The sequence below is a fragment of the Bolinopsis microptera genome, chromosome 10 (assembly GCF_026151205.1).
Source record: "Bolinopsis microptera isolate Bmic1 chromosome 10, MBARI_Bmic_1.0, whole genome shotgun sequence".
In the NCBI taxonomy this organism is placed as follows: domain Eukaryota; kingdom Metazoa; phylum Ctenophora; class Tentaculata; order Lobata; family Bolinopsidae; genus Bolinopsis; species Bolinopsis microptera.
In genome coordinates this window covers 273,110-334,186 of record NC_087081.1, presented here as the reverse complement: position 1 = coordinate 334,186, position 61,077 = coordinate 273,110, and the positions used below count along the sequence as shown (strand labels likewise).

The window sequence follows — 61,077 nt, the reverse complement described above, 5'->3', positions numbered from 1 at the left end:
AAATTGAATTGGAACCCGATGGAAACCTGTTTAACTGTCGTCAAGCACCAAAAACTGGTTGCCATGCCTGTAAATGTAATTAATTAACACATAACTGGCGTCGCGCGCGCAAAATAGACTCCTTTCATCCACATAATTATAAGGGAGTGGTCTATAAGTATATTGCGAAGAAGCAAACTTTTGTCATCGCTGTAGCGCCGTCGAGCCACCTCATATATCCAAACCCGATTACTTATTCCCTACGAGTATAACATATAAGCTTCTTATTGCTTTTTCTTTCTCTTTCCCATAGTTTAATTTGACCAAAACCCATAATCATGGGTAGAGTGAACCGCTGCCAGTGTCTCTCTTTTCCAAACAAAAGGAAATGATATTAATTTGAGGAACCGTCCGCAAATGCAAATTGATACCGAGAATGAAATCGGTCGCTCGCTTTTCCCATTCATTCACGGCTTACGAATTGTAATAAAGCTTATTAAATGGGAAAAGCGAGCGACCGATTTCATTCTCGGTATCAATTTGCATTTGCGGACGGTTCCTCAAATTAATATCATTTCCTTTTGTTTGGAAAAGAGAGACACTGGCAGCGGTTAACTCTACCCATGATTATTATATGGGTTTTGGTCAAATATCATCTCTTTTTGATTATATTTATAATGTCAGGGTACTTTATAAAGTCGAAATATAAACTGATATCTTCATTAATAAGGAGGAAGTTTCAACGATTTCGAAATTTTTCCTTAAAAAACATTTCCTTGTGTTTAGGTAAGCATATCGGTCGATCACTGACTGAATATGCCACTTAATACTCATTCAAGTTGGCATTAAATTCATATATAATGACATTAAACTGTCGTGGCAAAGCAGAATTTGTTGGAAATCACGAATGAGCCAAATTCTCACCTTTCGCGCGTGCAACCTTTGAGCGGACGTTGCGTGCGCATCCAATATTGAATCGCCGTAAATTTTTGCATGTAATTATTTTATATATAGTTTGATAAGCATGCAAAGTTTCAAAGTATTACAAGAAGAATTGTAATAATCACAACGGCACTCTAAAGTTGACAGAAAATGACGAAAACAGCAATTTTCAGTGATTTTAGCGATTTTCTATCAATTTGGGCGTGTCCCCACGTGTGCAACTTTTCGATTTTCAACTTTAAAACTAGCCTAATGCACAATTTATACCTATAGGAAGCAGAACTGAGCTCCACAACCCAAGGCATGGCCCAACACCAGAGAATACTAAATCGCAAAATTGACGTTTTTATAAAATAATTCTTCAAAAAAGCACAAACTTCAATGACGAATATCTTTATGATTTGATTTGAAACTTTTACAAAATAGCAAATATACAAATGTACAGCAAGTCGAACAAACATATAACATGGGCCGAAATGTATAAATGCTATAAAGCGTGGGTCAGTGAAACAAGTACAGAGGACAACTTTCAAAACAGGAGTTTTATGGCCGCCCAAAGTCTCAATAACATCACCTCCACCTAGTAATAAAATTATGAAATATGAAAAGTGTGAAACAATCAAATAATAAAATATTCAAAATATATAGTTGTCTCTTAAATACAGATAACGTCTGAAAATTCTTAAAATAATCATCACTCCTTCATATACTGATCAGTGTCCGAGAGTGTAACTCATGATGACTTCTTATCACGGCTACATACCTTCCCGTACCGGATGTAGTGGTCGAGATGAGTCTGTTCCGCCCTCTTCTTCTTCAGGTCAGTGACCAGATGCTTCCTTGTTGCTCGTTCTTCGCTGGATCTGTCTGGACATATCCATACATCTTTGTGCGTCTCCCTCAGTCTCCCTGTTTTCATCAGAATCTGATGAACCGCTGTTGAGCTTGGGACGGTGATCTTGACTGGTCGGATAGCCGTACTACCTGGCCTCTTCCAACCGACTCTAGTCGCTTCGAAGTGAGGTTTCTCCCCGATCTCCTCCAAAACTGCGGTAACTAGCGCTGGAAGCTGTTCTTCCTCCTCTTCTTTCAGCCCAAACACGATCAGGTTCTTGCTCCTGTCCTCCTCTGCAGCCACACTCTTCATCACCTTCTTCAGGATTTTACTGTTGCAGACCGTACCACTAGCACTGTTCTGTTGAACAGCTGCACTATAGTTCTGAATCCCTGACTCCACCGTTGTTTGGACTGTCTCCTCAACAGACGTCTTAAGCAACTGTAGTTGTTCGTCCTTCTGCATCAGCAGCTGGCCCTGCAGTCTGATCACCTTTTCTTTGTCTGCTAGTGCTTCCGTCTTGAAGCACTCGATGATCTCCTTCAAGAGATACATCTGACTACTCTGCCGACGAACAAGGTCCACTGCATCCACAACCCAGCCAGACAGAGTCGTTTTATCCTTAGTCTTGATCTTTTCACGACTTTCGTAGTCAATTTCACGGTAGTCCATATGCAGGTTTTTTTCTAACTGATCGGACCAGCGTGCAACACAGCCTTCCACATCTTCCTGTTGATCATAGTTGAACTCCTTAATCAACTCCTGGGATCGGGTCAAAGTTGGGTCATCCCCCATAGTGTACTTGTATAGTAATGTACAAGTACACACGCAAAGGTAAACGGTAGCAGCAAACTGAAGGAGCAAGCTAGAAAAACTTTCCGGTAGATTTTCAGAATGCTTGAACAATTATCTAAGATGAAAATTTCCTCAGATTTTGAATACAATTACTTTTTAATGGTGTAAAATCATTTTTAAAAGTTATTGCTTTGTCAAAAATAAAGTTTTAAAAACGGTTAACTTGATGACGTCATCAAAGGGTGTTCATGACGTCAAATAATTTGTTTATACAATGTAAACTAAAGTGCAAAGTGTAAACAATTATTTTCAAGACCTGTGGTCGGAAATGGCTGTATCTTTTATACTTTTGAATCTATGGACAATTAAATACAGGCTACAATTGACTGGCAAAGCGTCTATCCCTGAATATATGTATATATCACGACAATCTGTCATAAAACAGGGGTTCTAGAAAACCCACTTCCCGATGTTCCTGAAACCTGAAACTTTTTTTGCAGTCGATTTGGTCAACGTCTAGACGCCCTGAAAAATTTCAGATCTCTAACTCAATTTTAACATGGTTTTTAAGGCACCTGAATATGGCGATTTTGGGTTTTTTACCGAATTTCGTATAACAGTGCTGGCGAGTATTTTATGCAAATTTCTTAAAAATCTCAACATAACTATTTTTTATTCCTGTCATCTTTGACATCAAATTAGAATGTTTTGAACTAAAATAAATCTGCTGAACGACTTCCGATGAGTCTTAATGTCTGAAAAACTCCTGCCGGAGCTTCGCGTGCACGAAAGAGGCTTGTAACGTGTACCAAAGAGGGTATAATAGTAAAGGGGGTATAATAGTAAAGGGGGTATAATAGTAAAGGGGGTATAATAGTAAATGGGGTACATAGTATACCCACAATAAATGCAACGGTCGTGCTTGCCAGCACTGTGATAAATCGATTGTGTGCCCTTTCTCGACACAGCAATGGGTTGTAAAGTTGATGTTCTAGTTTGTTCTCGTCGAGTATCATTAGCATCGATTCTAGTGCTCTGAACCATCCTAGGTCAAGTTTCTTCTGCTCCACAAATGCGTGCCTGGCCAGAGCTGGCGAGTCTTCTAGGTTAAGTCTTGCATTGACATACGTTGCATGCCACTTATTTGGGATACATGTATTTGGGATATCATGTATCCCAAATACATGATATTTGGGATACGTATCATGTATCAAGTCTTGCAAGTCGATTATGGAAATCAGTGACTTGTTTGACATATTGAACTACAATAGGGGTTCTTCCGCAGTCTCCCCAAACAGCTGTGTTGGATGTAGTTTTGCCAACTCCAAGGGTCCATTTAAGGATGGTGTTGACATACGTTGCATGCCACTTTTCGCGCGCGAAGCGCGCGCCGCCGAAGGCGGAAAAATATATAATAATATCTCTGATATTTGGATACGAAACATGTATCAAGGATGGTGAGATGCACGTATATGGTCATATCACGTGATCGAGACAGTTTTTCGCCAATATCTCGCCAGGGGAGCATTATAACCCAATGTCGTGGAGGGTGATTCGGAATCAGCGTCCGAAAATAAATCGATTCAAGTTTGATTCAACTGTCGGGGGCCCTTTTAGAAAAATCTCGAAGATCGACTGTAGAGTGATTTAGCACGCTGGTTTGGAAACCCCAAATGATTTCTGTTGCAATGGGAACTAATTCATTTATCATTTTCTTTCATCAGTATTTGGTATTGGTTCATGGTTTTGGTATCAAGATCAAGATAAGCTGCCTGCTCGACGAACTGAAACTTCAAATCATTGCTGAATTTTGAGAATTCTGACCAAACAACTATACAATAAAAATTATATTCTATCATATAATATCCAATATCAGTACTGGACAGTTGTTCGTTCATGAGCTGACCACTGCCGCAATGTACATAAAACAAAATAAACAGATTCATTATCCGATAACTAAAACCGCTAACTCAAAACTCTGATCACTTTTAATCTAATCCATCTTCTTACCATCGAAATTGGTATTGTAATTAACCGCAATGAACATTTATCGATTAAATTCAATTAATCAATAATTATCATGTATTATATCCGTTAATATCCCTAAACATCTCAGATTACACAAATATCTGGACCATCAGGACTGATGGTGGGTATCGTGGTGGATTTTATCAAGCTGATAACAATTAAAATATCGATTATGATAACCTGTACGAAGTACATACCAAGAAACAGTACAAGTAAACAAAATGAGGAAATGTAAGTTTTCTTTCGAATGAAAACTTCCTATGGTCTGTTGCCATTAGAGAAATCTGATATCGAATAAAAATAATTGTACGTACTGGAATATTTTAAGCATCCCAACAACATTATCTGGTTAAAACAAAATTTGTAACCTCGGAGGCCAAATTATCTTTGAAATATAAACATAGCTCTGTGTCCAATCACAGCACACCAAATTGTCTGGGAATTGTCTGTAGTATAAATAATCCCTCCATAGGTGTTTTCATAGTGGAAACTATGAGGAGGAATTTCATTAAAGACGCGACGCTAGTATCCAGTTTACATACAAGGTAGCGGCTACTCTGTACTACTGACTTTAGCGTCACGAGCAACGCACGGTGTTGTGACGTCGTATGATAGATGTGACGTCATCGGAACAACGTGACGTCATGAACTGTTGAAGCGCGGGGTGCATGTGAACCGCAACTTGCTGATAATTTTATCCTTTTGTAGCTAGACTTCGCCTTTCCGTTTCTGGGCTCTTCTTTTTTAATCGCTTCCAGAATGACCTATCGTTAAAAAATTAGGGGCAAATTTTTGCCGCAGGAAATTTTGGGAAAAAAAGCCTTTTTCCCCTTGTTTTTTATCTATTTTACAGTTAAAAACCCCTAAAGGTTAAAATAAATTTGGTTTAAAATTAAAAGCATTCATATTGATGTAGAACGAAAGAAATGTTCAAAACAAAACCCCATCCGGCAGGGAATCCTACAATTTGACCGAAGGTTAAAAAAAAAAAATAAAAAATTGGGAAAGGTTTATTTGGGTAAAAGGGGGGTACTCCCGGCGACCCCTTCCCGCAATCCGCGTTTTCCCCCTTTCTTTTCTTTCCCCCCTTTTTGCCAGTTTTAAAAACTGATTTTCGTTTCGTTTAAAAAAGCCCTTCTTAATAGGGGCGCCCCCATGTCCCGCACATAACCTTTTCAAACCCCGTAAGGATTGTTTTTTTTTTACAAAGGGGCAGAAACCTTTTTAAAAGGAAATTTCTTATTAAAAACAATTTTAGTTAGAAACTAAATTTGTAAAAGGCATTTCTTTTAAAAGTTTTTATTTAAGGTTTTTTAGGAAGTTTTTGAGTTAAAAAGTTAAAATTTTTAATTTTAAAAAAATAAAATTTTGAAAAAAAGGAAGGGACCTTTTGCTGTAAAATGTTTGCCATCTTTTTAATTTGTAAGGAAAAGTCACTGAAAAACCTTGCTGGTTGCACCAAAATCCCTCCCAAAAATTTTTAAATTTTTACGAAACCCTCGTTTACCTGGGGACCAGTTTTTTTAATTTCTCCTAACAACCGCAGTAAGCCCTTTTGCTAAAAAGAAAAAGCAACCAAATTTTGGAACCAAAAAAACCCCAACCCCCAAAAAGAAAAATAAACAGACATAAATTTCAAAACATACATACATAACAACATACAACATACATACAACATTTTTCCCCTAACCCTAAAATACATACAATTTTCAAAACACTTACATACAAACCTTTCATAACATAACTACATACAGCCCTAAAATACAACATTACATTTCATACATTTCATACATACATACATACATACATACTACATCCATGGGATGCCCGGCCCGACAACAACAGGGCAAAAAGACAGACAGACCAAACAGACAGACAGCAGACAGACAGACAAAACAGACAAAAACGACAGACATACTTTCAAACAGACAGAAAAAGACAGACAGACAACAGACAGACAAAACAAAACCAAGACAACAGACAGACAGAGACCAAGACAAGACAGACAGAAAAAGACAAAGACAGACAAAAACCCGACAGACCGACAGCGACCCGGGCCCGAAAATAACCCCGGTATAACCCTTTACAATAAAAATCCTGGGACCTCCGTGGACTTTGGGTTCCCAAAAGATGTTCCTGTTTTCCCCCCGCGCCCTGAAAGACACAACCTTTAAATCCGTTTTTCCCGCTAAAAATGTGCGATCCGAAAAACCCAAAAATTCCCTTTAGAGAAAAGGTTGACATTTTGTAGAGTATTATAAAAATTAATATTTTTTAAGAAAATTAGGAATTAAAATTAAAAAATGAAACAAATTTACAAAATGTACCTCAAATTTTAATTTAAAAATTTAAAAACTTACCAGCTGTTTTTTGATAAAATTGATTGCTGACAAAAGAAATTTTTTCCCCGGGAACTTTTCTCCCAAATTTTTTTTTCCCCGATAGGGTTTTTCTCCCGTTTCTCAACGCTTTCATGGATAACCCTTTTACCCAATAAAGCGTTTTTAATTTTCCAAAAGTTAGGAAGGGCCCCGTATTGGGAGATTAAAAACCCCTTTACAGCGGTTCCTTTTTCACAACAAGTTAAATTGTTTTCCCATTGGGAACAAATTTTTCCCCTGCTCTGAATAAAACGGACTCATGGGTTGTGGGTTTTGGGTGGGGGGGTCCGGGAAACAAACCCCAAGAAGACAAATTTTTAATTTTTAAGATACGAAAAAAAAAGAAAGGGGGAAAAAAGTGAATTAAGAATCATTTAGAAAAAGTTTTTTCCCTTCTCCTTTTTCCCCTCTTTAAAAACCCCAAGGAAAGTGTCTCAAATCCCCGCAAAGGGTTTTTTGGGAGGGAAGACTGGGGGCGGGTGGAAAGAAGGGGGGTAACCCCGATAGCCCCGGGGGTGGGGGGCGGGACTTTGCTCTGAAACCCCCCTGCCCTGGCAGTTTTTTCCAAGGGAAAAAGACAGGTTTGTTTCAATAAAACTTGGAATTTTATATAAATAATTTGTTTTTTTTTTAAATATTTTTGGGTTGCGGGGTTTTTAAAGTTTTGTTGGGGAAAAACTAAAAAAAATGGTTTCCAACTGATTGGGGTTTATTTGCTGTCAAAGTCCCCGATCATGAAAAAAAGAAATATTTTAAACCCCTTTAGAAAACATATTTTAAAACGGGAAAGTTTAAAAGGGTATGGGGTTTATCGTGTTTGGCGAATTACCCTAAAATTTAAGGGTATTTTTACCCGCTCAGTACAAAAATTTTAAATTTTGTGGGAAAGTTACAAAATTTGTGAAAAAGGGGAAAGGGGGTTTCAGAGAATAAAAAAATCTTTCAAAAAAAAAATTAGGATTTAAAAGGTTAAAAATTAGAATTTTTAAAGTAAAAAAATAATTTTTGTAAATTGGGGGGGGGGGGGGGGGGGGGGGGGGGGGGGGGGGGGCCAAATTTTCATTAAAAGGGAAAAACAAAAACAATTAATAAAAACCCGATAAGAAAAATGGGGAAAATTCAAAGGGATGGTTTAAAAGTGGTTTTAAAAGGGTAAAAGGGAAGGGGCGAAAAAAACCCTCCTAAATATTCATTTAAATTCCCCTATTTTGGGGAAAAAAGTTTAGCCCGGGGGGAAAAAGGGGAAAGGGCCCGGGGGGGGGGGTGGGGGGGGGGGGACCCCTTTTGTATCCCCACAATTTTAGGGGATGTTGGTTACTTCTATTTACAAAAAATTTAAGGGTTTTTCTGACGTCATCGCCCGAACAAATATTGTGAAATAAAAAATCTTCGTACGTTATACCTTTTTTATCAAAACTAGGATGAAGGGTTTTTTTCCAAAAAAATTTCTGAAGAAATGAAAAACCCCCCCCAATTTTAAATCCTGTCCTGAAAACCCCTCGGGGTTTAAAATTTAAGAAAAAATTTGGCCGGTCAGTTTTTTCGAGCGAAAATTTTAACATGCAACCAAAAAAATTTATAATTTTTATTATTTTTAATTTTGTGAAAGTAATTTAAGGAGCCAAGAAATTTGGGTTCCCCCCCGATAGAACGTTTAAAAACAAAATGGGGCAGAAATCAAGGGAAATTAAACTATATAAAAAGAACTAGGGTGTTCAAGGAAACAGCACATGACACAAATTTAAGGGTTACATCCGGGCGGGTCCTCGTTATTTCCCTATTTTGGGCTGCTTTTCAAAATTTTTTTCTTTTGATAAGATGGGAATTAATAAAACTACCCTCATTTCAAATCCTTTTTCCCTGGGAAAATTTGAGGGTTTTTGATTTTTAAGAAAATTTCAGGGGATTTTAATAAAATTGCCCAAAGGTTTCCTTTAAATACTTGAACTCAAAAACGACCCAAATCAAAAATTCATTTTTCGAAAAACCACAATGGCGCTCAAAATTAACATGATAACCTTTCTCCCGCTCCAACCCCTTTGGGGGACAAATTTTTATTGGGCCCAAAAAAATACCCTGATGTATATAACCTATCGTTTATATCTTCATATCTTTTATATCTTCCCTTTTCTTTATATTTCAAACTTCATATCTTTTATATCTTCATATCTTTATTTTATCTTCATATACTTCAAATTCATATCTTCCCTATCTTCATAAACTTCATTTTTTTTTAAACTTTATCTTCATAGGGTTTTATATCTTCCCTTTCTTTATTCTTCAATTTTCTTCAATCCCCTATCAATTAAACCCTAAAAAACTAATCAGCATTTGAAAATGAATACAACTTCATTTTTACAACCCGTGGTCAGTTGGCCCCATTTAAATAAAAAAAAAATACAAAATAAAAAAAGAAAGGGTCTTTTTTAATAGCTCACTAAGTAAAAACCAAAATAAAACAAACTATCAAAAAAACTAACTAAAAAACCCGTTTTTAAAAAACCGATAACGAGCGAAAAGTTCAGCAAAGGAAATTGACCGACGAGTTGTGAAGGGTTCACTCAACAAACGCCTTTCCCCCCCCCCCATCCCCCCCCCCCCCCCCCTTTAAACCCTGCTTACCCCAACGAGGAAAAATTTTTAAAAACTGGGGAAAAAACTGCAATTAAAAAAACATTTTTTTTAAAAAAACCCCAGTTTTAGAAAACAAAAAAAGGTAGAGGAAGGGGGAAAATGCTTGTATTACAAAAAAACTAATTAGATTTTATTTGGGGACCCCAAAAAGGGGGTCAAAAAGTTTTAAAAACTTGAAAAAAAATCACCGGGGGGGTCCCCGGTGGGGACTGCCCTGAAAAAAACAACGGGTGGGTGAGATCATTCGCAGGATTTTAAGGGTTTTTACATTTATTTTCTTGAGGATGGGGGATGCGTGTGGGAATGTGGGGGTGTTTTTGGGAAAGGGAGTGATGAGTGAGTGTGGGGAGTGAGTTTAGTGAAGTGGAGGAGTGATGGTGAGTGAGTGAGGGTGAGTGGTAGTGAGTGAGGATGAGTGAAGTGAGATGAGTGGGGGTGGTGAGTAGGGAGTGAGTAAGGGGGAGTAGGGGGTGAAAAGGGGAAAGGGGAGGGAGTGGGTGAAAAGGAAGGTGAGTGGGTGAGGGTTAGTGGGGGGAGGGGAGTGAGTGAGGGTGGGGAATTGTTAAAATTCCTTTCCCAAGAATTTAAAAAACCCTCGCTATAAAAAAAATATGTTCTATGGCTCAAAAAAAAGGCCCCTTCCCCCAAAAAATTTTAAAAAAGACAGGGGAAACGAAATTTAAAAACCAATAGTAAAAAGAATTCCCCCAAGGGGGGTTTGATGGAGGGGAGTTTTGGAGAAAATTATTAAAAAATGTAAGACTGGGGAATGGGAAAAGAAAGGGCGACACGCACGGGGAAACAAACAAACTTTGGACCGGGGAAAAAATTTAAACGGGAAAATTAAGAAATTCCCGCAGGTTTTACGAAAAAATTTATGGAATTCCGGGGGGGAGGAAAGGGGGAAAAATTTCGGGTTTTTAAAAACGGGGGCCGTTTCATAGGAATTGGTCAGGTTTTTTTATCACTAAACAAACTTTTTTAGGGGTTGAATTTTTCAGGAAAAGGTTTTGGGAAAAAGTGGGGTTTTAAATTAAAAAAAAGACAGGTAAAAGTTGAAAAGATGGGGCGGCCCCTATATCCAAGGAAACCCCCTAAATTTTTTTTTAAAAAACCCAAAGGGGCCCCCAAAATCCCCCAAGTAGATTCTTGGTTTGGGGGAAACAGTTTGGAAAGGGAAGCCAAACCCCCAGCATGGGGTTTCAAAACCTTACTTTTTTAATTTTTGGGTTTTAATGTTTTTCACCTTTATTGCGAAAATTTCCTTTCCCAAAAGGATTTAAAAATTAATAACAATATTTTAAAACGCAACTTTTAATTTTAGTAAATTTTAAAAGGGAACTCTTTAAGAAAAAAGGACAAATTTAAAAAAGCCCACAAAAAATCAAAAATATGTTTTCCCCCTAAAGGAAAAAAATAACAAACGGGATAAATAAGGTTTTTCATTAAACATCCCGACCAAATTAAAATCAGTAAGCCCCTACCTGCGTCTAAAATTTTAATTCTAAAAAATTAGGGAAGTAAAGATGACGGGCCCCCTTTTCCCGCCAAAAAAGGAAAACAAACCCGGAAATAAAAGGGAAACAAATTTTTACAAAAAATTTTTTTTTCTGGGGGTTGTTTTTCAGGGTTTTTAGATTTGAAAACCACCAAAAAGCATAAATTAAAAAATAAATTAACATAAAAGCCCTAAGTCAAAAAAAATATTTTTTGGGGGGGCTAAAAACGAATGGGAAACAAAAAAAAACTTTTGAGGGCTGACGAAATGGGCCCGAATGGGGTGGGGCGGGTACAGCTGCCCGGGAAAAAGTAGAACAGAGTGGCCCCCTTTTAAAACTTGAAAATCTTAAAACAAAGTTCCCGGCTGAGGGCGTATTTTTTTTTCCCGGGACTCCAAAGTGGGCCGTGAAAAAAACAGAACCAAACACAAAAAGAGACAAATCCGTTAAAATCGCAAGGGAAAGCTAGAAAAACGGACCAAAAAAAAGGCCAAAAACAAACTTTAAAAACTCCACCAAAATTTCAATGGGGGGGCAACCCACCGTTTTAACCCCCCCCGTACTAATTTGGGGGACAAATAATTTTTTCCCCCAACCCGCGATTTTGGGACCCCCCCTCCCCAAAATAAAACACAAAACAAAAAAAACCTGGTTTTGTTTTTAAGGGTTATTAGCCCAAACAGAAAAACAGGAAGGGGGCCCCGTGCAAAGGAACCGGGGGGACAGGAAAAATCACCCTAAAAGGGGGAAATAAAAAAATGTAACCTTTACCCAAAAACACAGAAAAATAACTGGGGGGGGGAAAAAGGGGGGGGGGGTTGGGGGGGGGTGAAATAGGGGGGGGGGGGGGTAAAAGGGGGGGGAAAAGGGCCCCCATCAAAGTCCAATGAAACCAGGGGCTTCTCTAAAATTACAAAAAAATAAAGTTTTAGTTTGGGAAAGGAAAAGGGCCGCCGGGGGGAAGGGGGGATGGTAGGGGAAGGGGGGGAGTTGGGAAAGGGGGGGGGGGGAAAATTTTAATTAATTTTGGGAAATGAAAGGGAAAAGGGGAATGAAACAGGGAATGGGGGAGGTGGGAGGCCCCCCGGGTGAAAATAAGGGAATTTTGAAAAATTGGAAGTATTTTGAATGGATTTGGAAAAACCACTAATTTGGGGTTCACTGATTGTTTGGGGGTTTAAAGGGGAACTCATGGGGTTTTGGGGGGGCTCTTTTGGGGAAAGCGTTCCCTTGAGAATTTTTTGGATAGAATTCAAAATAGAAAAAGCCCCAAACCCCCCAAGCAAACCCCCCGGTGTAATGAAGTTAAAATTGACATTTTTTAAAAAGACATTTTTTAAAAAAAACGTGTTTTGGGAAAAGTGAATTTAAACCCCCCACAACCGTTAAAATTTTTACTTAAAATTTTAAAAATAAAATAAAAAAACAATTACGAAGAGGGGGGCCACAAGGGAAAATCAAACAATTTTACCGCCCCAAAATTTTTTTGGGGTTTCCCTCCCCCCAAATGATCATTGACTAATCCCCTTTTGCCCCCTTAAACATTGTAAATAATAAAAAATTAAAAATAAACCTAGAATACTTTTAAAAATTATATAAAATAGTATAATTTTGTTATAATAAAATATATAAAGGGGTTTTTCAACTATAACAAAAGAGCGGGTTTCTCTGAAAACAGTTTTAAAAGTTGTTTCTGCCAAAAAAATTGGGTTTTAAATAAAACGGATTTTTTGGGTGATCAAAAATTTTTTAAAAGATTGGGTGATTGGGCTGCAATAAAAAGACTGTACCAAACGAGGGGTCACACTGTGACAAATAACTGTTAAAATTTTTGGGAAAAAAAAATGTAACAACATTTAAAAACACAGACATTTTAGGCAACAAAACTTAACCCCCTTCGGAAAAACTTCACTCATAAACCCAAAAAGGGAATGGGCCCCCCTATTTCCCCAAATCATTTGAAACCCTCCCGTTTTTAAAAAAGGGCCACAAAAGACAACTCAAACTTTTAAGGAAGACCGGGCAAACAAAATTGTCGAATTGTAAAACGTAAAAAACCCTCCCAACTCCAACACGCCCCTAAAAAAGGGTTCACCTTTACTTGGCACAGTATAGTGGGGTCCATTACTGCACCCAATTTCACACTTGGCACTAAGTAGTGGAGTCAATTTAACCCGCCCAACCCCCAAAAAACTTAAACCCCCCTTTGGGACAGTAGTAAGGGGGTCCCTTAAATTCACCCCCAAAAAATTTTTTTTTTTACACTTTTGGGACCCGTAAAATTAGGGAGTCATTCTGCACTCCCCCTACCCACAAATTGGGGACAGGGAGTAGTGGAAATCCATTTAAAAAACCCCCGCCAACCTTCCCCCCCCTTACACTTGGGGACAAAATAGTAGTGGAGTCTTTCCTGCACTCCACACTACACTTGGCACAGTAAATAGTGGGGTCCTTACTGGGGACTCCACCCCCTTTCTAACCCCTTGGCACAGTACCACCGAGAAGGGCCCCCACAAATTTAGCACACACACCCAAACAACAACCGGGACTAATGTCACACTCCTTTCACTCCAAATATACAAACTAAATAAAACTACTAAAATACTAAAAGTTTAAAGCCTAATGAGGGACAAAAAATGTCCCCACATAGGGGATTAGTAAAAGAAGACAACAACAAGATTCAGGTTAAAAGAAAATACCCTCCCTCCATAAGTAGTACAACAAAATGTATACACGATGACAGCTTATGCGCGCTAGCTGCCCACCGTGCTCCCACCAAGCTGCACAAAACTTGAACTTGAGTGGAAAGTGCTCCACATTTAGCTGGTTTAACTAGATCTCTCTGGTTTGTTTAATTTTCCGGAGACTGGATTATGGGGGTGGCTGGGGAGCAGTGGCTGGGTGAGTATCTTGAGTTGGTACGAGTTCAAAGATGGTAGAAATCTAGGCAGAAGGGAGGGAAGAATATGTGTTTTACGTCTATTAAAACTTTTAAAAGCGATCTAATGATCAGTCATACGGTGGAACATATGGTAAGTAATACTGTTCCCATGGTTACATCGCACGTGACACGCGCTACGTCTATGTTTTGTTGATCGTTTTGAAATGGGAAAACGATAAATATTATGAAACTGCAATGCCAAAGAATAATTCGTCTGAATAACCCGATAATGTAGCAATTAGCAACGACTAACGTCTCCGCTGGTTTAATTCGGAAACCTTTCAAAGTTTCCCCGGGTGTCATTCTTCAAATCACCACCTCAAAATATGCCCACACATCTACTAAACGAAATTATCTAATCAAAAACCACAAATTACTCGATCTCATCTGGAAGTACCTGATTGATGATCCGTTTGCGACACCCTCTCTCAGATTCCGATAAATCCCCCATCTGCCCACGTCCGGAGAGGTGTTTTGGACGACAAGATCGTGAGTGAAAAGATTCACGTGGAGGGTAGACACTTTCGTCCTTGTTTATGTTGCCCCAGAAAAGTTGCAGCTGATCGAAAGGACGGAAAATCGTCATCTTAAAGTCGGACAACCCGCAAAAACAACTCGAACAGACGGAAAAACTGGAGCGAAAGCAAAAAATAAACTCGAATAATGGCGATGTATACCATTTAACGACTTTTTTCTACTTAAACATTTTAAGCGATCCATTATCCTTTATAACAGTACGTAATTAACAATCAAGCCATTAGGGATGTTTGGTATCCATGGAAACACGATGCTAGTTACCAGAAACTGGTCGTTTAGCTGCGATAAAAGATGTAAATTATAAAGGTTCTCTCTATGAGTACGTGACATGAGGTAGTTGGTAACTGGACACTGGAGACTGAGTACTAGTTAATGTGACAGGTGACTGTCACGTGTTCATGGCGCTGTCCACTTATGAGCGGTGAGACGGTGAGACGGAGTAAGGGGTAAGACGAGGACATACAAACAGAAACCCGTCTTAAAAAAGAGGGGAAATAATTAAAATTGGTATTTTTAAATAAGGCCCATGATCAGAAAGTGGAGCATCATTCTGATATAAAATTCCACGAGGAGTTAAATTATTGATGGTCTCATAACACGAAAACACCCTTATTCCGTTGAAAAAATTAATAAGAGGTCAATTAGGCTCTGTCTTGAGAACAGGTTTAACTGGCAACACGATGATAAAACATCTTGTCTCTGACAGTATGGGATTGGGCCAACTTCCCACAAAACTTAAGCCACAGTTTAACGAGACAACTTAAATCTTTCATTTCAATACTTTCATTCAAAATTTTACCATCAAAATGTTTAAAATTATAAGTATAATATTACAGGTTGCTCAAACTCGTCTGGGCATGTTAAATAATTCCTCACAGTAAACTTTTAAAATCATATTAAATGAAGGAGGGCGTAGCCACCGTGACTCAGCGATCTTTACATTATACTGCTTGTTAAGGATCATGGGTTCAACCTCAGACTACTTATTGTTAGTGATATATCACGTTATATCTCAGCAAGCACACATTAATACTACAACATTATCATCTATTTAATTCATCCGAGAGTCGAGACCTGCGATATAACTGAAAGGCAATATGGCAACTAATGATTAGAAGTAAGACCTCGAATAAAACTAATCGTATTTGACAGAGGGAGCGCAAAAATTTGCTTTAAGCATGATCACCTTCATTCGATTTACATGACAATATATTTTTCATAAAACAGCTGAATATATGCCACGTTACCATGACAACCAATATCCAGAAACCACCAAATAAGCTTGTTCAACCAGCAGCAACCTTTCTGCAAATATTACTTCGGCCACGTGACCACCCTCGCGCCTTCCCACTGGCTGCTGACAATAATTACGGGCCACCATTGGTCCGATTAAATTGACGTCTCTCTTGGTGCTCGCTCATTCATTAGCAGAGTATCAGACGGTGGATTGCATTAAGAGGAGATTAATACGTTGACTTGATTCCCTGGATCAGGTAATCTCGTTACGCTTCACAGAATGGGGGTTCTTACCATAAATACTGTCTCCCACTGCACATTACAGAGATAAGTAGTGAGTGTCAAGATAATATCGTGGTTATATTGTATGGGATATTGTCATGGTGATAAATGTTTTGTATGGGTACAATGCCCAACAATGAAAATGTCACGTGACGTGTGTCATGTGATTTAAATGTGTCACGTAACTGTCACTGTAACGTGTGACCTGTAACGTGTGACCTGACTGTAACGTGTGAACTGTAACGTGATTGTAAAGTGTGACCTGACTGTAACGTGTGAACTGTGACGTGATTGTAAAGTGTGACCTGACTGTAACGTGTGAACTGTGACGTGGTTGTAAAGTGTGACCTGACTGTGACGTGTGAACTGTAACGGGGTTGTAAAGTGTGACCTGACTGTAACGTGTGAACTGTGACGTGGTTGTAAAGTGTGACCTGACTGTAACGTGTGAACTGTGACGTGATTGTAAAGTGTGACCTGACTGTAACGTGTGAACTGTGACGTGATTGTAAAGTGTGACCTGACTGTAACGTGTGAACTGTGACGTGGTTGTAAAGTGTGACCTGACTGTAACGTGTGAACTGTGACGTGGTTGTAAAGTGTGACCTGACTGTAACGTGTGAACTGTGACGTGGTTGTAAAGTGTGACCTGACTGTAACGTGTGAACTGTGACGTGGTTGTAAAGTGTGACCTGACTGTAACGTGTGAACTGTGACGTGGTTGTAAAGTGTGACCTGACTGTAACGTGTGAACTGTGACGTGATTGTAAAGTGTGACCTGACTGTAACGTGTGAACTGTGACGTGATTGTAAAGTGTGACCTGACTGTAACGTGTGAACTGTAACGTGATTGTAAAGTGTGACCTGACTGTAACGTGTGAACTGTGACGTGGTTGTAAAGTGTGACCTGACTGTAACGTGTGAACTGTAACGTGATTGTAAAGTGTGACCTGACTGTAACGTGTGAACTGTGACGTGGTTGTAAAGTGTGACCTGACTGTAACGTGTGAACTGTGACGTGGTTGTAACTGGTGACATGTGACAAAACTGTAACGAACCTCTTCACGTTTCTCAGCCGCCAGTTTACAAATGTTCTTCATGTGGAGTGCTATCTGACTGGCTGGGTTATAGCAATGCAGGACAAAACAGCGGTAATTGTTAGTTCCCTTCTGCTTCACCACGTACGCAAAGTTCCTGAGAGAAAGAGAAATAATATTAACCAACAATGCATTCTTGTGACAAGGAAATTTGGACCATTAATTTCAGAGAAAGAAAGAGAGAGAGAGAGAGAGAGAGAGAGAGAGAGAGAGAGAGAGAGAGAGAGAGAGAGAGAGAGAGAGAGAGAGAGAGAGAGAGAGAGAGAGAGTCGCATTATGTTATAATCGTAATAGTAAGTCTAGTCAGTACACAGTATTCAAGAGCATAAGACGGCAGACAATCAACAACACCATTAATAAAGACATAAACAATTAATCATCAAATTAACCAATAATCTAACGTTTCAAAACTCAATCGATTACAAAATCAGTTCATTATCAAATTAAATAATCACCTGACGTCATCGCTGCCTACGCCCCATCTCCTGATGGTTAAAATGTTCTGTCTGGATAACACTGCACGGCTGTTGTAGTCAAGAAGTTTCAAGTAGGTCCCTTCAAACAACAGGATTTGCAGGCTTAAATTATCCTGAAAAATGTTCAATTAGGTAATTAATTATTGAAGTTGTCACTGAAATAACAGAAACTGTGTAAAAGTATAAATGATCTGGGGCACCTCAAGTTGGTCGATGAAATCACCTCAAGTTTTGGCAGAAAAACAAAGTCAGTACTAGTTTCCGTTACCCTATGACGAGAAATACCCTTGCTTGGAGTGACTTTTACAATGTGTTTTATAATTCAGTAAATAAATACAAACTGATATAGCCCTATGACGAAACCAAAGGGAAGTATCTCACTATCCAAACGTCATGTTCTGGTTAAGGTTTATCGTTGGGAAAATGCCGGCTAAGATCAGATACAATACAAGATATATCGTCAGTTATTTATAATAATCTCTAGCTACTTGAATGTCACCCTATCATTGAAAACAAGGTTGCAGCAGATGAACTATCAACTGCACGCATACTAGAATCTTGGAACACTCAAAAGGAGGAGCAACATGTAAGGAAGCTGACATCATTAATTTTAACAGATGAACTAATCTGATAAACACTCAAGGAAATCTTAACCCAGGATAGATTATCCAACTCTTTACAATCCAACAAATCAACACGATTTATGGTAGAGGCAAGTCTGGATCTATATAATATTTAATAAGTTATTATAATAAGTCAATATACCAATGTTTCTCAACTCTCATTTTGATGATCTCTCATTTGTCAGCGTTTTTCCGTAATTTGAGCTCCCAGCACCTCAATAGTGTCCCCTGCTCGGTGCTACTCATATTTACCTCACCAATATTGTGGTAACTGGACTATAATTCAATCGACAATTTCTTCGCAGCAAACCTTATATACATCGTAGTCCGGTAGTTTCATTGCGTCTTAATACACCAATTAACAGACAAAGAAGTAGTCTTATTTTTTTTGGCCTACTTCAAATCTTTCTCCTAGCAATTCAAGTAACTAGAAGTAAGTAAGTCATAGGTCCCTAATGTTGAGTGTTCTCACTGCAAAACTTTCTTTAGAAATGGGTGTTGAAAAGCATAAGGAACCGAATATATAAACTTTTTTTTTTCATTTCCTTTTTCTTGATCGCAATTACTCATCAACCTTATTTTGAGACTGTTATCTGTTATTATGATAACACCCAGCAAATACTCTAATAATACTCTGTACGGCATAGAGGATCAAGCACTGAGATGTACTTGGGCAAGCTATTTCATCTTCGTGCTTCTCTCATCTCTAATAGGAGACTCAACTATTCTTATAGCGTCCATCAAATACAAAGCATTTAAACTCCACAAACATATGGTCATCATCATACAGCACATAGCAATAAGTGACTTATTGGTGACTATAAATACTGTGATCCCTGCAACGATGTCACTATTTGCTGATGGATGGATACTCGGAGAATTTCTTTGTTATACATTACCCTATGCAGCGTACTACTTCTCCGTGACCGGAACACTTTTAATTTGCGCAATGACTTCAAGCAAGTTGCTTATCCTCAAGTACCCTCTTAAAGCTATGGCTTGGCCATCAAAGAGAGCTCACTTGATTTGCGGAACCGCTTGGACAACAGCCCTCTTACTACCATTGATGTTTTTTCTGGTCGATAAAAAAGACATATCTTTTGATTATCGGAACTATGAATGTGATTACTTATATTCATCGAATATTTGGAATTGGCTGGCACCCTTACTTTGTGTTATATACCTGGTCATCCCAAACTGTATAGTGCTTTCCACCACAGTCAACTTGTTAATAACAGCTAAAAAAATAGCACGACGAGGCCGAGAAACTCTAAGGTGGGAAGGAATTATAACAACAGTATTAACTGCGTCTGTATACTGCATCTCCGTGCTGCCTTATGCTATTTACCGTATTGCAGATCAAAATATCAAATCCTTGCATGATCCTCAAGGCTTCTTCCAGAGGGACTATTTCAGGACTGCACGTTCCTTCCTGTTTTTAAACACCATCAGTAATTTCTACATATACTGCCTGACAGTATCAAGCTTTAGAAAATTTCTCTGGTCAAGAACAAAGTTGTTCCGGAGAAATTTCAACAATTACGGTAAATAACCAGTTTGTCATTAAACTTTCAAGTAACCCAAATTAGTATATTACGCTATCCGGCACTTTCAGTGTAAATAAGAAATTAAGTGTAATTTTTTCAAACAGACTGGCATGGTGATAATCTTAGAAATAGATTGCAATACTATATTTTAGATTGCAGATCTTAACAAGTTATTTATTGCAGGTATGCGAGAGGAAGATCTAAACATAGTTAACAAGACGGAAGCAACAGGTACTCCGGCAGAGTTGTCACTTATAAGTAGAAGTATTTTAAACATTTCCATTTTGTCCTGCTCTATTTATTGAATATTTCGAATTTAAAATTTAGGATCGCAGTTAGGATTATCACGGGAGAATTAAGTAAGCTCTTATTGCAGAGATATAAATTTAATCCAGCCACATCGTCTATACTGAAAGGGTTTGCATTCTCCCGGCGGTTACTCAAATATATATATTATATGTATATTGTATATAACATATAAGCGTTACAAAGTAAACGACATTATTGTCCAACTAAAAGTTTTATGTGCATGTGTATAAGTATTTGGATTAAGGTTGTCGCAATTGATTTATAATAACCCCTTTATGGTGTTCAATACCCGACATTTTCTTCGCAAATCTAAAGGTGAGTTCTGCAGAAAATCAATAATATTTATTCAGAAATAAAATAAAATCTCCTGTAAAAAGGAAAAACAAATCCGGATACGAAAATGTTGTTCACAAGCTTGCTCGCTTCTCAGTAAACGTTTTGGAAACTGTAAAGTGTAAGTGTAACATGATAACACCTGAACTTAGGAATAGGACTAGTGTGCACTGTGCCCCAACCGTGTATCGACAGATAACCGATTGTATCTACTACGGAAGATTAATCATAACTTGAAGGCCCGCCGCATAGTAACATTAATTCAATTGTTTCAGATACGCAGGGTGAAACGAGCATGACGAGCAGGTATGGCCGTCGTTTGGTGGTCGCGCGCTACTGCAAGAGCGAGAAGGCTCTGGTTAGAGCAAATTGTGGGTGTGATGGTGAGGAGACGGCACTTTGAGGATGACAGCAGCGACATGGGGACGTTTATGACGTATAATTCTCCCACGTACGATTGAGGAACTTGTTACTCGGGACTTGTCGACAAACTTGTCATGTTATAACAAACAATAGCGTTTTATAGTTGATAAAAATTCTTTTTTTATTTGACTGTCGTGTTTGAAATTTCATAAAAGTATTGATTGTTTTGACTACTTTTTATTCTTGTGATTTTCACGATTCATAGCAAAGCTATTTTTGTTTTGCATAATTTTCATCCCTTTTTGATTGACCTATTGTTATGTTATGTTTGATTTTTTATATATAATATGGTGTTTTTAATTTGTTTTATATGAACATATTACCATAATACCAAAAAACCAGAATCATTCTCTATTCAAACCATCGCTGTTGGAATGACCGAAGCGAATAGATACAATTCTAAATTGAATAGGCTATAAAGTTTTGTTTGAGGGGGGGAGGGGGGGGGGGTCCCCTGATTGTACGATAATAAAACTTACGGTTTGTGAGGGGTCGTTCATGATTGAGCTGAGCTTTCTAATACACTCGTTTATGGAAACTGAACTGTTGGCTGCTTTTAAGGTTGAAGCGTCCATCTCCATGTATCCCAGGTTAATCACCTTGTGGCTGAAATAATGTGGGTGAAAAACGAGAATACTTTATATATGGACGAGCTATTTAACGAGAATACTTTATATATGGACGAGTGGGGGACGAGCTATTTATGTCGTGTCATCGATTATCAAATTTACAAACATCTTGAATAGTTTTAAATCTAAAATTTAAAAGTTGATCTAAGCACGATTATGATTTTAAGGTTTGGTGGGACCAAATACATGGTTAACCGATAGTTCAGTCAATTTATTACAAAATGTAAACAAATAAACAAATAACTAACTAATTAATTAGCTAAATAATTAATTAACGTGCTAACTGTTCGGGTGGGAGGTGTGAAGTATGGTCCTGATCACGTGACACTGAACTCTGCTCCTCTGTTTCAGGTGTAGAGATCTGCAACTGACAAACTTTCTCCGACAGCTGGAGGAGTTATACTTGGATTAGCTATCAGCTCCAACCTTACTGTAGTCGATTCGAGGCAGGTTTGAGGTTGATTATCTGGCATCTAGATTAATCCTGGTAACTAGATAAGAACTAAAACATACATCCTGGTTGCTAGATAAGTTAGGGTGTTGGTACTGTGTGGTGCCAGATGGTACATGCCAGTAGTAGACTCCTGTTTTACTTTCCACCTTCTCCCACCCATCTGGCATCGAACAGCTGGAATCTGGGGAAGAGTACAGTTTCTAAATGATGTGCAAATGAAAGCGTTTTAAATCCTATTATAATGTTTTTTTGAATTCCTAACACTTCAGCGCTTGTCTGAATGCACGATAAAATATGTTTAATATGAATAAATATGTATAAAATATAAAATAACTTGTATCACGAGTATGTGTGTATAATATTTATGTATTTTGTTGGGATATATTGTAAGCATACAGGTTATTGTCTAATAATCATAGTGATTTGGCCGCCACGGTGTCGGTGAAAATTAGATAGATTCGATTGGCTTCAACTGTCATGAATCTCATGATTTAATCTCTAGATCGGATATTAAATCCGTAAATTTAGCTCTGAGTGAGGTAAAAGGGGTTATTATCACTCAAATTATAATCTGACAGATGATATGAACAAAGAAAGTCTTTGATCTATAACCCGCTTTGACCCATAGATCACAACTAATAATAGAGAATTGGAGGAAAAGATGATGAGACTATTGTGTGTCACATCACAAGTACAATACCAGGCACTCTCAATAACAGTGCAGAATGGTCCGATGGGAAATAGCTAGCAGAGATAATTCAATCACAGACATTCACATGTAGATTTAAAATCTTGATGTTATATTCTCAAATCAACAGCTAGAACACGCGTGCACTCGCTTTAGCTGATTTCAAGGTGACCGCGCGTTCCAAAAATACCAAGTATTTCGAGCACATTTTGTTGGAACTAAGTGCCGCATGTTACATTTTAGAAGTTCAGATAAACATCACACCACTGCGCCTAGACTGCTTACCAAGTCAAGAACTTTCATCAAATAAGTTAGCTTCGGTTTTCATTGAGTTACATGTGTGTATGACGGTGGATTCAATCTGACACAAATCACATCATTGATAAATCAATCGATTACACTCCATCTAAAGATGATACAACAAAGTGTATGTTACCAGGTTACATATTTCACATACCGACAGAGGAATTGCTCTTGTTCAGATGTTTAGCTTGGAGGCTGAGGTTGCTGAGAGTCCTGTTCAGAGGGAGTGACACTGAGCTACCGTTCAGTTTGTTGTCGCTCAGCTTACGGTTGTCTGATTGTAAACTGAAATATGTTAAATATGTTGAAAATATGCTGAAATATTATGTTAGTTTAGGACATGGAACAGCAGCTGCGGATGTTATGCTTTGTGTGATGATGTGATGTCAGAGTTTTTACTTAATTTAATTTATTTCCGTTAAGATCATCAAATATAGCACCAATTTTCAAACATTATTTAATTAACTAGAAAATGTAACTGGTATAATTGAATGAGCATGGTACTACTACTAGGGGCTTCAGACTTGTCCCTTTTTTACTGAACAACTGGCTATGTGGCTGTTACAAGGGGCTTTGCAAATTATCACAAAAAACACTAAAAACCTTAGATTTGTTTGGAGAGGCGAATCATACACAGTTTAGGCTCTTGAAATCTACGAATTAAAAATCATCTTGAGAGAACCTCCTCAAATTATTTGTTATATAGTAGTGTTGAAAGTATTAAAACCTAAAAACCTAAAAACCTGTTAGAACTGTGAGAAGATCTGATAGGACTGTTGTGAACTTGCAGAGAACACTGACTTGTTTCCTTGTTATCTTCCATTTCAGGAGCTTGTAAACTTACGTACTCACCATTAACATCAACAGTGAAGTCACCATTAATATCAACTGTGACGTCACCATCACCATCAACTGTGACGTCGTTAAAATCATTAACTTCACCATTAACTTCACCAGTAACTTCACCATTAACTTCACCATTAACTTGAACAGTAAAATCGCTGACGTCATCGTTTACATCTGTCTGTGAAGACCACCTGACGAAACATAATGTTAGTAACAACACAATGAGTTACAACGTATTCATAGCCCAGATTTAATGACAACTTTTGTAATTTACATGTGGTGCAGTTTAATCCCCATTCAAGTTCATGAGATTCAATTCTACCTCTTTGCAAATCTTTGACTGGTGCGATTTCGTGAGTTTAAGGTTCTAAATAGAATGCCTCTATTAAAGTTTAACATTTTGGTTCAAGGTTAATTTAATTCACAGAGCTAAAAGATCTACCTATAACAATTAATATGAAATATCTCTATTTAATCTGTTCACACTACCAATTAACAAGTCTGGTAAAATTGTCGGTGTGGTATCTGTTACTGCTGCTCAGTGATACTGTATTGTAGGTGTGGTATCTGTTACTGCTGCTCAGTGATACTGTATTGTAGGTGTGGTATCTGTTACTGCTGCTCAGTGATACTGTATTGTCGGTGTGGTATCTGTTACTGCTGCTCAGTGATACTGTATTGTCGGTGTGGTATCTGTTACTGCTGCTCAGTGATACTGTATTGTAGGTGTGGTATCTGTTACTGCTGCTCAGTGATACTGTATTGTCGGTGTGGTATCTGTTACTGCTGCTCAGTGATACTGTATTGTCGGTGTGGTATCTGTTACTGCTGCTCAGTGATACTGTATTGTCGGTGTGGTATCTGTTACTGCTGCTCAGTGATACTGTATTGTCGGTGTGGTATCTGTTACTGCTGCTCAGTGATACTGTATTGTCGGTGTGGTATCTGTTACTGCTGCTCAGTGATACTGTATTGTAGGTGTGGTATCTGTTACTGCTGCTCAGTGATACTGTATTGTCGGTGTGGTATCTGTTACTGCTGCTCAGTGATACTGTATTGTCGGTGTGGTATCTGTTACTGCTGCTCAGTGATACTGTATTGTAGGTGTGGTATCTGTTACTGCTGCTCAGTGATACTGTATTGTCGGTGTGGTATCTGTTACTGCTGCTCAGTGATACTGTATTGTCGGTGTGGTATCTGTTACTGCTGCTCAGTGATACTGTATTGTAGGTGTGGTATCTGTTACTGCTGCTCAGTGATACTGTATTGTCGGTGTGGTATCTGTTACTGCTGCTCAGTGATACTGTATTGTAGGTGTGGTATCTGTTACTGCTGCTCAGTGATACTGTATTGTCGGTGTGGTATCTGTTACTGCTGCTCAGTGATACTGTATTGTCGGTGTGGTATCTGTTACTGCTGCTCAGTGATACTGTATTGTCGGTGTGGTATCTGTTACTGCTGCTCAGTGATACTGTATTGTCGGTGTGGTATCTGTTACTGCTGCTCAGTGATACTGTATTGTCGGTGTGGTATCTGTTACTGCTGCTCAGTGATACTGTATTGTGGGTGTGGTATCTGTTACTGCTGCTCAGTGATACTGTATTGTAGGTGTGGTATCTGTTACTGCTGCTCAGTGATACTGTATTGTAGGTGTGGTATCTGTTACTGCTGCTCAGTGATACTGTATTGTCGGTGTGGTATCTGTTACTGCTGCTCAGTGATACTGTATTGTCGGTGTGGTATCTGTTACTGCTGCTCAGTGATACTGTATGTCTGTATTTTGTCTGTCTGTCTGTCTGTCCGGATGTTTTTCCACTTAATTTTAACTTAGTCAGGTTATTTTGTTGGTAGGTAAGTCTTTGCCTCTATTGCAAAATGCAAACCAATTATTATATAAGATATATTATGGTAAATCGGGGTTTGCGGTAAATAGAGTATCAAGTATCAAAACATGATGAATTAACGGATTAATACAAATACCACGTGACTGTTCGAACTTAAATAGTCGGTTGTTATCATTGTAAACCCTCTTGGGAGACTGGACAAAGTAATTTCATTAAACCATTTTATCGCATAATTATCAAATATTATTATTCTCTCAAATATTCATGTTATCAAGCTCCTACCTCTCCTTGCTGGAGATAAGAGAAGAAGACAGTTTGTCAAGATCACTGTCAATACTGCGTCGAGTCATGCTTTGTCTGTTAGCCACGGATCTGTACAAACTAACCTGCAAACCATTAATTATTATTGAGTTGTTAATGAGTTGTTAATGAGTTGTTAATGAATTGTTAATGAGTTGTTAATGAGTTGTTAATTAATCAATCAATAATCTATCAACCTTTTAAGACGATTCATCAATGCAATTAGTGAATTAAAATCTCCCGAATGCAAATATACGCTCTATTCATGGTCAGCCATTGTCTGTCTTATTCATTAATTCCTGATCCGTTAGCACAGATATTTGAAATATTTGGGATATTTACATTGGAACAAAATACATACCTTCTTTAAATACAACTCGTCTTCGTTTTCCTTAACTTGAGTATCACTGAAACAGTGAATGACAGTTAATGAAATGGAATACCAGTCTTACTGCCCAAATGAGGTATTTGGGAACACCAATAATAAGTACTAAATACTGTGAAAATGTGTAAAAGTGCAAATCTGCAAGTTATACAAGGAACTGAAACTACTAGGTTCCGTACAGGCTCAACTCTACACCCATGTCAATATGTTCATATGTAAGCCTCTTGATTATACAATATAAAAGCTCCCTGGACGCGATGTGTAAAAGTCGGAGACACGCCCCCTCACTAAGGGGGGGGGGAGACACGCCCCCTCACTAAGGGGGGGGGGGGGGGAGACACGCCCCCTCACTAAGGGGGGGGGGGGGCACTTTACTACTGCACTATAACCTAATCAATTCAGAGTATTTCTTATCATTCAGAAACAGTCGTAATCCGTCTTTACGTTCATATTTATTTTTTCCCGATCCATGACTCAAAGTGCCGAAGGCACAAAAGAGTCAAGGACAAGGGTTAGCGAACGAGGTTTTTTTTTTGTATATGGTAGCTTTGCGACCGTACCTGCGAGCGACCGTACCTGCCTGCAGCGCACACGTACACTGTAATCGCCCACGTGACTACCTGCGCAAAGTTATTTTGCTGAATAATCCGAATCAGCTAATTGTTGGCGCGCGGCGCTGAACTGACCAAGTACATTGTTAATTTCACCATGTACATATCCCACTAGGCACTAATTGATAGCATACTATTATTATTTTGGGTTACTTATACTATTTTGCACACATCCGTGTCGGGTGTCAGGTTGCATATATAATAAACAATAAGCATATGGTTTTTAAAAATATACACGATTTTCAAATTCAATATGGAATTATATTAACTTGGTGGCGCTCGGCCTGTCACTTCGCCATATCTGCATACTTATAAACAGTAAAAACTGGGGTCCTCAGGTTGTATAGAAAATGATAAAATACGCCATCACGGATCGGGAAATTGAGCGGCCATGCACAAAAAAAAGCGGCCGCATTTCTTGTTATATGTATGTTTGTGGTAAAGCATAAACCACTATGATTCAATCAATAATTTTGCTGTTTAATGTTGCTATTCTTGTCCTGACTTCTTTGTGGAATATGCTAGCTAGAGCTGTTTTCGCTTTCTAAATATAACGTAAGCTTTAAATTGACACTATCTGCAAACTGCAAGTTGAAAGCTTTTACGAAATATATATTAGAATAATGCGATGAAATTGATCGCCATTAAAATCTTTCCTTTATTTCACCCTCACAATGCAATAAAATTCAAAACTTAAGCTACTTTAAGTTTCACAACGTAATGATACCTGGAGTTAAATATTATATTAAGACATGATCTTATTCATGCTGCTTTTAAAAGCTTTTGAGTGTAGCAAGTGTGTCAGTAAAGTTTTAAGTGGTTATTCTCAGGAATGTAATCCCCAGGAATGCAGCCTACAGGAGTACTGCTATAATCCCCAGGAATGCAGCCTACAGGAGTACTGCTATAATCCCCAGGAATGCAGCCTACAGGAGTACTGCTATAATCCCCAGGAATGCAGCCTACAGGAGTACTGCTATAATCCCCAGGAATGCAGCCTACAGGAGTACTGCTATAATCTCACAATTTGCAAAACCAAATTCAATTTCACGTACAACAAATTAAAAGTGGCTATCTGTAACTCATTTAAAATAGTTCATAGTCATTTTGTTGAATCTTATGTGTTTACCATTCGAGAATATTCGGCAAGTGTGACATCATCTTTCCACAAAATAGATCTTATTAAACTCTAGAACTCCACAGAGTAATAACTGAACACAGTGCTGTTATTACCTGATGTATGGTCGGATTGTCGAACACGTGGTAACCGAGTGACGCAGTCACGAGGTACAGTCACTTGATAGATAACGTGACCTATATTAGCCAGCGAGAAGGGCTGGATTTAATATCCACATCCTACATCCTACATCCTACTATCCACATCCTACATCCTACTATCCACATCCTACATCCTACTATCCACATCCTACTATCCACATCCTACATCCTACTATCCGCATCCTACATCCTACTATCCGCATCCTACATCCTACTATCCACATCCTACTATCCGCATCCTACATCCTACTATCCGCATCCTACTATCCGCATCCTACTATCCGCATCCTACTATCCACATCCTACATCCTACTATCTGCATCCTACTATCCGCATCCTACATCCTACTATCCGCATCCTACATCCTACTATCCACATCCTACTATCCACATCCTACATCCTACTATCCGCATCCTACATCCTACTATCCGCATCCTACATCCTACTATCCACATCCTACATCCTACTATCTGCATCCTACATCCTACTATCCGCATCCTACTATCTGCATCCTACATCCTACTATCCACATCCTACATCCTACTATCCGCATCCTACATCCTACTATCCGCATCCTACATCCTACTATCCACATCCTACATCCTACTATCTGCATCCTACATCCTACTATCCACATCCTACATCCTACTATCCGCATCCTACATCCTACTATCCACATCCTACATCCTACTATCTGCATCCTACATCCTACTATCCACATCCTACATCCTACTATCTGCATCCTATATCCTACTATCCGCATCCTACTATCCGCATCCTACATCCTACTATCCACATCCTACATCCTACTATCCGCATCCTACATCCTACTATCCACATCCTACATCCTACTATCCACATCCTACATCCTACTATCCGCATCCTACATCCTACTATCCACATCCTACATCCTACTATCTGCATCCTACTATCCGCATCCTACATCCTACTATCTGCATCCTACTATCCACATCCTACATCCTACTATCCACATCCTACATCCTACTATCCGCATCCTACATCCTACTATCCGCATCCTACATCCTACTATCCACATCCTACATCCTACTATCTGCATCCTACTATCCGCATCCTACATCCTACTATCTGCATCCTACTATCCACATCCTACATCCTACTATCCGCATCCTACATCCTACTATCCACATCCTACATCCTACTATCTGCATCCTACTATCCGCATCCTACATCCTACTATCTGCATCCTACATCCTACTATCCACATCCTACATCCTACTATCTGCATCCTACTATCCGCATCCTACATCCTACTATCTGCATCCTACTATCCGCACATTAAGTTACTGATGCTGGAAGATACTTTCTATTTCCTATCAAGCACCATTTTCTATATCTAATTTATTGAATATTTATTTCATTCGAGTTGCAAAATTTTAGAATTTAATTAAGATGCTTTGAAAAACTTATAAGAGAGCGTGGTGTGTACTTTGTTTGTTTGGGGACCGGTTTTTGGTACACCGGCCAATGATTAAAAAATCATATGATACATAACAATATAATTGTATTTAATATACGTAAATATGAGAATTTAAAATTATGATATACGTACGCTTATTCATTTTTTTTTTAAACTTTAAAAATTAAAACTTGCATATCATGATTTATTAACATACAATACAATACAACAAGGTCTCTCCCGAACGTTGGGATGGCCTGAGGTGCTTATCTCCTTTTCAGTAACCCTAAGCCACTCTGTGCCGAGCCGCTATTATACTAGCTGTAGGGGGGTTAGTCCTACATAGTGAAAAATAGTGAAAAACATAGTAAAAAATAATTTGATTTGATACGACAGATGATCACACGCACTATTTTATAAGCTACTTGTGTTGGATTAACGATTAGTGGGCAGTGCAGAGTCGATAGTATAGTGCTATCAATATGACAGTGAATGCGCAGTGAAAAATGTGGCATTTGGTTGATAGTGGTTAGTGTGCTAATCGTCTAGTTTTACTTATTCCTTATTCTGTCTAGTTTTACTTGCCTGTAAAAGAGATTTTTCCGTGTCATGACTTTGATTATTTGCAGACTTCAACTGAACGAAACACAGTATTCACTACCCCCGCTCCTATGCGACAAGGACATTGTATAAGATGTAACTAACTAATTTACATTGTAGTGTTTAGTAGCGAGCATCACTGCACTCGACAGACAAAGTGAAACAAGCCAAATGACTGGTGAAACCTAAATGAAATAATTGACTTGATATTGTAAGCTCTTGTTTGGATGCATTATTTTTTATAGAGCTGCATATTATTTAAACTACTGTTTAGTTGGGGTCCACCTTACTTACTTGTTTAGTTCCTATAATTGGGCTCGCCTACCTAAGCGAGACCCTCGTAACTTATAATCAGTAATCTTAGTAAAAGGCCAATGAGTGCCGAAACGTCGATTATAATTCATTTATTTTCCACCAGTCATTTGCTTGTTTCACTTTGTCTGTCGAGAGTTGTGACTTGTGATGCTCGGACCTACTAAACACTACCAAGTTTAATAAGAGATATTAAAGGTTAAAGTTTGCTGTTTTAGACAGATCCTAGGTTAGTGTGTTTGCAGAGCACTATGTATAATGTTATATCATCTCATCACTAAAGGATCTGCAAAATATAGGTATTTCCTGTTGAAGGAGAGTCTAGTATAAATCAAGGCAAAGTTGAGGCAGTTTACATTTTACATGGTACTAGACGATAAACAAATTATAATTATAAACGAATTATAAACAAATTATACAACGCTTGTTTATAAACATGCGTTGTAGTAGTAGAGTGAAATACCTTGGTCTTTGTTATATTTCTGTACACAAGGAAGTAGTCAAAACATACACACGCACCTACATTAAATGCAGTGTGCATATAGCGTTGTGATTTATGTATAATTTATAATGCATTACATTTATCCTTTGTAAACTAAATGTTATTACTAATCTTTTCCATCCTAGGATACAGAGAGACGTACTTCGGGTAATGAATGTTGCTTTGACTAGAATTGTCTGCACTCTAACATTCTACTTTAAATTTAAGTAGGTTGCTAGTTTATACGGTAAAATTATATGTTATTACTTATTTACATAAGTAATAACAGCTGAATAATAATTAATAACAATTACTCGTTCATTTTATATCAAACATCAGCTAACTATTTTATATAACATATTCTATATTTATATATAACTATCGCATGATTCTGAAGCCAACATATGTAAATATATCTGCATGTGCATTGCGCATGCTCCTTCATAAACATGGACTTCTTTTATGTGTAAAACAAAACATCACAACTTTAAGGTTTTTTACGATGAGCTGTCATGACTAGATTTCAGGCTATATTGTACGTATAATACTGTATAACTGTACAATTTCTGTATTTATTTGCTCATTTCTCACCAAATGTTGTGAACTTCTCCATTTCTGGGGTGTTTGTGCTTCTGTTCAAGAACTGAAATAGCTTTCTTAAACTCCTCCTCGTAACCATCTGCTCGGAGATTATCTACCCTGAAATACAAAAAAGTTATTTTAAAATAATTGTGAATGGTGGAATCTTTTCAGTATCACATATAATTGTAAATCAAATTACTCATAGCAAGGGTCTTTAAAAATCAATGTTCAGTAACTTAAGAAATCATCTTACTTTGGTAAGTAATCATCTTCGTAATATCCATCTTCAGACCCCATGTCATCATTTGCCTCGAGTAGATTGTGTCTCCCTGGCATCACATTCAAACTAAAATAATTTGTATGTCAATAATGTTGAAATATAATTTTTGTTTCAGTATTCAATAAATTATCAGGGAGGAAAGACCATCACATTTTTGATCAGATTGGAAGATTTTTGAAGAGGAGCTTTTCTGCCGTTCTGCATATCCGGAGAAAACTTTGATGCAATGAAAATTTTGAATATGTCCTTCCGGTAGGACATATTCAAATTTCTGCTTTCAACGGCCGAAATTTCACTGTTTTAACTCAATGTCATAAAATTCTTAAAACCATAGTATATATATAATGTCAAACAGTATTATATATTATATACAATAAATTAAATCAAGTGATGCAATTGGCAGAGCACAATCGTAAATCCAGAGAAATAAATATCATCTATCCCTCGTAGCTCTTCTCCTCAGGTATCAGGTTGAAGGAGACATTGGATATAGGGGCAGTCCATGCCTTTTTTGCCTTCTCACGTACACCTCTAAAGTCTAACTGCTACTAGCACACTCCTCAATATATCCATGCTCAGGCGTGTCCTGATGTTACACATCACCTGGCTGTAGTCCTCCTTTGTCTTGGTGGCTATCAACACAGCAAGTCTCCTTATGAAACGCTTGGCCTCAGGTACCATTCCTCCTGTAGTGTTAAATACAAGGGGGACGAATGACCCTTTCTCCAATTGTAGCACTTTGTTCATGTACTGGTTCTTTTTCTCATTCTCGTGCAGAGTGTAGAACTTTGGCATGGTCTTTCCTTGATATGTTCAGGGCAATTTGGGATTGAAAATGCCCACATCAAAGAAAGTCCTATCAAATGTGCTCCACACTCCTCTTGCTGATATATCCAACCTAGCCTTATCAGCATTGTTGCCCTTTTATAGGAAGTTGGCTGATTCTATAGGTGTAAACAGGGGCTCAATCCTCACATCCTTGGTCACCAGCCTAAGGTATTCAGCTACTGAGTCTCTCACGTTGTTATGACGGTAGTTCACATACCCGGCACCCTCTCTTACAGTTGAGGATATGATTGTGATCATTCTTGGCTCCACAATCGCAGAATTTTGGGATGTTAGGGATGTCCCAACCATACCAGAGATTAACAGCATCTCTGAAGTCTTGCTTGCTGTAAGTATACCCTAGCTGTTGAATGGGGAGACATGTCAGCCAAGCTTCTGACCCATGCTCACTGTTTTGACTAAATTTTTCTTGAATGACCATCTTATAAGGTCACTGAGGATGGCACAAGACACGATTTAGGTTCTCAAAGAGATTTTGGAAGATTTTTGAAGGAGCTTTTCTGCCGTCCACTAAAAGGGTCCAGGGGGTGCCACTGTGCCAATAGGCGGGCGCTTTTTTTCGGCAGGGGGGGGGGGGGGGCAACATGCAACGTTAAGCCACTACCTGGAAGCTGTATATCAGGAGAAATCTTTCCACGTTGGCTGATTTAGTACTCTAAATAGTAAGTGTATGTCAAGTTCATTAATGCTCTTGAATGGCAAATAACATTCTTTAAACACATTTTTGTTTTTAGTGAAAGACCTGTTCAGACAAGTTCCAGAACATGTAGCCAAACTATGCGGGTCCCCCGACACAAACTTGACATTTCTAAACGCAATTTTGTCTTCAAAGGTACGACTATATGGAACAGTTTGGGTGATAAAATATTCGACAAATGCACTCCTAATGAAAACAATGTCATGGTCCCTGGCTCTAGTAAATTTTCCGACCTTTCCTCCCCCATGTTAAATCAACATGCCTAACGTTAAACTAAAGTATGACTTTATTTTTCTCAACACTTATTTTACTTCGGACATTGCAACAGCCACAATGTTACACAAGTACGTGTGTAACCAGCCAATTACAAGCCGAAGGATTCAATTATACATTAGGCCAGTGACGGTTAAGGTAGTACTTTCTTTGCCCGAGACTTTGCTGCAATGGGCAGCTCCTCATTTAACCCTCACACCCGATTTCTCGAGTATTTGGCTGAGTGGACCGGGGGCTTGTATAGACCACTCGGGATCCTTAGCTGAGCGTCAAGGACACTCACCCCACGGCTAGTGACAGAGTCGGAAATCAAGCAATGCCAGGCAGATTAACCAACGGAGCCACTAAGCCGTTAAAATATATATGCAAAATCGAAAAAAAACTAGCTAAATAACGGAAAAATCAAATAAAATATTTATAAAATTATTCAAATAATATACACATAATATAGCAATGACCCTATATAAAATCTACCCTCTAAGAATTAAAAAAGTTTCCTAAACAATCAAAAATTACCCTTGGCCTTGTGGCTCCAAGTTAAGATCTAGACTGTTTATATCAACAATGTTTTTTCTCGCACCTCTGTCTCCACGGAGAGAAATCACTGTTGTCCTTAGGATTTCAAAGCGAAGGCGCTTTTTAATGTATCCTACAGCATCCGAGTACCTCTGGCCAGTGTGGTACTTCATCTTACTGGCCAGCTTCTTAACCAGTCTTTCAGCTTCACCACCCATTCCACCAGAAGTCGAGAAAACTAAAGGTGTGAAGCTTCCTTTCTCCACTTATAGAACCCTTGCGTTGTAACATCGCTTTTTCTCATTTTCAAATAAATGGAATGGCATGGTCCCCAAAAGTCAAAAAATGTAACTAAAATTGTTGCAGACTAAATATTTGCGAAATCTTGGACTAAAATTATGGTAACCAAAATTATGGTAACCAAATTTATTGTGAACCAAATTTATTGGCCCTAAGTAATTATCAAATTAAACATTGAAACAATAATTAATCCTAAAGGCATACTATGTTGGGTGTTCTGAAATAAAACAATAACAGTACTCAAGTATACTCAAATCATAAGGTGCTTTGGTAAAAATATGACAGTATTCGCTATTCAGCGTTTAATTTAACATTCACGATTTATACTACAGTAAATTGTCGAAAATATGCGCCGCGCGGTGCGCCAAAAAGTTTTATTTCAATTTAAAATAAGTTTTTAGGCATAATTAAAAATTTAATTATTCAAATTAATCCTTTCTATAAAATTTATGGTTGAAAATTTGTTCATAAAATGTCATCAAAGTACTAAAATTATGGAAATACGAGCAAAATAAAAAGCTTACATTTTGATTGTAGAGTGATGCGTTACTGTGCAGCGCACGTTCTCTCGCTAAAATCATATATTATAGCTCTAACTAATGAAACAAATTTTTAGTGAAACAAATTTAAAATTTTATCCTTTATTTTACAATCATAATATAATAATATTTATAAGCCTCCGATTTGAAAGTTTTAAATTTTAATATATTCACATTTCTATTTAAAATTCAATGTAATGTATAAGTCAATAACTGGCCGCCAAAGCCACGCATTCTTGAAAACAGAATAAAATTGTTTTTGATTATACGACAAATAGAAATAAATTTAAAACTATCCGTGGTTTTTAAAAATAAATTATAATCTTACCTAAATCCAAAGCGAGCTTTGTAAAATTTACTATTAGATCATAACTCAATTCAATCAATTTTTCATTTTTGACGATAATCTCTCACACAGAACTGAAAGTTCTCGTTAGATTTATCAAATTAATTTTCTTATTTTTCTTACTTCTTCCTCTTTTTTCTCCTCCTCCTTTTTCTTTCTCTCGGTATATCTATATATAGAGACCGCAGGTATAAATACTTATCGGTGAATCTCGGTAATTGTAATCTTTAAATGTCAAGCTTACCTAAAGCGAAAGTTTGTGATAAATGTAACAAACGTATTCCAAAAAACACGCCTCTGCTTACTTGCTCACTTTGCAACGACACCAAGCATCCTAAATGTATGAGACTCTCGAAATCTGATTCCCTGCACATAATATCTTCAGGCTTTTCTTGGACCTGTTACGATTGTTTAGCTAGTGCCCTCCCTATCAATGCGTGCCATTCACCAGTCGAGAAGCCTGCATTCGGGCCTGTATTCAAAGTTAAATGCAATTCCTGTGCAGGATGGTGCTATTCACCAAAAAACCTAAGATATTGTAACTGGTGTGGAAAAAGTATACATTCCCAGTGTATGAAACACGAGTTAGGTTGTAAAACATGTTGTGAATCTATGATTCCTGGTTTCAACTACGAACCACACCATCTACTTGATGATTACAGCCACCTACATGACTTATTTTTTAATCCATATGATAGAGAAAACATTTCAAATGAAATAGGTAATCAACTTGATGATGAACAGGACAGAGAGTACTTTGATGAAATTTCAAATATACTGGTAGAATGTAGATATAAGGAACAGAAGCACGTACAGAACTCAGGAGCAAACGAGCTGAAATTATTTTCACTGAATATTCGATCGCTGATCAAGAATATTGAACACCTGCGAGAAAACATAGAAACATACTGCAAGTACGATGTCCTATGTCTGAACGAAACCAATCTCATTGAATCCAATTTGCCCAATGGCGTAACTGATATTTTACTCGAGGGTTTCCATGGACCTCTACTTAAGGGCCCAAACAGAACTTCGGGTCGGGGTGGTGGTCTTGCAATTTATATCAGTAAGCGAGTGTGTGAGTTTGAGAATATTGAACAATTTATTCCTAATCTCCGGGACGTAGATGAGATCACCAAATCGGCAGGTGAATTCATGTTAGTGAAAATTAACAACTGTAAAGGACTCAACAAAACCAAACTAATTGTTGACGTTTATAGGTCTCCATCACGTGACCCCGATAAGTTCATAGCTTTACTTGATTCGGTACTATTAAGCCTAGACCGTCACAACAGAAACATGCGCTCCTTGATGCAACCAACACGATTAGACACAACCTCTCCAAAAAAGAGGTCTCTCTTCTCCTCCTACTTGATTTTAGCAAAGCGTTTGATGTAATTTCTCACGATATTCTCTTAGACAAACTGTATCATTATGGTATAAGAGGACTAGCACACCAATGGTTCAAGTCTTATCTAAGTTCCAGGAGTCAGTATGTTTCAATAGGGGGCACAAATTCTTCCTCACAGTCTATGAGACACGGAGTGCCGCAAGGCAGTATTCTAGGACCTTTACTTTTCATAATATATATCAATGACATGCCAAAAATCAAATCGTACGCTAAATTTGTTTTATATGCTGACGACGCAAACATAATTATATCTGGTAAAAATCATCAAGAAATACTACAAAAGATGACAGAATTTTCTCCTTTATTGATAAACTTATATTTGACTTATATTTTATATTTTGTATCTCTTACTACGTAACGCGAAATTAAGTTGTATCACACTCCCGGTTTTGGACCCCAATGTTAACCTTGCAGCAACTGTGTCAGCCCAATACACTCTAGAAGTATGATCACACTTATTTTAATGAACAAAAGACCCATAATTAATATAATCAGATACTCGTCAACAGCAGCAGTTTCCGTCCGTGTGATGTGTCGTCCTTCTCCTTTCTGTGTCCCCGTCGTTTTGTTTTGTGAAATGTATTGTAGTAGTGTTTTAATATTTAATATTTAAATAGAACGCAACTCAATAGTTAATAATAACAAACACAAATACTATTTTAAATAATTGATTAATATCGATTTATATACGAACCAAACATTAATTATTCTTTAATAACCTTTTATATATATGTTATAAACGATCCAGGGCATATCTAAAATTCGATAATGAACTTCATATATGATTAGTGCCGCGTGCTGGTAAATAGGAAAGAAAAATTTTTAGGAAAGAAAAATTTTTATTTACCACAAATAATCAATACATAATGTTATATTCATAAATAAATTCAAATTTCAATTTCAAACACATATACAGTACGCCGCGCACACAGCCACAATTTAAAATTGTTCAGAAATTCGTAGGTCAGCTGTAGGCGCCGCGCACAGGATCTATTTAATTGTTAACTTACAATTACATGTCACATTTCTTAATTACTAGAGCCAAAATTTCAGAAGCAAAATAATTTAAAAGATATTTCTGTCGTTCACGCAGTACAGGCCGTGAGCACTGCGATCTAATTAATATAATAATGGAGAGATTCCAAAAAAACCGCGCGCTCGTTATTTATTGTGATTAAATTGAGTGCGCGCCACTGTGAACAGCAGTACCGCTCAAGCATGAATTAGTACTGAGCGGTACGCAGTTCTGCGTGAGGCGTAGATATTTGTAGCACACGTTTCATTCAACTAATCCATTAATCCATGTGACATGTACAATGTAATTATATTAAAGCAAAAAGAATATTAATTTTAGTAATAATTGACGTAAACATATGTGTTTAAATAACATCTATAATCTAGCGAGTTACTAATACCGTTCGCGTTTGTTTGTATTCTTGATTATATATCTTTACACTAGCCTATATTATGATGGAGATATACATTATATAATTGCTCCAATATTCAACACTGCTAAACAACAAATACCTACTCGCCCATCGATGAAGCAGTCGCCAAAACAAAGCTCAAAGTTAATATATCTTCGTACTTCGTTTTGGAAACTGTAGAATTCCAATAAATAATTAGTGTTTCAATCGTGTATTCGATGGGCAAGCACTCGCCACTTGAGGCCGAGACAAACGGCACCAGCTCCGCCCCGCAACCGTGAAGTAAGGCGGGGCGGTGGTGTGCGCCGTTTGTACGGCCCACAGCACGAGACATTTTGAGCTCCAAGACTTAAGACTATAAAAGTCCCGAATTAAACGTAGCGACTTACCATCGTCAGCCGTCAAAAATTTAGAATTTGTATGTTATAAACTCTACACCTGCTATCAGTCTAACATGTAATTTAGTTTGTTATTGGCTAAATTTTCAACTCGATTAAGCGATGCAGACGGATGAACTAGGCTTCTCCTCCGTCAAAAACACAATGAGAGGGGATTGTGGAAGGACACGAACACTATTCGTTAACTCGTACCCCGGGTACCCCCTAGAACTGTGTCCCATCAGAGAGAGCCCATCACCCGTCAGATCGAAAACAGTGTTTTAGTTTTGATATATGCTGTACCAATTACAATAAATGGTAAGTCAAGGCTGACGTTGGTAGCAAAGTATAAAGTGACACGTCACAACAAAATACCCACTACACACTACACACACTATACGCTATAACTATTGTACACAGTACACAGTATAACTAAAATATAAAATATAAACAAGTTACAAGAGACAAAAGAGTTTACAGAAGAGTTTTACATCGGCTCAGCACCGCCAGGACATTGGCTATACACGTGGGTCAATTAGTTTGATTTGGTATGGCTCGACCGGGAAAGTGGTCGAGATTAGTGCTCTTAATGAGTCATCACTGTCGTCTGAATATTAGAGCGGGAACTTCCCAAGTTTCGGCCGACAACGCGCACAGCATGGGCGCGCAATGCTATGCGCGGTCTCATATTACTAGACTGTGTCATTCGGCGGTTGCGCTCAGCGTTACTGGGAATGAGTTGTATGTTGTTTACCTAAATTCAAGCATGGTATTCATAGATAAGCTTGTCAGTCAGTAAGTGCTTAAGTGGGAATAACAGGCAAATGAATATCACACTCAAATCGCCTTACTTCGTATGGTGAAACATCGACAGGTTTGCCTTAACCTTTGGGACGAGTGTTTGCCCACCGGGGATCCAAAAATATGATCACCATGAACATTACTTTGACACGTGAACTTATCAAACGACTGTAATGATTCCATTAAATTTTCTTAGTACATTTAGCTAGTTTATAGTAGATACACACGATCACAGAATAGAAGAGCACAATTGGGCTCTTTGTTCTGCGACCGTGTTTCCTCGGTGGGCCGACAGGTTTTTGTTGTGTAGTAGTACTGGGGAAAAAACACGCTTTAAATATCAATGAATGTAAATATTGTTAATTGACATTAGTGCCACAGTTTATGTGGTAAAAACAAATTTATGGTCAAACATTATATATCGTAGAAGGGCATGATTTACCCACATCACTAAGCATCTGGATGGATAATTAGCACACAAGGATAAACTGACCTTTAAACATGACCACCAGCAATATCATATAACCATAGCTCCAAAATAAATAAATTGCTCTACATAGAAACATCTGGCCTGATCTTATCACATTGTGGTCCCCTGGGGTTCGGTAAAGCCCTTACAGGCAACTGGGTCCTTTTACCAGCCACAATAAAACTAGTCATGCCAGTACTGTCATAAACTGTAACCAACTATTTAAAAATAAGATATCTTTTGCTAGAATTTTAAACTTTAAGCCATAGAGCAATCTTCTCAATTTTAAAATTTAAAAATAACATTTAACCCTAACTATGATGTGGTGGCATTTCATACTTAACTAAAATTCAACTTTGAAAGTCAATAGATTATTAGTCACAACAAAATTATAGTTTAAGACATCCATTTTGCATTGTGTTTCCAATATTAGAATTTATGATATGTATTGATTGAATAATTGGTAATAAATTTAACTTTTGTTTTAACTTTTGTTTTATTACTTCATAATCAGAATTCAGTGAAATTTCTGTCACACCACTCAGTTCCATACCGGTTTTGAGCTCTTAGAAGTGACTGTTTAAGTAAATTCTTGACAGATCCGCATGTGGAGGTGAAATTTAACGGGCCAACTTTACGGAATTCGTTCCACAGCCATGCAGATTTATAAATAAATTGATTAGTTGGAGAGGGTGTAATGAACAGATTATCTTTCCTATTTGATATGTTGAATAAGTAGTATAACGAAATTGGTACTCGTGACTTAATGATCTTAAAAAGTTCCATTAAACAACGGTATCGGTACAGGTTCTCTGTAACAAGTAATTCATGTTTTGTGAATAGAGGCTTAGTGGACTCTTTAACATAGAATTCAGGTCCTAGACGTTGAGAATTAATTGGTCTTGCTCTAGCACATGTCTTGAATTTGTCTACATAAGCTTCATAGTCTCCAAATAGAATCCTGATACACTTCTTTTGAGTAATAAATAGTGGTTTTAACTGATTATTGGGAATACCTCCCCATACAGAAATAGCATAACCTAGGTGTGATTCAAAGAGAGAATAATATATTTGTTTATATAGTGATTCTGGTAAGCATTTCTTAATACGGTAGATACGTCCACAAGCACTTCTTAGTTTCTTGTTGAGGGATGATATATGTGGTTTCCAGCTCAATTTATCATCCATGATTACTCCGAGAAACTTTGTCTGACTTACACGTTTAATTATTTTGTTATTAATGGACAAGTTTTGGCTATCTATATCGGCATCTAATTCGTTATTATTACGTTTAGAGGGAGAAAAATACATGTAACAACACTTCTTTACATTAATGTGCAGTAGGTTAACTCCCATATACTTGTTTACGGCCTGTAGTACTTCATTAGCCAATTCATATGCTTTATTTCTCAAATCGGCAGCGACAAATATATTAGTATCGTCTGCAAATAAGACAAATTTACCCTTTTTAGTTATATTGCATATGTCATTGATGTACAGTAGGAAAAGTAGAGGTCCTAATACACTACCCTGAGGGACCCCGAATTCAACCGGTAATTCATCAGATTTGGTATCCAAAACGTTTACAAATTGTTTCCTATTAGACAAATAACTAGAGATAAGATTCAGAGCATTTCCTCTTATGCCATAGTTGTTTAATTTTGTAGTTAGTTTACAGTGGTCTAGAGTGTCAAAGGCTTTTGAGAGATCGATAAAGACCCCTAGGACATGTTGCTTTTTACTAATTAACGATTCTATATGTTCTACAGAGTAGTTCAGTGCATGGCTGGTGGAGTGTCCTTTTCTAAAGCCGAACTGGTTTTCATGTATTATACCCTTGGAAGTAAGGAAACTATAGAGCCGCTTATATATTAACTTTTCTAGAATTTTCCCGAATACAGGTAGAGTTGATACTGGTCTATAGTTTTCTAAAAGCTGTTCATCTTCTTTTTTGTAAATGGGGCTGATTCTCCCAGTTTTTAATTCATCGGGAAAGTGGCCTTCTTGCATGCATTTATTAAAGTATCTAGCTAAGTACGGTGCAGTAATTTGACACGACTTCTTGATCACATGAATAGGTATGTCACTAGATTTCCCGTTTTTTAGTTCGTTTATGATCTCTTTAATCTCAATACAGTCACAATCACAAAGAAAAATACTGGACGTAACTGATGTGGGCAGGTAATCAGTAAATGACGGCAGGGAATTTATTCTTAAGAAGTCACCAGAGTATGCTTCGTTCAAGTTAGCTGCAATAGAGGCAAAGTATTTATTGAACTCATTTGCAATTACACGCCGATTAATCACACGCTCGTTATTTATCACAAAGTTAGGTTTAATCTCACGTCTCTTCTTACCACGCAGTTCATTAATTATCTGCCAAGTTTTCTTACTATCTCCAGCGCATTCTGTAATCTTAACACCATGATACTTACGTTTTGCAGAATTAATAAGGTGGTTTAATAACTTCCGGTGTGCCTTAAATTCTTCATGACGTGTTACTTTATTTGTACAATTAAAACAAAGGGTAAGACAGTCTGCATGGTTGGTTGAAGAGGCGTTGAGGCATTTCTTCTTAACTGCCTTTTTCCACAGGTCATAAAGCTCATGTTTTCTATTTATAGAGGCAATCAGGCCAGATGTAATCCATGGATTATTCTTAGCAGTACGTTTAGAACACTTAGGCTGGCTTAGTTTACATGCACTGTCTAGTTGATGATTAAATACAGTGAAAAAATTACTGAAGTCTTCTGGTGGATCACTAGTTAATTCATTGTCTAGTACTTCCACAAATTTGTCCACATTTTTTGCACAGTAGTCATAGTACTGGAAATAGTTTTGTTCATGAACCTCAGTACTGACTAGGGGTGAGTTGAATATATGGAATACAGCATGATGGTGACTGATGCAGGTACTAATTGTTCCAGAGCAGATAGAGTTTTCTATGTTGTTGGTGAGTATGTTGTCAATACACGATTCGTTACATCCTGGTTTATGATGCGTGGAAGTAGAAATAAGTGGTGATAAACCTAGACCTAGAATAAGGTTTTCAAAGTCTTGAACAAGTTTACTGTTTTCATCATGGAGATTAATGTTAAAGTCACCTAGTATGTAAGCATTCTTTTTTGGGCATGATTCAATAATTTTTCTAAGTTCATTTAGTGCCTCTGAGGAGTCCCCACTAGGAGGACGGTACAGTACTCCTACATGTACAGGTTCATCATGTTGAATAGTAATAAATAGGGTTTCAAGATTTTTGGTTACCCATGATAATTCTTCGTTTACAACTCCATTAAGTTCGTCCTTTAAGTACAATGCTACTCCACTTCCCTTCGCTTTATTGATATGTTTATCCTGATAGAAACAATTGTACCCCTCAAGATGGTCTGGGAATCAATCCACCCAATCGTGGCGATAACATATTTTTGTGCTTGGCCGGTTTTAGGTTTGAGTTTGTGCTCCAAAAGTGGTAAATCGGGTGCTAGTAAAGCTCTTGCAGGCAACTGGCTCCTTTTGCCAACTGCTTTTGGTTTAAGCGCTGACTCACATTTGGAACTGGCACTGGTATAATTGTAATATCCTACGAAGTCAGCATGCTATATTATTTTGCAAAACTCGTTTAATATCTTGACAATATTTAAAGTTTATGGTTTTAGGTTTAGGCGCGGCGCACGCACCGCTTATATGTTATAGCTCATTCAGCCTCTGTTTTCAGCGCTGTGTTGCTACTATACACACTGTATAGCATGTGGGTCAAGCGCGGTGCCGCGCCTAAACAGCAAAAGAGTTATTTATTTTAAAATTTATTTTTGTATCTCAAAAATGATGTAAAGTTTTTAATATGACGTAGAATTAAAGCTATTTCCGTACAGCCTAAGTGCTAAGCATGCTCGTTAGAAAAACTATGAACAATGAACATAACATGCTAGCTTTCTTTATTTTTGTAAGTCGCGTCGGCTGACATCTTGGGTTGTACTGGATGTAACAAGTTTATTATCGGATGTCTACTTATATTTATTATGATATCATTATTCATTGTAATGGCAATAAAATTTAAATTTTGTTTTACTTAAATTTTGTTTTACTTAACTGGGTAGATCAAAATGGTCTTTCGTTAAACCTTAAGAAAACGTGCTACATGCTCCTCTCACCCAACAGAACCTCAACACCTGACGTAAATATTCAAATTGCAGGCACCACTATTGAGCGAAAAACTGAGGCCCGATTTCTTGGCGTAATTGTTGACGAAAAATTGACTTGGACCAGTCACATTACTGCTCTTAAAGCGAAAATGATGCGGTATATTGGTATTATGTACAAAATAAAAAGTCGGCTGCCGATTAAAGTTAGACTCCAGATATACCAAAGCTTTGTACAGTCTCATATAAACTATCGTTCATTGATATGGGGTTTTGCTGCAAAAAGCCATATAGATGCTTTATTCAGCAAACAGAAGCAAGGAATAAGGGCTATTATGCCTGGCTTCGTAAACTACTACTTTAAGGAAGGTGCCTTACCACAACACACAAAGCCATTTTTCAGTGAACATGAAATTCTCACTGTGCATGGTCTTATCGTTTACAACTCAATTATCTTGATGCATAAAGTTAAAAACATGCCACAATTAGTCCCCAAAAACATCTCTCAAGCTTTTCCCGCCGACATACCCACAAAACTTTCTGATCACACGTCAGCCTGCTCCTGGCTCCAGTTATACGGGAAAAGACACTTTCAAAACAGTATTTACTACAAGGGACCACTGCTCTCTGTCTTCGCAGACAAAGCAGACGTTACTACACTTCCGACATTATTTTCGATAAATCTGTTCAAGACTAGTGCCAAGAAAATGCTACTTAATCTTCAAAGTGATGGTGATGTTAACGAGTGGCAACCATTCCTACTGCACAATGTTCCTGGCCTAAGACAGTCTAGACGTGAAATTTAAACTTATAATATCATTAATCACTGATGGTAAAATTTTGCACAAAATTTTAAAAACAATAGTCCAAGCTGTTCAGTGCAAGTCTAAACTTCTTAACCGATAGGATCGATATTATGGATGTGTAATATCATGTGTAGCGTGAAGCGTCGTGTTTTTTAATCTGTAGTTCATAGTACTTCATGATCACAGTGTACTTTTTGATAACAGTGTGCAGTGCCCTTTCCAGAGGGTTTGTTTTAAAAAGAATTCTTTAATTTTCTTCTATTTTATATCTATTACTGTTTGTATTATAATTTTGAGTAAACATTAATCGAGTAAACCGCTCGATTCCCAATCAACATTTTGCGCGGCTGGATTTATGATTTAAAATTTGCAATTTTAACCGAACGCGGAGAAACTTTGTCATACGTTGTATGACCCGCTGTCAATGAAACAAGAAATTTTCAATGAGACAAGAAATTTAATTTTAGCACATTTTTACAGAATAAAAAGATGTAAAACAATTCATAAAATATAATGCCCATTTGGTGTATGACTTTTTGTCCTTGACTGCTAGTTTAGTTTTGGAAGGACAGGTAACTAACGGGGCAAGGAATGCGCGTGCCTGGAAGCTTTTGCACATACCGTCCACCGAAACGCTAGTTCAGTTAAGTTTATAGAGACAAGGCTCAGATAGAAGAAAAATTGTAAGCAGACATTAGGGGTTCTGTTTATAGTTGTTATTATAGGTTGCATGGCAGTCTTGTTGTGACAAAAAGTCTACACTAAAACATTCTTTAGTTTATATTGTTATGTGTAGTTCAAGGATATAAAATGCAGCTTCAAGCTTTCAAGGTGGATATTGGAGAGCTGGCGAAAGATTATGGCCTTTGTATCAATGGTTATAATAAGCTATAAATATCTTAAACTATACAGTGCTAATTAAAATTTCTTTAAACTTCATTCTCAAATTAGATTTTTAAAAAACCCTACCAGTAAGGTTTCTTGGGCATATATGAGGTATATTCCTTTCACTAAATCGCTCTCCCAAATTAAGTAAAACAAAATTTTAAGTAAAACAAAATTTAAATTTTATTGCCATTACAATGAATAATGATACGTGTTGCCCAGTGTCGCTTAAACAAGGAAGGTATAATTGGAGACATGATCAGGTGCTCAGGGTAATCGTGCAACCAATTGCAGAGAAGCTGAGGGAGATAAACAGTGCTACCCCAAAGAGAGAAGTAAAGAGAGAGTGGAGGAAGTTCGTATCCGGAAAAGGAACCTACAGGAAACCCGAAGTATGGCTTACAGAAGAACCTCATCTTCTAGAGGAAGGTAACGACTGGAAACTAGTGTTTGATGAGGACGAAAGGACAAGACAATTCCCCCAACATATTGTCAACACAGCTCTCAGACCTGATGTGGTAATATACTCTAACACACTCAGGAAAGTCATCCTGATAGAGCTGACCTGTGGAAACGAGGAGAACTTTGAGGACCAGAGATCCCGGAAAGAGAAGAGATACGAAGAGCTAATGGTGGAGATCGAGACCGCAGGCTGGGAAGGATATCTCTTTACAGTAGAAGTTGGATGTCGTGGATTCTACCACCACACATTACCCCGAATTTTCAACTTCCTTAACATCACCCGGGCAAAGAAGAAGAGGGCACTTAACACAACAGCGGTGGTGTCCCTGAAAGGTTCCTACACTATCTGGCTTAGTCGCTACAACAAGACCTGGAGTGACAACTGGCAGCTGGCTGAAAGACCCTGCCCAGTTTAACCCTGATGAACAGCTGAACGTTGGGCCCTTAAAACGTCGTTGAAAGCTACATCTGGGGTCGTAAGTCCCAGACATCAGAAGAAGTCAGAGAGTGTAGAAGATTCTGCGTCTGAAAAGACTAGAGAATTGAAGTAAATATAGTTGGTTTGGTCTCATAATAAATATAAGTAGACAACCGATAATAAACTTGTTAGGTCCAGTACAGTTAAACAAAAATTCAGTTAAACAAAAATTCAATTTTATGCCATTTATTACAGAGTAAACAAGTTTACAATAAATCAATTTGATATTTAAAGGAATCCTAATTCAATGTGTAGTATGGTTGTCACTCTTTAAATAGATTAGATATAGGTTGACGGGGCAAAGGAGTGTTCGTGCTGTTCGCTATTGCTCACACCAAACGGCAACCTAGTAAAATTTTTGTATGGACACCGGTCTCCATCACGATACAAAATTAGGATTGTAGAATTTATTGTATAACTTTTAGTGCAGTGGAGGAAGCGGTGTGGTGCATTAATAGAGTGACAGCCTACTGATTTAGAGTTGTTTTTACGTGAGCATAATGGGTATATTTTTGGACCTAGAGGCTTTACTATGGCAACTTTAAAATTGGTTCTTTTAATCATTTATTAAATATCACTTAAAAAATATATAAATCTGGAATCTGTTCACACTGTGAACCAGTCCTATAAAAAAAAACCTCTTAAATCAAATATTTAAAACGTCTCAATAATGGAAATAGTCATACAATTAAGAAATTTACCAAATTCTTAATATCTACCTTAAGAGAAAAATACCTACCTAAGTCAATGTCTACCTGTAATACACTAAATATTAGGTTAAATACATAGGTGGTGGAGTCAGCACACATTTACCAAAATCAAAAATTTTTTAATAGGAGGAACCTGTGGGCCGAGAAGTGAGAACGCTGGATTACATTTGTTGAAGGGGATTGTTTTCAACCCAAGAAGTCGGCCGACTAACAAAATAAAGAAAGCTTGCATGTTCATAGTTTCTCAAGGGAGCATACTTAGGCTGTACGGAAATAGCTTTAATTCTATGTTATATTAAAAACTTTACCTTACTCGGGAACATTATAGCGGGTTAATTTATGACTGGGAAAATTAATGACCGGGAAAAATATGGCGGAATTTTTCTAAAATCCACCACTTTATCTCAGTCATAATATTCCCGAGTAAGGTACATCATTTTTGCCAGTGGACTGAATGAGCTACCTTCAATTCTCCTCAAGAACTGTGCAAAGGAGTTATGCTGCCCAATCAGAATAATCTGGGAGGAATCTTTTGAGTGCGTTACAGTATCAAATTTCTACAAGGAAACACATATTACTCCTCTCTTCAAAAAAGGTGGCAGAGCCAGAGCTGCGAATTACAGGCCAGTTGCTCTCACTTCTCGTATCATAAAAGTGTATGAACATCACTGGTTTGCAGTTATCGGACCTTGATTGTGGAACTTAATCCCTCCCAACATGCATACTATCGAAGATCCCTGTGCACTTTAAAGAAACTAGCAAGAACCCGTCTAACCTTATAGTGGTGTCAAGACTCGAGAGACTAAAATAATCATTATCTATTTAAGTCGCGTTTTTGACACCACTTGGGGGTCCACATTTTGGGCACTAAAATTCTTATTCTTTTGCCAATTTTTCATTTTTTCATGCTGATTTAAAGGCCATTAAAGCATTTGAACCAGTCAAAAAAGTTTAAGTTGTATATCATTTACGGTTTTTGCGGAAAGTTGTGTTAAAGTTGATGCCGTTGTGTCAGTAAAATGGTTTGGATATATAAACATATAATATATATCGTCTCGCTTTATATAATATAGTAAGATGCTTACAACGTTTGTGAAATCATTCCCGGATGAGCCTCCAGTGGCAGTATACAGCTGTCGAAATGGAAACTCGTTACTGGATTGGAGTAGAATAAAGGCAGCAACCTTGCTGTCCGGGTGGTCAGCAACTCTGATGACCTGATAGAGGATTCTAGGAAGCACACCAATGTAGGGAAAGGGTGCACACACAGTTCAACAGCTGCTACATCAAGACAGGGTTCATCCTGGGTGTTGGTATTCCTGGAGAATGAAGTTTACAGGCAGGACTCAGGAGTGTAGGTTCAATCCCTACATCCTTACACTTTGCTTTTTGAAGGAAGAAAGCTGCAGTGTCTCTTATGGCATTGTGGCGCATGGAAACGTATCCACCTAATTTACAATCAAGGGCGTGGTAGACAATGCTTATATTTCTGCAGGGCATTCGAAGTTAGTCACACCGTTGACTGTCGCCATAACGAGATTATTTATGACGTTTTTGGTTTCGTGTCCGATTCTGAGCTGTTTGCATAAGATCAAATGTTGACATGTTGATTTAAACTATAGTTGGGTAACTTCATTCTAGCATGACTGGAATCGTTTGACTTTGAAAGTGAGGACCCTGATTTTCGAAACTGGTAGATATTATTAAAGTAGTTTTAGTTTGATATTATTGACAATTTGTGTTTCACTGAACCATATTAGCTTTTCATCCCGTAGATGTATTATACGATTCTTTACAAAATAAAAAATATTACCTATGTGTTTTAGAATGGTTAAACTAAAGGAGAACGAAGAATTCAATGAAGAAGAAAGCAAAACGGTTGAATTCAAGGCTCATGATCGATTGGGGTCCACTCAGATGACAGCTAGAGAAATTGATGACCGCCTATTTCAACCATCTTCTCGAACTATTTGTGCTTTTTTAAACATAAATCGAGAATGTAACTTGTATCTAGGCATAAAAGATGATGGAACAGTTATTGGACACCACCTATTCAGGGCCCAGATGGAGCATTTCAAGCAAGCTTTAGATTTGCTCTTAGGCCAAAAATTTGATCCTCCTGTTGACAAATACCGTTATGAAGTGAACTACATAGAGATTGAAGCAGCACATGGAGCAGTTGTATATCCTAATGTTCCTGGTCTCACTATCAAACAGAAACATAAACTGCTTGAGCAGCCTAATGTGTGCTGGTGTGAGAAAGAGATACTGGACCACAAAAGAAGCAACAAATATCCGCCCCTCTATGTCATTCATGTTAGAATTAACATGTGGGACTCCAGTAAAGACAGCCAAGGATTTAAGGTATGGCCATATTTCACCTCAGAAGAAGGCAAATGTTATAAGAGGTATAATGCTAGCAACCACGAACTTACTCAAGACCAAGTAATTGAAGAAACTAAAATTGACTTACAGCTTCATTCTTTACTGATCTGACAAAAAAAAGTATTTGAACTCAAACATATTGATTAAGTGGGCCTGATTTTTCATTTATTAAATTTAAATTTGTTAACAATTTAAACTGCAAATTTTATTTATCTTAAGTTGCCGTTAAACATAATATATTATTATAATTATATTAATATTATTATATATAATAGATACCATGCTTAAAATTGTTAAAAAGTTTTCTGTTTTAATCAATATCTGAGCATTTATTTTCATGCAGTGTGATCATGCCAAAGCTGGCAAAATTATTATCATCCTTGGATTGAGTTACTATACCTACATGTATAGTTGGTATAGTACACCTATTACATCACATCTTTAAAAAAATAATATCCCTATTGGCATGATTTCCAGTTTGTTTCGCTCGTTCGATAATGATGACACAATATACTGTTAAGCGTTTGAAAATAGTTTCTTTACTCCAACCTTCAAGGTATTTTTACATGATATTAACATTTTAAAATATAATTTGGAACATTACAGTAACGTTATTCAAATCTCAAACAGAAAAAATTTAATCATATGCACAGTCTTCTAATTGTGTTTAATTCCCGAATTATACCTAATTGAGGTTTTTAACCCAGTTTATACTTGATAAAAGTATCAATATAGTATATAAGACATAACCATCCCAATTTAAACAAAGTGTTAAATCAGGATATATTATTCTAATATTATGCTGCCTATTATTATGTTATATTATGTTGCCTAATCACTATCACTGATTAGAGATCAAATCTGATCCCGTAATTAAGCATAAGCCGGCGGAAAACATCGGATTTAGAAACGGAAATGATCGACGTGAAAGGAAATATGATAGTTTGGCTTATGTTGGGCGTCAACCTTTTCTGCTTTGTGGTGATAACCGTGTCCTATTTGATGATCAACATTATATCTAGAACGATCATCCAGGAATTCTGGGCAAAACAGCAATCCAGATGCTGTCCGCAGAAACCGAGCAATACAGGGCACAGGCCACAGATTTCGCCTGTTGGGTTCCATTTATGATAATCAGTGGGCTCCACAATCTCAAAACAATCGACGCTACAGATTGGTACGTCACCTTCACTATGATAGTTTTACCCCTCAATTCGGTCATCAACCCTTTGCTATATGATAACACTCTCAGAGAGTTGTTTGGTGAAGCTTTCAGAAATTTTGCTGCTAGATGTTTAAGAGGCGCTACTTGTTTAAGATTGCAAGTTACTGCTGTAGAAATGGGAGATCAAATAGAGGGAGCATCGCAAGTAAGAGCAAACGAGGATATCGTCGCAGAAACGCCAATTTAGATGGAATCATAGACCTACTAATGATAAGGTAGGATTTTACAGATTTACATAGAATCTTAGAATAAATAGGATATATATGCTTTATTAAAATCTGTTATCATCAAGATGAATGTACATTTTACATTGTACAAAATAAATTTACACGATATAGATTCCCACACTTGGATAAAAATGATGGCTAAACACTTCCATCAACAGTTTATAAGTCTTAATTGGTTATTAGTGATTAACATTTCTACTCTCAGGGTGATATTACTTAATGGACAGCTAGAACGAGCTTATGGAAGATAATAAAGTAGATAGACACTATTTCCTTTCAAGCCACAGCATGATCACAACAACAATGGTGACTTAAATGAAGTTGTTGAAAATATTATTGCCCAGGAACTTTAAAGCTGTAATAAATGACTGCTACTTCTTTATTTCAATACTTTTACGATCCACGAATTTATAGTCATTGGTTTTTTAAACAATCCATTTTTAGTTTGAGCATCTACTGAGTTGATAAATGATACAATCAAATTGCAGCACTAGAAAAGTGGAGGTCAATATACACTGCACCGTGCACCGTGCACGGTCACATAAATGACTTCATTTCTATCGCCAGAATTTCCACATTTCTAATTCTATCGCCAGAAACTTTTTATTAGTTGCAGATTGCTGACATAACCTTTCCACAGGACTGTGAGAGTGAGAGTGCCCCCGTATATCACAATCCTGGAGGTCAAGGGGTGAAGAGAAATCGTGCTGGCTCCCCAGGGTCTGCTCCCAAAAAGGTAAGACAAGCCCACTGCCCAGACGTAAATACTAAATAGTGGGTGTGAAATTGTCAGCCAAGTTCAATGTTAATTGGATAATTAGATTATTAGACCATAACATTTTGACTTCTAATTTCTAAAGACTATTCCTGTATGCTAAGCAAGGCTCATCGAGCTCTCGTGCTAGCTGGCACTGCTCGTTCTGCAACAGACCCTATCACGAGACTGGAAAAAAGATCCACGAGAAGTCCAAAAAGCATATCCTGATCAGCAGGAAGCTAAAGTAAGTGCAAACAAGTTAATTTTATGTCCGTATTATCACAGCTTAATCGTTAATAAACCTTCAATTTACATAATAAATAGATAAATGCACAATGCATCATGTAAAACTTTTACAGTAAAAGGCTGATTGTAACTCTGCTTAACAGTCAACTTTCAGGAACGTTAAGGTATTGGACAAGGAAGTCTACGACCAAGTGCTTCAAGAAGGTCAGTGTTAGTGAAAATGGGAAACTAACAAGTGATTTTCACGCTAAAAAGCAGACATTTTCAAAACATTTGGTCGGAGAAAAACACCAGACACTGGCGGGCAAAAAACGGGGTTGACAGAGAGAAGATAAGGAGGAACAACGAGGAGGCCATGACGAATTGCGCTGGATTAGTCCTCATGGGCATACATCTGGAGGACAGTTTTAACTCGTACCCCATGAGAATCGTCCTTAACATTTCAGCAGGTGTGAACGTGGGATTTTAAAACCATGTGGGTAGACGTGTTCTACAAAGTTCTGATCAATAGGCTGATCAGTCCTTACTCTTTTTGCAGTGAGTGCTGATAAGGATACGGTGAAACACCGAGCTAAGCAGGTACTAGGGTTGAAGCTCGCTGACTTCGGCAACCCCAACCCTAAACTGGAGGACCTGGTTTGCCTCCCGAAGTTTATACAGTTCCTGTATTTCAGCCACCCCTCCGCCATTGACGTCACTGGATCAGGCTTGGCCAGACTTATTTTCAGTGAGCTTGAGAAATGTGGGACAACTATTTCTTCAATGAAAAATGTTGTAGGGCTGTGCGGGGATGGACAATATCTGAACAATAATGTGCTTCGGAACATAGAGGAGCAAAACTGCCTAGAGGGTCTATTCAATCTTTGGGACATAGCTCACATGTGGGAGCTGATGTGGTCGAATGCTGTCTCGAAGTGCCCTGAGATAGTTAGGATCATTGACGGGGTGAACGCCATAATTAATAATCTGGCTAACTCCTGGTACGAGACTTACCATGCTGCATGCATGGCCGATAAGATCAGGATGCCACAGCCTTCTGCTTTGAAAAAGCTCAAGTTCGTAAAACATGTCGAGCAGCAGTTCACAAAATTTATGAACCATTTTAAAGTGATCCTCGGTGTGATCCAACATGAAATGGTGAAACTGAAGAAAACGAAATAGTTACACCAGGGCCAGTGAAACAAAAGAAAAGCACCACAGGGACAGAGGAACCGGTTCAGTCTGAGGAGGAGAAGAGAGAGGAGGAAAAGGCTAAGGCAGCAGCAGATGTGAAGCTTGTTCTGAAACAAACGAGGGACAAGCTTCTCAAGGTATCGAAAATGCTTCAGCACAAAGACTTTGTGCCCAAACTGGCTTTAATAAACAACACCATTCAGTTTGTTTCAAAGTTCAGTTTGGCAGGACAGTCCAAACATATAAATATAGCTGAATATGTAAATCTGGTAGACCTAGGGAGAGAGGCTCTGTCAAAGCTGAAGTTTGAAACATTCCCCACTCCCATCATGTTGTACCACCTTCGGGAATTCTTTGCAAAATGTGAACTGGGAATCCCTGGCTACTTTGCCCCAGACGAAGGAAGGACCCGATCAGAGAGAAACAAGGACAAGCAGGACAGGAGGGAGATGGACACGGAGGAGCCAGAGGTCAGGATGGAGAGGATCCTGGGTCTTGGTAAAAACCTTCTTGACCAGCTGCAGGTGCAGTACAGCTCCTACTTTTGGATGGGTGGTTCAAATAAACTCTATAACAAGCGTAAGCAAGATGTTCCTCTCATCCAAAACGCTGCTGCTTTGATCAACTTCATCGCTGGCCGATCTGTGCAGGTAACCCCTGCTATCTTTGGCGTGAACCAATTTTTAGATTTCGAAGAGATTGAAGAGCTGGTGCCAGAGTTCAAAGTGAACACCATCTTTAATCTTGACATCATGGAGTATTTGGTTATTCAACCTTGGAGATCGCAGCTGTCAACGGTGGAGATAGAGAGGGTTAGAGATGTGTTTCAAGAAGCCTGTGTGTGGATAAAGGACAAGGCAGTGCAGACAATTGATTTAGCAGCAAGAGCACTGTTCACCTGTGACAGGTTTTGGAGGAAATGCCAGCCTGGACCCCTTCTCCTCTTTCTAAAATGCCTAGTCGCCTGTGCTTCTGAGGCCATTATTGAGTCGTATGGCTCTGTAATGGAGACAATGTTCCAGAGATCTACCTGTTACACTGACAATGATGACGGACGGTATCAGCGGGAGATGTTCACTAAAAAGTCCCAACCAACATCTCATGGAGGGTATTCTTAAAAGATGCAGTGAAACAATACAACATCGACCACCCTGGCTGCACAATTGCTCATGACAACAGAGTTGCTGGCCTAAGCTGTTGGTAATTAACATAACGGGAACATAATACCAAATTTAAAAAATCATTATATCACAAAACATTCAAAACATCGTACCGCATACGTGCATAATGTGAATTCTGGGGTGAGGTGAAGCATATCTTTTGACACGTGACAGAACTTAACCAATCAGATTCGACTATTCAAACCCTAAAATGGCTGCCATGTGTCACAAAAAAATCGAGACTCTCGAGCCTGTACAATTTAACGTTTCAGAATACTTAACAGTATTTGAAACAGTGGGTGGCATATTTGCCCTCTCGCGACTTAAGACTTCAAAATATAACAAGGAGCACCTTAACTGAAATAACACAGTGTTTCTGATTATAATAAGGGACACCTAAACATAAATGTGGTATCATTTCGGCTCACATCGTATTTGACTGCCAGGCCGGAGTATCCGTTATTTTACCATATTAAGATATGAATTGAGTTACACTTACTGAAATTAGCGAAATTTAGTGTAAATAGTACATTTTAATTTAAGAAATAAGTCAAGTCATCGCAAGTATGATTTATGAAGTATCCACTTTAAGTCTTCAGCTTGAGACTGATCATATTAGAGAGCACGTTTCCTTGATTTGTGTATGCGATTTGTATGCGATTTCACCCCTGTATGCGATTTGTGTTCCGGGGTATTTGGAACAGGTTTAGGGTTTTAAATAGTTAGTACCTGTCCCAAACCATCATAAAAATCAAGTTTCGACCTCCCAACCCACTCAGGCCACTCCCAGGGGCCACGCCCATCCCAAAATAGCTGAAATCCTGGTAAAATCAAGATCGAAAATCTTTACCCCCGTATGCGATTTATGTTCCGGGGTAGGTGGCCCATGTTTTAGTATAAAAATGGGTACTGCCTATCCCAAACCATCATAAAAACCAAGTTTCGACCTCCCAACCCACTCAGGCCACTCCCAGGGGCCACGCCCATCCCAAAATAGCTGAAATCCAGGTAAAATCAAGATTGAAAATCTTTACCCCCGTATGCGATTTATGTTCCGGGGTAGGTGGCCCATGTTTTAGTATAAAAATGGGTACTGCCTATCCCAAACCATCATAAAAACTAAGTTTCGACCTCTCAAACCACTCAGGCCACTCCCAGGGGCCACGCCCATCCCAAAATAGCTGAAATTCAGGTCAAATCCCATACAAATCGAGACTGAGAATCTTTACCCCCGTATGCGATTTATGTTCCGGGGTAGGTGGCCCATGTTTTAGTATAAAAATGGGTACTGCCTATCCCAAACCATCATAAAAACCAAGTTTCGACCTCGCAAACCACTCAGGCCACTCCCAGGGGCCACACCCATCCCAAAATAGCTCAAATCCAGGTCAAATCCCATACAAATCCAGACTGAGAATCTTTACCCCCGTATGCGATTTATGTTCCGGGGTAGGTGGCCCATGTTTTAGTATAAAAATGGGTACTGCCTATCCCAAACCATCAAAAAAATCAAGTTTCGACCTCCCAACCCACTCAGGCCACTCCCAGGGGCCACGCCCATCCCAAAATAGCTGAAATCCAGGTAAAATCAAGATTGAAAATCTTTACCCCCGTATGCGATTTATGTTCCGGGGTAGGTGGCCCATGTTTTAGTATAAAAATGGGTACTGCCTATCCCAAACCATCATAAAAACCAAGTTTCGACCTCTCAAACCACTCAGGCCACTCCCAGGGGCCACGCCCATCCCAAAATAGCTGAAATCAGGTCAAATCCATACAATCAGACTGAGAATCTTTACCCCCGTATGCGATTTATGTTCCGGGGTAGGTGGCCCATGTTTTAGTATAAAAATGGGTACTGCCTATCCCAAACCATCATAAAAACCAAGTTTCGACCTCTCAAACCACTCAGGCCACTCCCAGGGGCCACGCCCATCCCAAAATAGCTGAAATCCAGGTCAAATCCCATACAAATCCAGACTGAGAATCTTTACCCCCGTATGCGATTTATGTTCCGGGGTAGGTGGCCCATGTTTTAGTATAAAAATGGGTACTACCTATCCCAAACCATCATAAAAACCAAGTTTCGACCTCTCAAACCACTCAGGGCCACTCCCAGGGGCCACGCCCATCCCAAAATTACTGAAATCCAGCTAAAATCCAGACTGAGAATCTTTACCCCCGTATGCGATTTATGTTCCGGGGTAGGTGGCCCATGTTTTAGTATAAAAATGGGTACTGCCTATCCCAAACCATCATAAAAACCAATTTTCGACCTCTCAACTCACTCAGGCCACTCCCAGGGGCCACGCCTATCCCAAAATAGCTGAAATTCAGGTCAAATCAAGAATGAGAATCTTTACACCTGTAGGGGATTTAAGTTCCGGGGTATTCTTTTTGGTATGACTTACTATCACCACTCATTCGAGGAATATGTTAAATCAAAGAATATTCATGTTCATTTTTTTCGAATGAAGGTTCATTATCGCATTTTTTAAATAGTTTTGATAATCAGATCGAGCCAAATTTTATAGGATTGTATTTAGCCATTCAAATTACGTTCGATCTGAAAAAATGAGAGTTGTAGCTTCTCAGATGTCCGAGATACGAGGCATAACGAGTTTATTCATTACGTGTGATCAGGTGATTGGATTACCTGCTCAGGTGATTAGATGGCCCCGTTAAATTGCAAGGGAACCCAATCAAGGTGTCCTATCACATAATCACCCAATCAATTTTGTTAACGAGATACATTCAATGCGTCATTTCAACTCCGATTGACCTCAATTTTTCAGATCAGATGCAACAATTAAATATCTACAGTAATCTGAAATAAATGGGCGTCTAGTATGTCTGGAAAGAACAATATAGGTGATTTAATATTATATGGACGTAGGCCGTAGTCTAAATATTCAAATTTTCAAACATTGGCGACGGAATCCTCGAATGAGTAGTTACAGCATGCCATCTGCAAAGTTACAGGTCCATAATATGAAACACGGTGGTGGTGTAAGACCCAACATATGTAACGTTAGTTTTGCCCCACCCCCTGTAGCTTTTCTGGGTTAGGCGTGGCCCCTGGGAGTGGCCTGAGTGGTTTGAGAGGACGAAACTTGGTTTTTATGTTGGTTTGGGATAGGTAGAACCCATTTTTACATTAAAACATGGGCCACCTACCCCGGAACATAAATCGCATACGGGGGTAAAGATTCTCAGTCTGGATTTGTATGGGATTTGACCTGGATTTCAGCTATTTTGGGATGGGCGTGGCCCCTGGGAGTGGCCTGAGTGGTTTGAGAGGTCGAAACTTGGTTTTTATGATGGTTTGGGATAGTCAGTATCCATTTTTATACTAAAACATGGGCCACCTACCCCGGAACATAAATCGCATACGGGGGTAAAGATTTTCAATCTTGATTTTACCTGGATTTCAGCTATTTTGGGATGGGCGTGGCCTGAGTGGGTTGGGAGGTCGAAACTTGATTTTTATGATGGTTTGGGATAGGCAGTACCCATTTTTATACTAAAACATGGGCCACCTACCCTGGAACATAAATCGCATACGGGGGTAAAGATTTTAAAGTCTGGATTTTAGCTGGATTTCAGTAATTTTGGGATGGGTGCGGCCCTTGGGAGTGGCCTGAGTGGGTTGAGAGGTCGAAACTTGGTTTTTATGATGGTTTGGGATAGGCAGTACCCATTTTTATACTAGATCATGGGCCACCTACCCCGGAACATAAATCGCATACGGGGGTAAAGATTCTCAGTCTGAATTCGTATGGGATTTCAGCTGGATTTCATCTATTTTGGGATGGGCGTGGCTCCTGGGAGTGGCCTGAGTGGTTTGAGAGGTCGAAACTTGGTTTTTATGATGGTTTGGGATAGGTAGTACCCATTTTTATACCAAAATATGGGCCACCTACCCCGGAACATAAATCGCATACGGGGGTAAAGATTCTTAGTCTGAATTTGTATGGGATTTGACCAGGATTTCAGCTATTTTGGGATGGGCGTGGCCCCTGGGAGTGGCCTGAGTGGGTTGAGAGGTCGAAACTTGGTTTTTATGATGGTTTGGGATAGGCAGTACCCATTTTTATACTAGAACATGGGCCACCTACCCCGGAACATAAATCGCATACGGGGGTAAAGATTTTAAAGTCTGGATTTTAGCTGGATTTCAGTAATTTTGGGATGGGCGTAGCCCCTGGGAGTGGCCTGAGTGGGTTGAGAGGTCGAAACTTGGTTTTTATGATGGTTTGGGATAGGCAGTACCCATTTTTTTACCAAAATATGGGCCACCTACCCCGGAACATAAATCGCATACGGGGGTAAAGATTTTAAAGTCTGGATTTTAGCTGGATTTCAGTAATTTTGGGATGGGCGTGGCCCCTGGGAGTGGCCTGAGTGGGTTGAGAGGTCGAAACTTGGTTTTTATGATGGTTTGGGATAGGCTAGTACCCATTTTTATACTAAAACATGGGCCACCTACCCCGGAACATAAATCGCATACGGGGGTAAAGATTCTCAGTCTGATTTGTATGGGATTTGACCTGGATTTCAGCTATTTTGGGATGGGCGTGGCCCCTGGGAGTGGCCTGAGTGGGTTGAGAGGTCGAAACTTGGTTTTTATGATGGTTTGGGATAGGTAGTACCCATTTTTATACTAAAACATGGCCACCTACCCCGGAACATAAATCGCATACGGGGGTAAAGATTTTAAAGTCTGGATTTTAGCTGGATTTCAGCTATTTTGGGTATGTGTGGCCCCTGGGAGTGGCCTGAGTGGGTTGAGAGACAAAACTTGGTTTTTATGATGGTTTGGGATAGGTACTAGCTATTCAACCACTAAAACATCTGTCACCTACCCCGGAACACAAATCACATACAGGGCCGAGTAAAGATTTTTGACTTGAATTATAGCTTTTCTGGGGTCGGTGCGGCCCTTGGATGTGGTTCCAAGTTGGGTTCAAGGTGTTATTTAGTTATTCATATCATAGTGTCTATAAATATACGAGCAGTTTATTTTGACTTTTGAAGAGTTACCGTCATAAATTCTACAAATATAATTATTTTAACGTACGTGCGGCGCGCAAATCGCATACAAAATCGCATACACATTTCAGGGAAACGTCTTCTGTCATATTAGTCCTGTTGCCATTAAAAGTTCTAGTATAGTATGCTGAGCGCGGCCGACAAACGACCATAATATGAAAGAGTTGGTGCGCGTGCAAGTACCCACGTGCTATATAGCCGCGCGAAATGATACCGCATTTATGTTTAGGTGTCCCCATTATAATCATGCTAGCTAGCTGGGCGCTGGCCAATAGTAATATCATGAGCTAAGTTTTTCCACGGGTCCCCATTTTGACCAGTTTTCAGTAATTTCCTAGCGTGAAATCCTTCATAATTTTAACCAATGAGCCAACACAAAATTTTGCTGGATTTATCATTTCACATTGCTAGATTTCAATCCTGAAACCAAGCTTTTAGCTTCCTGAAATTATTTCTTGAAAGAATACAATATGCATCCCTTTTTTCGAACCACACTTATTTGGCAAGAGCTGCTGGCAGGCTCTAATATGCATTTTTTTAATTTTTATTGAAATCTTTCAAATCAGTCGATTACATACAAGTTTACACAATGAATTAGTTAAATATAATATTGTCCTCTAATGGATGTCAAAGTTGAAATTGTCTCGGACAAAATGTATGTAACCAAAGGACCTGAGGGTCACCAAAACACAGATATTGAGTGCAAATGCAGCTCCTGCACAAGCATGGGCCCTTATAAAATTGTAATAAGTTACTTTAAACAAAATCACACACCCATTCAATCAATTCATAAAATATTGTGCTGTGAGATGAAATTGAGAAATATGTGAATGCAGACAGCAAGAATAGATAATCTTGAATAAACTATTTTACGGATTTGTTTCTATTGAATAGTCAAGTTCACAGTCCGAATCCACCGGGATAATTTTCCCCCACATGTAAGTGGAAAGTTTACTTTTAAAATCAGTGATACTCTCTATCTCACGGATATCTAGAGGAATGTGATTCCACTTAGTGTGGGTCCTATAGAAGAAATTCTTGGCAAAAGCGTTGGAGCTAGCTCGAGGTGAGATAGAGCTTACAAAACATAGAGAGTCCATGTGACTATTTCTGAGCCTTGAGTGGCCTTGAAATGGTTGCAAATATGAGGGTAAAGTGACAGGTATATGTTGCTTCACAATTTTAAAGAAGAAGATGAGATCCAAGAAGTCAAAGCGGTCTTCAATCGGCATAATCTTCAGCTGTCTGCATTTTTGAATGTATGTGGATGGTGGATAACTCATATACTCCTCGTGAAGAATCCACTTAATAGCACGCTTTTGGAGGCCCTCCAGCTTGCTTATCTGGGATTTTGTGACTGGTCTCCATATAACCGAGCAATGCTCAAATAGGCTCCTCACTAAAGTGAGATACAGTACTCTACGGCGATTTACGTCTTGGAC

The 61,077-nt window shown here is 38.3% G+C and overlaps 1 protein-coding gene across 1 annotated transcript; it reads right to left on the bottom strand.

The window, feature by feature from the left end:
• Positions 1-1,654: 1,654 nt before the first annotated feature.
• LOC134822194 (uncharacterized) lies at positions 1,655-31,998 on the bottom strand. Its single transcript, XM_063833106.1, has 13 exons — positions 31,902-31,998; positions 31,658-31,765; positions 26,323-26,368; positions 25,944-26,047; positions 23,715-24,008; positions 23,126-23,256; positions 22,040-22,161; positions 21,811-21,914; positions 21,377-21,503; positions 17,642-17,775; positions 17,148-17,283; positions 1,970-2,518; positions 1,655-1,846 (listed from the first exon to the last, which is right to left on the bottom strand). The coding sequence occupies exons 1-13, from the start codon at positions 31,982-31,984 to the stop codon at positions 1,655-1,657; spliced, it is 2,130 nt and encodes a 709-aa protein (XP_063689176.1). The 5' UTR covers positions 31,985-31,998.
• Between the last annotated feature and the right edge of the window lie 29,079 nt (positions 31,999-61,077).

Excerpts from the sequence above, each read along its gene's own strand:
- LOC134822194 (XM_063833106.1), bottom strand. The coding sequence starts at position 31,984 with ATGCCAGGGAGACACAATCTACTCGAGGCAAATGATGACATGGGGTCT. Across the intron at positions 23,257-23,714 it reads TCTTCTCACAGTTCTAACAG|TTTACAATCAGACAACCGTA; the intron begins GTTTTTAGGTTT and ends AACATATTTCAG. Across the intron at positions 1,847-1,969 it reads TTCCAGCGCTAGTTACCGCA|ATTCTGATGAAAACAGGGAG; the intron begins GTTTTGGAGGAG and ends GCGGTTCATCAG.